The following is a 60,948-nucleotide window of genomic DNA, read 5'->3' as shown; positions in this document are numbered from 1 at the left end:
TATGATATCAAAGTAATATTCATTATAATTTATTTATTAATTAAAGTTTAAAAAAATATTATATACACAACAACAACAATGACTTTATATATAAAAAATATTTAAAAGGTTTTCGATTTTTTTAGTTACAAGATAATTTTAGGTTAAAAATAGAAAAGATAAATGAGTATGAATGGATTTAATAATGGTGTTGATGTATCATTCTAAGTTTTGATAACAAAAATAATATGTTTTAAGAGACATGACAAGCTACGTGGAAGTTAAGATGGTCTCTTTATAGATTACCTAGTTACATGTTGGTGTCAAGTACACTTTAATACTGTTTTCAACAATTTTTTACAATGTGAGTGATTAATGTAAAAATTTATCCAAAGGTTACATCTCATTTTTAACAAAAATAAAAGTTAAGTGATTAAAGTGGGAAAATATTGAAAGATAAGTGACTAAAGTGATAAAAAAAAAAAAAAAAAGTGAAAAGTTGTATCTTATTTTTACAAAAATAAAATATAAGTGACCAAAACGGCAAAAAAGTAAAAGGTTTATTCCATACGAGCGATTTTCCTCCGTCATATAACTGTAATTGCTTCCTGTCTATTTAACTTGTGTGTCCCTATTCATCCTTCTGGCCTGAAACTTAGTTGGGCAACTTCATTGCTGAAACACTTGATGACAAAGCATCAATTGTGACCTATGTTACATCAACAAAAAATATGTTATTAAATATCAAAAAGTTTTAACTTTTTGAAAAGGGGGCTCAAGAAAATAAAATTTTTTGTGACCATAACTCTACACACAACAATAAATATGTATTTATGTTTTAATTGGATCGATTAACATAGTTACTTGCACAAATTCAACACTTATAATAAAAGGAATAGCATATAAAATTTTTTTTTCCTGTTAATGACAACCTAATGGAATGTTTTTAGCGTACATAGAAAACTATTTTGTTGTTATTAAATTCAGAAGTGAGTTTTTTATATGTAAGATCATCTTTTTATACGTTCTATTCTATTAAAAAACACCACCAATTGATTTAGAAACGCCATACATACCAACAAAATAAAAACATAAAATGAGAAATGAACCAGCATACCAAATTGGGCTTAATTTTCATATACTTGTATCCAACACCAAACCCAGTAATAATTGATTGAAGCCCAACATTCATTAATTATCACCAGTATGTATGTATCATGTATGTATATCAAAAAATGACATAAACTCATGGTTTGGCTTGTTCAGTAGCCTCTTCCAATTTCCATGGCCACTTATTGCTTTTCAACATCAACTTCAACTTCAACTTCAACGTCATTTCCATTATCAATCTCTAATAAATCCAAAATTAATCCCACAAATCCTTTAATTTCCACACTTCACTTTCCTTCTTCAGCCAAAAACCACCCTGCTATTAAAAATAATAAAAGTAAAAAGATATTTACAGTTTCAGCACTCATTGAAAATGAGCAGCAACAAGAACAACAACAATATTCATCTGGAAATGGGTTTAGTTTACAAGAGGAGGATATAGATTTGAGAAACTCTTATAAACCATTTGAATTATATGTATGTAATCTTCCTAGAAGCTGTGGTATTACTGAACTTCTTAATAAGTTTCAAACTTATGGCACTGTTCAATCTGTTGAGGTAACTATCTTTTATATTTATATATATGTGGCAAAAACCAATTAGCCTGACAACTAGGCTGCCTTGGTGGTGGATATATTATTGCACACCATTTGTTTGATGAAATGCTTCAACCAGATTGACATGATTTTATATTTATTTGTATGCTTCTAAATTTAATAGCATTAACTAAAGTCCTAGGAAAACTTTAAATCCATGGGAAGGTAAAGATGTTTGACTTCTGCAAGAGTTGTGTCTATCTTATGTGAGGGAGGTTTTCGGGTTTTACTGCAGGTTTATGATATTTTCTTTAAGGGGTTATTGCGTTTTATATCGTACATTGGGTTTAATTTGGTAGTTATTTGGGTTGTGTAAGGTCCCAAGAATTCCGGAAACTGGGATGAGCCGGGGATGTGGGTACGTGACCATGAGCTCACTTGATGAAGCCAAAGCTGCCATTGCTGCTCTAGATGGGACAGTGAGTTTTTTTTTTTTTTTTCTTTCTATATATTTTTTGTTATTACACGGCACCTCTAGAGATTTCAAGTAAATAACTTGTAGTGTCTGAATTGCAAATTTGTAGTGGCACACATTTGTCTATGTAAATCTTGTTAAATATCGGTGTTTTGCTTGATTATCATTTATCAGCCTATATCAGCATCAAAGAATGAAACTTTGTATGTTTTGATACTTAAAGATCTTCTGCTTTCAATTTCTTAACACTTGTGTGTTCTAGACTAGCTGCTACTATCTTTTCAGCTTTAAAACTGAGAATATTATTTCTGTTTGTAAAAAGGATGTTGATGGACGTGATATGCGAGTAAGATTTTCAGCTGACATGAATAGTAAATGGGGGAGCACGGTAACGAGCTCACGACCTCAAAAGAACTTGGTATTTGAGTCACCCTACAAGGTTTATGCTGGCAATCTTGCTTGGAGTGTCAAACCCGAGGACTTGCGAAATCACTTCAGCCAATTTGGTAATGTAGTTAGCACGACTGTGTTGCATGATCGTAAAGGAGGAAAGAATCGTGTTTATGGGTTTCTTTCATTCTCAACATCTGAAGAGCTTGAAGCTGCAATGTCGTTGGATGGCACAGTTCAGTCTTTATTCCCTTCGTTTTACCCATTTAGAGGTGGCAGCTTGTTGGGTTGGGTAGTCGACTAATCGTCAAAATGGTATTCCTATGGCCAGTACTGCCTGGGTTGATCAGCAAACTTTTTTTTTCCCCTTCTAATCTCTTATTTTTCAGTTATTACAACATTTACAATTGCAATATTATAATGATTTATGACAGTCATATTTTTATATTAAAAGGATGTAGGAGGTTGTATGCGTATACAAATAGACTTGGGGTTCTTTCAACTTGTTTGACATGTTCCCATTTTCGCTAAGCCCTAAATTGAGTGCTTGACCCATAATGGTTCAAGCACATTTGACATGTAAAAATGGGTTGAAACTGTCACCTTTACTCCACATATCACACTAAATTAATCATAATCAGTAGTTTTTTCCATCTATTGCAGCAATTTTATGGTAGAACAATAAAACTTCGAGAAGTTGTAAAATGGCCCGAGCCGGAGCCTTGATTGGAGTTTGATGCATATAAGAGGAAGTGAAATCAGAGAGGTACCATATACGTTTTCGTTTTATTATTGGACTTATGTGCATCATGTTGCAGATTATGTCCAAACTCACATATAGCTTTGACAAAAATGTAACGTACATTTGTTTTGTATCTTAACTGAGTCGACTACATGATCTCAATTTGTGAGTTGGTCATTGGTTTGGTTCCATATTTGGTTATACTGAATGATACTTAGATATTTGACAGTTTGTATATATTTTTATTGAACTACTTGCCAATTCAAATGTCATGATTTCTTTACACAGAGGTTATCATTCGTGTATAGATATTGCAATCTGATTGGAGGACTTATATTAAAATTTCTGCTTTAAAACAGATTAATAGGAGTATAGTACTGAGAAAACGTTCCATCTTTTAATTATCAAATCTGCTTCTGCTGCAGTCACAGGGCTCCATCTCCGATTGGCATATCATTTTCTTTAACCACCTCTTCCATTTTTTGCTGCTACAAATTTGTCATTGCCCCCAAAACCAGTTACATCAGATTATTGTTCTGAAACTTCAGACTCCTTCCCCAGCATATTCTTCACTCTTGCTCTCTTTCTCCCCCAGATCATATCCATCTTCAATAGGTCTAGTCCTTAAAATCCCATTTTTATTGTCTTTGATTTCTTAGCCTTTCCTGCTTTTCTTTCTGCTCTGTTTCTCTCCCACCTTGCATGATAGTTCATTGATCCTGGTTTTTGGTTTCAGTGCCCACCTAATTTTTTTTTATCTTGCTTTCTATGTCAAACTGAACTTGATTTACTCTGTTGTGGTTGTTCCAATGGTTTCAAGCTCACAGACCATAGGTTTCCATGAAAGTAAGTAGATTTTTCCTTCAATTTTGATTGCAGGTGGTCTCTAAAAGTCTGAGTTGGTTGTGCTTCTATTGGAGGTGTAAGCAAGTTCTAAAAGAATTGATGGGGACTACTGGATTGTTATGACTTTCAAGTGAATTTCCATTTTTAGTTCTCTTGGTCAGTTTTGAGTTTGTTGTTTTCAAGGTTTTTGCTCAAGGATTTGAAGTCCTTTCTCTTTACGAGGTTATTGTTAGCAAGTCTAGCTCTTGATTTTATATTGTGTTTCGTTTTCTGGCTGGTGATCTTAATGCCTTTTGTGGGGAAGCTTCTCACATTTTATACAAACGAGTCATATACCCGCGCAATGCGGCGGCGATGGTGGCGGCGGCGTGGGATGGTGATGGCGGCGGTGGCAACAGTGGCGGCGACGGTGGTGTCGAAAGCAATGGCGGGAACGGGTGGTGGGAGCGACAGTGAATGTTAAAGGTGATAGTGTAATTATTTTAAGGGTTGAGGGGTTATGTTGTAAATTATTTAATTAAGGTATTATAGGTATATTACGTAGAGATGTTTAAAGTAGTGAATAAAGAAGAGATTATTTTGGGTAGTTCAAAGTTGTAATTTGAGAAAAAGGGTTGGGGTTAGATGCTTTATATAATAGTATGATGGATATTTCAAGAGGAAGTGTTTTTAGTTCTTATCAAAGTAGCAGTTGTTTCATATTCAGGTATCAATCTTTGTCGGTTCAAGTGTAAAAAAACGTGTATCAGTTGTTCTAACAATGCTGCAGTTGTTTCATATTCAGGTATCAATCTTTATCGGTTCAAGTGTAAAAAAACGTGTATCAGTTGTTCTAACAATGCTATCAAGTTCAAATTTCAAATGAGTGGGTTCATGTTGAAGTTTTAAATGGCTTCAAATTCAAAGCTTGTATCTTATGCTTTAAAGACTGTACCTTGTGGTGTATGAGAGTTTTTATGGTAGATGGGATCATCTCCTATTCTCAACTGGTAGTCTGGTACACAAATAACAAAGGTAGAAGTAATAATTTACTTGTTGAATAGGGTAAAATTTCTGATTAAACGATTCAACTTCATATGTTGTAAAATTTTTACTGAAGAGTAACTTTGATTCCATTGTTTTTACAAGCTTCAAAATCTCACTTTAGGGTCTGTAATTCATTTTTGCAACCATCACAAAGTTGGTCATTTCAAACCAAAAAAAGAGTCAATCATCTCTGCAAACCATACCAAACCACAATTTCAAATTGCAATAATCGATCTAACCACACAATCAAAGTAGTCTTTTGCTCTCGTGGTTATATTCATTTGAAACTCCAACATGATTTTGCTATGTATAGCGGCGATCCTTTTCGAGCAATTCCTTGTACATTGTGTATATGAGATAAAATTGAGAAATTATACAAAAATTATGATAAGTTAGAAACAGATAAATTGACAAATCAATAACTAGTTGTTCCAATCAACTCAAAACAGCCGTCCCAGATATTATTGGTTCTCTTACAAATTGAAGCACACTACAAATTTTGTTTATGACTTCTAAGAAACTTACAAAGTTGGGCACCACAGAACTGGCTGAAGATTTCTTCAATGAAGATGTAGACTTAATTTCAATGTTAAAGAACAAGTTATCATCTGTTAAATGACCAGCTGAACATGTATGGCTCAATCTATTACCTCGCTCATTATAATACCCTGACCAAGCAATCCTTTGTAGAAGTCCCCCGTCATTTCACTCCATTGCTCAAACTGGCAAGCCCCTTCACTCCATATTCATATAAACATTCCTTTGTCATTTCACTCAATTGGTCAAACTAGCAAGTCCTTCGCAACACTTGCTATCCAAATCATGAAGTGATTCAGAGCATTGTCGAAGTCAGAACGCTTCCCACATACCATAATCACAAAAGTTTCAAACTTTCAGTCACAGAAGTGGCTTTTGCAACCAGAATTCCTCAAATTAGGCTCTTTAATACGCATACCCCTTAAACCTTTCCCCTTTTTGATATGAACTTATCATTAGCTCGACCCTTCTTGAATAAATACTCTTGTAAACCGACACCTGCGTCCACTATTCTCGTATGAGGCTCTATTTCAACCTTCAACACTTCCTCTAATCTTTCAGTTTCCACCTCACAAATCCTATTAATTACATCCATCCAAGTATCAAGATGTGGAGCTTCCCCACTCTTCAACATCCCCTCCAAAACCGTACACGCTTCCTCAATCTTCCCAATATTAAATAACCCATTAATCAAGATATGCCAAACCGACACATGAGGAGAAAAGCCTTTTGAAACCATCAAATCCAAGTAAGTTTTCGCCTCATCATACAATCCCTGACTACACAAACCACCTACTAAAGTACGATAAGACACCAAATTCGGCAAACAGCCATTAGACGGCATATCTTCAAGAACCTTACATGCATCATGTGCACGGTTCTCCCTACAAAAACCTAAAATAACAGTATTATAATGTACAATATCTGGGTTACACCCTTTGACCTTCATCCTACATAAAAGCTTATACGCCTCCCTAAGTTTCTTCTTCCTACACAAACTATTCAACACAGTCGTGTAAGTCAACGAATCGGGTACAAACCCTTTATTCAACATATCATCCAACAAATCCACCGCCCTATTCACCTGACTCTTTCTACACAAACCCTGCATCAGAATCCGATAACTTTCCACATTCGGAACAACATCTCTCTTAAACATGTCATTAAACAAACGGTACGCTATACTAAGATCCCCATTCCCACAAAACGCGCGCATCAAAATATTATACGATTCAACGTTAGGCACAACCTCATACCGATGAGCAGCCTTAAACAAGTCAAATGCAGGACGTAAATACTTCCTATCCAGCACTAAAATCTCGAGAATGACATTAAGTTGTTTCGTCCGTGGCTTGACATTAAACTCTAGTATAGTGTAAAACGTCTTTAACGCCTTATCGGGCATATTAGCATCACCGTATAAACGAATAATATGCGTAAAAAGAGACGGCGTGACGGTGTGGTGGCTAGATTTAAGGCTGGATAAAAGGGAATTCATTTGGGGAAAAAGGCGGGCACGGCCGAGTTTAAGTATGAGGGTTTGAAATGTGGCGTAGGAATGACAAAAACCGGGGTATGAAGTGGAGGCTAAGTCGAAAATTTCTTTGGCTACTAAAGGGTCTGATTGTGAAGATATGAGTTTTTGAATTTGAGATTGTGATGGAAATGAAACTCCTTTACTTGTTACAACACCAGATTCTTGATTATTATTATTTGATGATACATGGGATGAATATGAGTGGAATGATAATACTGAAGTGTTTTTTAGGGTTATGTTCTTAACAGATTGATTTTTATTTATAATGATAATATATTTGTTGAGATTAGAAACAAAGTATGGGATCATTGTGATGATAGACTTCGATAATACAGCTTAGTTAAAAAAAAAAAAAAAGAAGATAAAGAGTATATGTATATACACGTACAGATATGAAGGTCGCCGATGGAGGTGGCGGTGAAAGGAAGACGGTGGTGGAGGGTGTCACAGGCCAAGGTTCTGACGGTTGCTTCTTGTGCTTCTTTATGTTGTTGTACAGTAGTTTTTTTTTTCATTTACACAAAAAATACATTGGAAATTATAATTCACTGAACTGTAAAAAAAAACTCCTGAGCACCTCTATTGGTTAAATTAGTTAAAAGTTTTTTGTCCATCAAGTTATTGATCTAATGATTAAACCTCAAATAAACTCTTTTTAAAACTTTTTAATTTTGAACAAAAAAGTTCCAAAAACTTTTTTCCAAACTATTCTAATTTCTTTTTTTACTCAAATGGTAAAAACTTCAATAAAAAACTATATAAAAAGGTTCATTTTGGCCTTGTATAACTAAAACATTGTATTATTTTAATAAATAAATTAGCAATGTCCAATAACATAATAATCTTCAATTGTTATTCTATAACTTTTTTTCAATAGTAATTGTTATTCTATAACTATCGCTGCCTCTAAATATAAAAATAAACTACTTTAACCAAGAAATCATAACGTGAATTACTTCATCTAGTTTGACTCACCATAATTCTAATATTGAAGTTGCTAAACTATAATTAATTGATAAGTCAATTAGTCGATGTAATTTGATTTATATATATACAACTCAACCACCAGGGTACCTTTATGATTTCATCTCAATACTTTTTAACTATTTTTGAATTTCTTTCAAAACCCCCAACATGATTTCATCGTCAAATTTCTGTTTCAAGTCTGGGCGTTTCACTATCTTCGATTTCGTATAGAAAATTGGTGTGAGATGTGATTACATGAATCACAATATTTCAACAATAAATTTGAAAAAGTGATTTTTGTAGATTTTATTGCATTAAAACTAAACTCTTGACGAACGTTCAAGTTTCAATTCGTTTGATCTGGCCCATTAACTATCAAACTAATTTCCTTTTTTTCTTCTGCATGATGATACTATGTACCATTGACACATTCAAGTAGCCTGCTTATTGCTTACCATGACTTACATTCTAGTAGCCAAACGTGTACCATGCATCACCTAGTACAAATTAAGTTTATATATAGAGAAAAGAAAGAAAAAGTAAAAGGAACAAAATTTATGTTCGAAAACTATAATATCAACAATGATCGAAACTATTGATCCATAAGTATATATAGCCTTTACTTGTCGCAATAAGGCCTAACGACGAGCATGCAAAATGTGGAAATCACCACTACCTACATCGGGAACTACTAATCGTTTCAGAATGATCGGAAGAAATTGATGTGGTCCATATCATTATCCGTTTTGATGCATATTCTGCGCAGCGTATATGATGTAGTGCTCGTCCCAGAGTGGACACTTGCAAGTTGGTGTCTTGTTGATATACTGAGATCCACATATGTAGCAAAACTCATATCCACATCTGTTATCATGACATAAATTCCAAACTTAGAACCAAACCAACATTTACAAACAACAAATTACAAATGCCATTTTATTATGTCCAAAAATCGACGACAACAATCTTTTTTGTTTTGTTATCCTATGAAATGCATTATTCTTATACTTCGTGGTATAAGCGATCTTCTTTCTTCGAAGTAGCAACAACATCGTCTCCCCCAGTTACACCTTATAGATCCAGAAGGTATAATTAATCTTGTAGCCAAGCAGGTGTAGTTTTATGCTTAAACAACCACAGTACCACGCGAGTCCACGAGATCCATGTAGAAGTCTCCCTCTACATAAACCCGACAATTTTCCTCATTATCCTTTTAGCAGGTTTGAACTTAATGCCTAACTACATTGGAGTATGTATACTGCGTATAGTGAATCAGTGATCAAAGACTGAAATGGGTTACTAGCTGATGATTTGGCCCAAACACAAAGAGATAGGAAGCACACCTTTAGATTTTATTGTAAGTTAGTACCGTTCACAAAGCATCATATATTAGGGCAACTTACACACAAGACATATATACAGCTGACTTCAAAGCATAGCCACTTAGCCAAGGGATTTGGAGGATTAACTAATGCTTTTAATATAATGTGAGTACACTTCGGATGGAAATTCAATAGATTGGTAGCTTCATTAGTTAAATCTCTTGGCTCAACCAGTATGGCTTGTTAGATATAATGTAACCCAAATCAGCCAATTATAAGTATATGAGTGAAATGTGCCAATTCAGATGTAAGAGATGAGAAGACCAATACCTGCAATAGATATGGTAGCACCCTGCTGCAAGTTCAACCAAATTACTGCACTTGACACACTGACGCCAACGATTTTGTGATGCAAGAGACCGGAGTTTTCCTTCATTAGAAGACTGATATAGGAACGACTGTATGTAGTCAGAGCATGTAATGTTATCATGCCAAGGTACTTTGCAATTGATACAAAACAGTCGATTACATTTAACACATTTTATCATCCCATTTCCTTGAGTAGCAGTCGACGAAGTAGCAGTATATTGTTGGACCTCGGTTTTTGACATTAAATGTGAACAAGTAGAAAATGGACAATAAACTTTCTGCTCTGGTGGTATAGAAGCTTCTTTTATCCGCAAGCTCATAATATCATATAATTCTGAAGTTAAAAACTTCTTGCAGCTTTCAATTTCCAGTTCAGATTTGCATTTCTCATATGGACATTCAGGGAGCTTCCCTTGAAGCAACTTTGCTTCTACATGCTTTCTCATACAAGAAAAACAATATCTATGCAGACACTTGTTAACAGAAAGCATTTGGCCGTTGTCTACATATTCAAAACATATCGTACATTGCTCAAGTAATATTGTCTCGCCAGAAGCGTTATCTGCCCAATTGGTCGCCTCGGATCTGATTGCATCTTTAGCTAGTTTATAAGCAAACTTAACATAATTCTGATCACTCACAAGGAACAGATCAAAGTAAGAAAACTTTCTCTTAATAATGTTCAGTTGATCAACCAATCTCACAATCTTTTTGTTTGTCGGTTGCTGCTTACCAGTGAGCTGCATTGTCAAAGATAACACATTTGAATGGAATAGGTGCATATATTACTGTCTACCCAATAATTATATAGACATATAAGACTGGTAACAAAAGCTATAACAATTAACAACAATCGTAACAAAATATGTAACAGGGCATGACCCGTTTAGTTAACTCTCACATTTCGCTATTAAAACCTTAAAACTTTCCAATTAATCATTCAATAAATGAGTGTATATATGTCATACAAGGTTACTTTTTTTCCTTCATTTTTTTTTACATACAATGTCAAGAATTTGATAATTACAGAATGTAATTGAAATTTCAGAATCGACTTACATATTGATTAACCAAAGAGCTATCAAAGATAACACGAACACATTTTAACCCGAGATCATCAGCAGCATTCAACGCTTCAATCAGAGCATTAAGTTCCACCACATCACTTTCACTTCCACGATAACCGGCCTCAAGCAGAAACGATTTAGGCAGTTCGAATACACAACTGCCATTCGGATCACAAATGGCAACACCAATACCAGCAAACGACATTTTAACATTCATGACGATTTCATCACTCACCAAGCCCTTGAAATATACCATATAAATCATTTGATCATTCAGTGATGAACAAGTTTTCATTGCTTCTTGCATATGAAGTATATATACTAGGGATCGATATATAGATACAGTAAGTTGTTTGTATCGGTTTCAAAGTTGTTATGGCCAGGGATTCATTCAAGGTCTTCTACGTCCATTATGCAGTAGGGTTTTAAAAGGAGAGTATACGTAGGGTTTTTATTTCATTTCAAACAACATTAGTATATTTCTTTGTTTCGTTTCAAAAAAAATAAAAAACTAGCACATATGTGTTTTAAGAAAGGGGATAATCCGAAAGTAAATTTTATAAAATGGGCTTTCTAGAGACGACTGGCCCGTTCATTAAAAAGAATGGATTTAAAGTTCCGAGTTTAACTAGCTTTTTGACACAGATTGGCTTATAAATATCGTTTATGTCATCAAATTGTTCATGGATCAATTGGTATCATCAGGTGCAAGTCACATGTTCAAATATTGCCAAAGGTCAGAAGAGAAACTATATCTTGTGATTCATATATGAGATTGTGACAATGATGAGTCACCGAGCATAAGTTCTATATAGTGTGCGTTTTGGGTACCAAGACGGTACATTAGACCCGAGGGTTCCATCCATTTACTTAACAATATCGTTTATGTTGAGATATATGAATCTACATCACCAACGTATGAAATCACTAAGCCACCCATCAACCGGGACGAGGATGATTTGAAACACTTATTGTACCTTTGCATCGCTACTATATTCGCATAAGTTCTATATATTCGCATTGCACGACAACAAACATATCATAGTTTCATCATGAATAAATGTGATGGTCAAATCCGGGTGTAAGCATAACGTTTCCTAGACAAATATTTTCTTGAAAATACCGGATTTACTGTAGAACTAAAAATGAGTATATGAAAAAAACCGTTAATATCAATGAGATAAAAAAACAAAAACAAGTGTAATGGACTGATAGTTGAGTATATAATGACTTATAAGTTTTATTTGTTAATGGCATTCTCTTTTCAAAGTCTATGGACTGATGGAAAGTCTCCACCTCTCCGCAACTTAAATGAATCAGTCGTTAGTCATTCAAACATATATATTAGTAAAGAAATGTTAAATAAAGCTAATCCAACTTTAAAAAACTTTGATCAACTTTAACTATTAAATTAAAATTAATGGTCAAGATTAAAATTTGATGTTTGAATCTTGAACATTTATTTTAATCCAATGATTAAAGCTGGTCCAAAAAGTTGGATTAACTTTAAAAAATTTCTATCCAGTTATATGACACATTAGAAAAGATCAATGGGAATGTATAGTGATCAATTAAAAAACTAACACACAAATAACCATACATTTCTATACAAAAAATGCAACGACATGCTACTTGTACGGTGAAAGTTGTATGTTCGGCTGCATAATTTTTCAGGGGGAGCACATAGAAGGGTGTGCCTAGATAGAGAGCAAGTTATGACCATATACAAAGATAACTACTATCAACATCGACAACTAAGGATAATATCAAAACTACCCATAAAAGTTATGTGATCTGCATCATATACTTTTTCAAAAAAAAAAGTGATCTGCATTACTACATCATGATCAACCTCAACGCCTAGGCCTTTTCTGCGAATATATAATGTTGCGTTCATCCCAGAGTAGACATCTGCATGTGGCTTTCTTGTTGATCCACTCAGCTCCACATGTGTAGCAAAACTCATATCCACATCTGCAATGGCATCCCAACTTAAAGTCAAGCAGAAAATGCGTTTTTTTTAATTGTTTTAGTATCGGTACAAATCATATTTTGTCTTGATATCACACTTGCCAACACATATCAACTCTATATAGATTATGACATACAATTAATACTTGCCAGTATATATACGGAAGAAATTTTTAGCATATCTCTTATGGAGTAATAGTTAATAACATGATGTGATTGGGCGGTTTAGGTAACATATCAAAAGAGGTTTGGGTCAAGACATGTCCTCAAACTGCTGGTCAAAACTGGTCAATCTGGTTATGCCGACCCACAACCCTTTTTAATCCAAACGTTGTCCCAAATAACTTATGTTTTGTATTATGATTATATATACTTGTATTGTTATACAGCAATAAAAAAATTTTTTTTGGGTAAACTGATTTTGAAGGTTTGGTGCATTTGACTACATTTCAGATGACTTTGACCTATTCTGTCCATTTGACCAGAATCTTTATTACTCAAGTCTTGTAGCTATTCAATGGGCCAAAGCTATCGAATGCAGATAAGAAGTCTAATAATAAAGATGTGAAAACTATACCTGCAATAGATATGGTAACACCCTTTTGCAAGTTCAACCATATTGTTGCACTTGATACACTGACGCCAACGATTTTTTGTTGCAAGAGACTTTAGTTTCGCCTCGTTAGAAGACTTGAATAGGAACGATTTCATATAGGCGGAGCAAGTAATGTTGTAATGCCAAGGTACTTTGCACTTGATACAAAAAAGACGATTACAGTTAATGCATTTTATCATTCCTGTCCCCTGAGCAGCAGTAGATGAAGTAGCAGTACGCTCTTGGACTTCGGTTTTTGACATTAAAGCTGAACAATTGGAAAATGGACAATAAACTTTCTCTTCTGGAGGAATAGAGGTTTCCTTTAACCGCGAGCTCATAATATTACATAGTTCTGGTTTTAAAAACGTCTTGCAGCTCTGAAGTTCGAGTTTAGACATGCATTTCTCATGCGGACATTCAGGCAGCTTCCCTTGAAACAACTTTGCTTCTACATGTTTTCCCATACAAGAAAAGCAGTATCGATGAAGACATTTGTTAACTGAAAACATTTGATCACTGTAGAGATATTCCAAACAAATTGTGCATTGCTCAACTAATGTCACACCAGAATCACTTTCTGCCCATTTGGAGGCCTCGGAACTAATTGCATCTTGTGCAAGTTTATAAGCAAACTTTATATTGTTTTGGGTCACAAGAAATGGGCCACAACAAGCAAAGTTTCTTTGAATAAGGTTCATCAGCTGGTCAACCAGTGTCACAATCTTCTTGTTTGTGGGTCGTGCTTTACCAGTGACCTGCATTGCCAAAGATAACATCAATTAAATGACAATGGGTGCATACTTATAAGTTACGAACAGCTAAATACAACAGATGAGTGACAAGTTACAATCATCAACAGGCTTGGCATAAATCAAAAATAGTGGTTTATTAAATAAGTAATAATAATATGTTGAAAAAAGAGACGATATATGTTGCCAATTGGGAAAATAGAAAACGGTAAAACAGCTAACTTTCATAATCTACCTACGCTACCCCAAAATGATTATCATGAGTGGTACCGATATTCTGTTATTGCTGTTCATAAAAAATTAAGAAGTAAGAAAAACAAATTGTTCCGCTTGGTTCTAGTATCTTGCTAGATTGTTGTTATTTGAATATATCACTAGTGTTCAAAAAAGAAATCCACATTCCAAAATCCAAATACTCAATATCATCCAGCAACTTGAGATTTAACATTCAGGAAGATGTTGAAACAACCATACCAGATATGCAGGTATTTCTTTAGGAGTTATAAGTGTTATATCAGATGCATTGCGTAGGGTACATTAACCTAAAGGGACGTGAATGCTATTTATATTGCAGATCATTGCACCCAACAACTTGCCTATTTATATTCATCATATAGCATGCACAAACCAGAAATGTCTGCTGTTTAAACATAACATATACGTCTAAGTTAAAGAGGGTCTAATCTTGTGGTAGAAGGTTTTAAGCGTTAAGGGTGTGAAATTGTGAGAAAGGTCTGTTGACGATTCCTTTGTGGTAGCTAGCCAGAGCCTGTTTTACGCCACCAGACTTGTGTATAGTGTCATGTAAGGGGAAGAAAGACTAGGGGAGTATCTGATATTTTGGATCCCTATTTATAGACTAGTGGGAGAGTGTCGAAGCTCTATGGAAAAGTGTCAAAGCTTGTTTAGTAGTACCAATGACAACACATTGTCATGGACGTGGGAGACATATCTAAAAGTAGTTTGTACTATTGTACTCATGGCCGAACGTGTTGTCGGCACCTTGTCTTATTTGAGTGTAATATGAAAGATTTGCTTAATGATCGGTCTTTCGAAAGAGTTGTTCGGAAATTGTAGGTTCAAGTCTACACAATCTGATTGGATGTTAATCATGATGTACACCCAATCCACATCTGAAGGTGGTACAACATCACCTATACTCTATGCAGGTTATTGAAGCAAAAACTACCCTTTTTTTTTGTTGAAATGGCAACAAATGAGGCTGGCAATGCTGATCATGGGTGTTTTGGCTTAGCTTATTCTTAAGCTTATTTGCATTTGGCTTATGTTTGAGAAGCTCCATTTTTATGGCTTATTTTTGGAGTTATGAGCTCATCATGACTTATAATTGCAAAATTAGTTCATAAGTTCAAAAACAGCCACAAAAACATAAGCTAAGCCAAACACCTGAAGAATATATGTTGCTAGAACCATAGAACGGTCTAACCTCTGCCACAGAGCGGGGGTACAAGGGACTCCAAAATTCTTCTGGGGTTCTGCTCCACGCAAAGTAGGCAGGGGTAAAGAGTCCTTCAAGGGTATGGAACACAAATTAGAAGTACATTTCGGGCCATGTAAAACAAGGATAAAAAAAAATGTCACAAAAAGTAAACGGAGGTACAAAACTATAAAATTGTTCACCAAAAGGAAAGTTCAAACTTACAAAAGTATTGTAATGTCCAATCAAGAATTGAACTTTCACTTCTAATTATAGAATTTTCACCCTATTTTACGAGCAATAATTAACTTCTGATCATTACTAATATGATTTGTACCCTAAATACACAAGAATCTTGGTCCGATTGGTATGTACTATCAAAATTGTAAATATTGTGAGGATGTACTAGTAATCTACACTCTCTCTCCTAAAAGTTGAAAGTTACACTTACACTTATACTCTCCTTATTCCCTACACACACAACCCACCCCTTGAACACACAACCCAAACATTGTGATTTAAACATGCTCCATTTAGGAAAACAAAGGTGTACATCGGATGATTTTGTGATCTCAATTGTATGCGGTGCAACGCGCGGGCACCATGCTATTTATCATTTAAAAACCTAATAATAAAAATTCGTCCCTATGATCATAAACCCTAATTAGACATCAAAATAGAAAACATGAAAAAGAATTAAAAGTTTATGACTTGCAAATATTCAATCAATGTGTATAAGTATAGATATATAGAATAGAATTAATACTTACATAATGATAAACCGATTCGGTATCAGTAAAGACATGAACTTTTTTGAAGCCAAGATTAACAGCAGCATTTAAACCTTCAAGAAAAGCATTAAGTTCCACAATTTCTTCAGTCTTCCGACGACCACCACCCGCCTCCAGCAAAAAAGATTTTCTGAATTTCGATACACAATTCGTATCACTTGTAGAATCACAGATTGCAACACCGATGCCAGCAAATGACATCCGAATATTCATAACTGTTTCGTGACCCACCAAACCCTTTATATATATCTTATAAACCGGTTCATCATCGTGACCTTTTGATGAAGAAGAAGAGAGATCAATGGCTTCTTGCATTTGAAGTTCGAAAGCAAGGTCATCATCATGATCAAGATCAATCACGACGGCCGCCTCCGTGGGTCGCCCTGCCATTTTAAGTAAGTGTTTTGAATTATTATTTACTTTTACTTTTTTCGAAACGCTTGAATTATTATACGAGTACTTTGGGAATTTCAAATTGAGGTCGTCTAAACTCAAAAGTTCTATAATATTCAAAATACCTTTTTGATGAATAAATTAGAAGGTCGATGGGCCATGGCTAGATAATGAATATTTTATGTATCCTCTTATAGCATATCATTTATCTAAGTTAATGTTTGGAAGCATCTTCCTAATACTTGTACGATATATGGTTAATATATTGGATCGATAATAAAGAAATTCTCGAAGCCAAATTTTAATAAACAATAATAATAAATATAATATATTTGGTTAAAGTTTTGGATTTACCTTAAGTTTTTAAAATCACATAAAAATCGGAACTTATAAGCATATTGGATAGCGGCAAATAGCTTAGTGATTCCGGATCGTAAAATCAATTTTCTTTAAAATTTTCATGTTAATAACTTATTATAAGTAATCTAAGTAATGGGAGTTGAAGAATTGAGAAAAAAAACATTTTTATTAATGAGAAAACGGTAATCATATAAGGTTATAATGTGTTTTGTATATATCAGTTAAGAGTTAGAGTTTAATTCTAATTATAATAAAGAAATTGAATCTATATACAATTAAAAAAGTTAATTTAGTAAAACAAATTAATTAAAAGGACACGTGACGATCAAGAATTACCCCACATGTTGTTTTAAGAACATCTCAATCCTGTTTTAGTTATTGTTGGATATTAAAAGACAATTGACTTAACTTTAATTGACCAATCACAGCTTTTAATTTCTTAAAATTAATTAAATCGATACATGTCTAAATTAATTTACACTTTTTGAATTTCAATCACCAATTTACACTTTTAACCGAATTTCAATATAATGAATAATTGATTTCCTAACTAGATTTTAGCCCGTGTATATCCACGGAATAAAAAGTGAACTATATCATCTTATTTTATGATCAAGAAGTATAAATATTACTATATTGTAAAGGGGTTTTATGAATTACTTTTGTCCTAATAATGACAGTCATAAGGATTGTCATTAACAACTTATTGCATGCATAAAAAGTAGTACTTTATTTATCAATAATTGTCCTTCTTGAATTTTCACAAGACATAATAAAACTCTATTATAAAAAAACATTATTATTATTTTTTAAATACTTTAAAATGTTAGAGTTCGATGTTTCTGATTTTCATATTGATCAAGTTTTGCATTAAGTATAAGTTTTGTTGTTATATGATTTGTGGTTTATGTACGTATATTATTCACGATTAAATATCTTTATCTTTATATATAATAAAGGAAGATTGTTTTTTAAAGTATTTTTAGAAAGATTATTATGTGTCAATATCACATATTGTTTAAAAAGGTTTTTTTCTTATTTATGATGTCATATTTAAAAGAACCCCATTTTAATGCTTATTTAAAATTCCTAATCTTTTAATTGAAAAATATATAAATATATATATAATGTGATAAAATGTCTTTTATTTCTTAACGAAATAGGTATTGTTATTTTATATATCATTGTATTGGTCGATTCACTATGTTCATATCAAGTTATAATATTAATAACAAAAATTACATACATTTTATATATATATATATTTTTGAAAGTTTTAATTAAAATGTCCGGGTTGAACCCGGGATTATTAACTAGTTAAATATTTACACGATTAAAGTCTTCCACCACTATCTAATTTACATCAAAATAATTATCATGTTAATAATTCACAAAATAGGCAAAAAAAAATATACTTTACAAATTATGTACAGGTTGAAAGAAATAATCAATAACACATCCAACAAACAACAAAATTTTCTAGATTTTGAATATCAAAAATCAAAAGTTGATTTTCTTATTTTTGTTGTCTTGGAATGTATACCAAACATGATTTTTAGTTTCTTTTCTTTTCGACATGAAGATGTAATACCACATTATTTTTTATATATATTTTAGGTTATTAATTAATCTAAATATATACAAAGAACATTTATAACAATGAAAGTAATCTTCGATCTTACCAACTTTTTCATATATGTTAACGTTAGAATATATACATACTTTTATATTATATACTTGTATTAGGTTTAAGTAATTAAAGATATAAATTAAGTAGATAATGGGTTTGATATTGTATTTATCTAAATATGTATATGAGTGAAACATATATCTCCTCGACTTTTTTTTTTATATTTAATTACCTATATATATAATATATTAATTAAATAAAATTTTGTTAAAATTAAATAATGACATCATCAAAAATCAATTTGATAAAATCGAGAGTTGTGATTGGTTAATAAGTCATTAAGTCAGTTGTCTTTTAGTATATATAAAGATAAAGATGTCTATCTAATAACAAAATATATCTAAAAGTTAAGGAGATTACATATTTATATCAATATTTTATTTTATATTATTAACTGAAATCAAATTTTTAATAATATTGTTGTTATTAGTAATTGTAATCAGACTATAATTAAAATATCACTGTTGTTATTAGTAATTAAAATCAAACTATATTTAGTTAACAGATTTTTCTTATACAAACTGAAATCTACAAATAAAATCACAACATGTAAAATTATTGAAAATCTCACGAACTAGCTGTTACTTTTATTGTTCTTAACAATAATGGGCAACGAAAATAAAATTACTTTTTTGCAAGACATTAATAAGAACTCAGTCAATTATGTAATCAAAATTAAGATATTGTTTCTCTGGAAGAATTTGTATTAAAAAAACCTTACTACACCATCCAACATTGATATGATTTATTTTTAAGTATATTTTTACATATAACGTATAAGTATTTTTTTGTTTAATATACTAATTTTTATATTAATAATGTTGTAAAACCCGTATATATCACACGGGTCTAAAATCTAGTATTAATGTAAAATAAAGGGTAAATTACATTTTGATTATTAGATCATAAATAAAAAAATATAATGTTGATTCGCAAACATTCACAAACTAAAATTTATGATGTGACGATAAAACCAAATAATTATAATGACCATCTTTATTTATCGGTATCGAATATGATTCATAAACAACTTCTAGTTAAAAAATAATAAGTTAGATTTTGTCACATATTTAACAATTATTAGTAGAAAACTAGCATGACATCTAAGCAATGTGGCAGTGGTGGTGATGGTGAGAACGACGGTCTAGTAGTGTCGGTGATAACATTATTAGTGGTGGCGGTGTCAAGTGGTATATGAGTGTAGGCTGATGTAAAAGTGTTAGAGGGGTGTTTTAGAAGACGAGCTTAAGATATTTATTAGGAGTAATTTAGTACTTTTGTATCTAACCATTTTCTAATACTTTTTAAAAATAAAGGTTGATAATTAATTAATTATTATAAAAGAGTACAAATAAAGAAAGAGAAAAGGGCATCCACTATTTTCGTTGCAAATGGCGTGTTATAGGTTGGATCAATCATCATAAAAGGGGTGGCAAGCGAGTAGACATCCACAGCAACCTTGAACGACCAGTCATTGAGGTTGTGTCTCACGTTCCTAATTTTGTCCCTTAAAAGGTAGCACAAAAGAAAAGAAAAAAATATATATAATATGACCACCTACAACTTGCAGTCCCGCATGAAAGGAGCATTTTTTTATGAAAGTCAAAGTGATAAAAATGGATTAGCACTTGGATCTAACTATTAAAGATTTTCCCTTGCCTGAGCCATGATTCACAATTAGTCTAGTATACCAACATATTCAAACACCATTTACCAGAGAATCGCATAAAACCAGTTTTAGTTAAACCTTTATACTCAGAAACTACCCTGGAAAATCTTCTCAGAGAACTTCATAAGAAAGTTGGTTTCACCTGATGACTGATGACATTATGTTTTTCCTGTAATTGAAACCACAAGGTCAACTAGAAAAGGCTGGGAAAAAAAAAAACAAAAACAAGCCAGGGTGGTCAAGTTAATTTATTCACACAAAAAACACACGGAGTTGTAGAACCCTTTTTACAAGCAAGTGGTCAAATCCAGAATTGTCAAAATGACATGCAACTTCTAGTGCAGTAAACGGGTTTACAATACTTTTGATATGACCACAGGCCAGCACTTGTTCGCAAAAGGCAGCACATCACGTGCCTAGCAAGTAGTAACATCCAAAACTATCGGAATGACCAAAAAAAGTTAATCTGGGACTCTGGGTTGAGAGATTCATCATGGACTGTTTTAACGCCTATTCTGCCGATATATAAGGTTGCGCTCATCCCATATTGGACAATTGCACGTCGGTTTCTTGCTAATCCACTGAGCTCCACACGTGTAACAAAACTCATATCCACATCTGCAATACATTCCAAGTTAAAACCAAAATTAACTGGCTGAGATGCTATTTTATATTTACTTGTGTCATCAAATTAACATTTCCATCTGTAAGGATTTAGATATTCTTTTTTTTATTATTATTATTTTTTTACATAATTTTGAATCATAAGAAAGAAGCGGGGGCTTTGCTTTATCTTTTCAATTACAAAATCAATATAGTGTTTATTTTATTAGACTGCTACCCTAAATTTATCATATTATATTTATACTACCATTCCAGTATTTTCACTTTGTATCTACTTTCCAGCACATGTGTAGATATTATGAATTACATTTAAACATGCAATGACACTTACCAACATCATTAGATACAAACAGCATGAAGATGAGTTTAGTGTATGTCTTTCAATTACACAATGACATAATTTTAATCATTATTACAACCAAATAAAATTGACATGACTAACAGAGGATTTATCCCGAACATCAAGAGATAACTTCAATTTATTGATCTTTAAGCTACTAGTACTGTGACAAAGCATAGAACGCACACTCATGAAGAAATAAAAATATAATATAACTTGCATTTCATTTCATCGAATCATCGCTAATGTGGGGTAACAACCCCCAGGTTTCATGATGGTTCAAACGGCATAGTTCAGTTTTAAGCAGAGTACAAGATTTCACATGGATGCATTTCCCTAGAGGTAACAAAATGTACGGGCTGGATGACAGACTAATACAGTATCACGTCAAAACAAGAAATCCTAGTGCTGACCAAAATGGATGGTGGGCCGACCCATTGTTTATCCATGCTTTTTAGTTATAAACAATTAATGTGTTAAAAATAATTACAAAAACCTATATTGTTCTGATAACATTAACTTTTTAGATAAAAACCTATTTGAAGGTGCAGTGAATACACTTCAGATACCCTTTGGGCCATTTGACCCACATATTTTTTCAGTTAAACCATTTAGCTTCAGCCAGTTTGGCCTGTTAGGAATAAATATAAAATTAAAAGATCATAACCCTAGTATTAATAGGTTGAAAACGGTCAGAAACGACAACTTCACTGTTGCCATAAAAGAAGTCAGATGAAGCAGACAAGAAGACATACCTGCAATAAATGTGGTAGCATCCTTGAGCAAGTTCAACCATATTCTTGCATTTGTCACACTGTCGCCACTGGTTCCTTGTTGCAAGAGACTTCAGTTTTGCCTCACTAGACGACTGATTTGCAAAATACTTCAAGTAATCAGTACATGTGACATTCTCATGCCAGATTACATTGCAATTAATACAAAAACGGCGACGACATTTAACACATTTTCTCATTCCCTGAGCAGCAGATGATGAAGTAGCAGTATATTCTTGGACTTCGGTTTTTGACATTAAGGCTGAGCAATTAGAGAACGGGCAATACACTTTTTCCGTAGGCGGAATAGAAGCTTCTTTTACGCGTAAGCTCATAATATCATATAGTTTTTGATCTAAAAACTTCTTGCAACTCTCAATTTCCAGGTCAGATTTGCATTTATCATGTGGACATGCAGGCAGCATCCCTTGAAGCAATGTTGCTTCTACATGCTTTCTCATACAAGAAAAGCAATACCTGTGAAGACATTTGTTAACGGTAAACATTTGACCTCTGTAGATAGATTCAAAACAGATTGAGCATTCCTCTTGTAATGTCTTGCCAGATGCATTCTCTGCAAATTTGGTAGCCTGGGAACTGATAGCATCTCTTGCAAGTTGAAAAGCAAACTTGATATTGTTTTGCCTCACAAAGACCGGGCCACAATAAGCAAACTTTCGCTGAATAAGATTCAACTGCTCAACCAATGACACAATGTTGTTGTTTGTTGGTTGCCCTTTACCAGTCAGCTGCATTACAAATGACAACACTGATTAAATAACATGTGCATACTCACAAAGTAACTAAGCATTTTGTAAAAGACCGGTTGCTGATATCATCATAAAGGATATGTGACAAGTTACAATCATCGATATGCTTGACACAAATCATATCCAGTTGTCATTTTAAAACTTTTTACAGCATGTTTCAGCCTGCATATAATTTCCATTAGTTCCTATCATCATGTACCCAAACTTTCCATGTGGTACCAGAATTGCATTGTGTCCATTCGCAATACTTTACTTACCATGCAGTAATTTAGCATTTCTTTCCAAATGACAGTAGATTTATCATACATACCACGAAGTCACATAAACCTCTAATGTTTCGTAGGTTTTGGAAACAAATAGTAATTCAGCACCACTGCATTTCACAGAGCAATAGCAAGGTTGGCAACAACAGTATTAGATATAAGATCTACTTTTATCCAACCCAAAGTTCTCTAAAGTCTGAATGATGGTTAACCAGTATCAATCGGGTTACTCCATTAATATTTAGAAGGTGTTTGGCATAGCAAATTTATAAGTGCATTTTACATTTAAAATAAGCACCTCCTTATATGCTTTCAAAGAGCGCATGTTTTCCTCTAGAATTAAGCTAAAAGGCATAAGTTGGTCTATGTGTCCAAACACTTAAAAAAAACAAATTTAGCCATAAGCATGTAAAAATGTACAATCCCAAGCTCCCTCTTAATAGATGCTCCAATTCATCTATGGGCACATTGGATTTCAAAAAATAGACCACTCAGCTTCTCTCAATTAGGGTAAAAATCCACCTCAATAATCGTAAAAATTCAAGTTAACTTCGGGAATACACTTCCCCCATTTCTTCAATAAGGGTAGCATATCTCCCAAACTAAAAGATAATAGCTTTTTCAGCCAAATTCTTCAATCCACAATTTCATACACTTACTACTTTATAAAATGCAAATAATTTACACCTAAAATGTATCAACTAGATATGCAAACAAAAACAATTCTCTAGCACACAAATAAAACATATAATAATATAATCGTATAAATACGCTTACATATCCATAAACCGAGCCGTCATCACAATAAACCTGTATACGTTTCAACCCTAAATCAACCGCAACATTCAACGCTTCAAGCAAAGCCTTAACCTCAACCACATCACCACCACAATCACTCCCAACAGATTTCCAAACTTCAAAAACACAACAATCACGCGTATCGCATATCGCAACCCCGATTCCACCAAACCACATTTTAACATTAGTCCCCATAACCATTTCTTCACTCACTAAACCCTTGCTATAAACCCTAAACACTTCTTCATTATTATTCGCATTTCCGTACGGTTTTTCAAACCAATCACCGGTTTCTCTCCACTCACGTTCCGGGATTTCCGTTATCTGTTTCGCAAACACCTGATCGTGTATCAAACGGTTCAGATTATCCTGCATTGTCCGGTTTTCGGCCTCTACTAAGGCCCGGTCGGTTTTCGAGCGTTCGAAGTTGTCGATTTCGTCCGCGACGAGATGCGCGATGCCGGAAGGTGAGTCGATGACTTCATTTAAAAGGAAAAGTGGTTGTGATGATGAGGCTTGATTTTGGGAAGAGATGGTGATGGCTTCCTGCATTTGGAGTTGAAAGGCGAAATCGAGGTCGTTATCGGCGGCGATTGCCGCCGTGAGTTCACGACGTTGCTCGGAGAGAAGGAGCATCGTGTCGTCGTCATCCATGAACTCCATTGGCTCCAATAAGGACGGTTTCAAAAGAATAACCCCAAAGGCAAAACAAGTCAAGGGTAAAACCACTCAGTATAATTAAGTCTTTTTTTACATTTTATCTGATGATTGCATATATATTGGTGTGATAGGTTATAAAAGGTGATCGATTATAGAGGGTAATATTGATCGGTGATGAAGTGATCTAACTGACGGGTTCCGTCCTTAGCCGTACGAGTTTTCATCCTTTGATTTAAAAATTCGTCGAAAGTAAATCTAATGACCTTTATAATGAAAGAATATAAAATTTTAAGAAAACCTATATAATTTTTATAATTTATCGATTTATGGTTTTTGAGATAAAAAGATTTTGAATGAACTAGATAAATAAAATGATTTATGGATAAGGGAAAAAAAATATAAGTGGTTAAAATTTAAGAAGAGAGAAAATTGAGTGACTCAAATTTGGTTGTCTTGTATTTTTTTATAACTTGATCTCAAATTATCTTTACTCTCTTCAGTAGATAATATATGTATTTTAATGATATTTTAGATGTGATCATGTGGATTTAGTTGATTTACTTTCTAGGTTTTTGTTAAAATAATAAGATTATTAAAGTAAAATAAATGATATAATAGGTTTTTTCCACTAAAAATTACTATGCAATTTTTATCATAAAATAAAAAAATATTCATATAACAATTTTATCATAATCTAAAAGTCAAGATTTTGTTCTATTTATTTACTTTAATACTTCTTTTATAATAACCAACTCTATGCACTTTTTAGTTGAAAGAATGTCAAAGAAGTAAAAAAAGTTGATCAAATTTGAGCAATGGTTAGTACAAGTGTAAGAAATCAGGAATACTACCAGAACTTATATATTTATCTACATCTATACCATTTTATAAAGCATTTTGTCCTTTTTAAAAATCTTAATTCATGATTTAAAGTACCTAAAATACTCATCTTCTTTATTCACTAATTTAAACATCCTTAGCTAATATACCAATAATACCCGTCCTTCAGCATTAGCTCAATGGTTGAAAGACCATCCCCCATCCATGAGATCTTGAGTTCAAGCCTTGTGGAGGACATAAGCAAGTCCCTTTATGAGGGCTTGGCTTGGGCTTACCCAGGTTCAAGTTTGAAGGGACAGGGTTTACCCTTATTAATCGTCGTGCCTTTGGGCGGATTAGTTGGGGGGTTTTCCCCCCATCGGGTATTTGAAATAAGCATTTCTACTTCGAGGGAGCTCTCTAGCGCGGATCCGGTTAAGACAACGTATGCTAGACCTCTCGCTGTCGAATTACGACACGAAGTTTTCAGTGAAATTCACCTTTCAAAAAAAAATATATACCTATAATACCCTTAAATCTCAACCACTTATTTTCTTCTCTCTACTCAAATCTCAACCACTCATTTTTTTCCCTCTCATCCATAAATCATTTTATTCATCTTATTTATTCAAAATCTTTTATCTCAAAAACCGTATATCAATAAATTATAAAAATTGTATGGGTGTTCTTAAATTTCATGCTCTTTCATTAAAAATGTCATTCGATATATTTTCGACGAATTTTTAAATGAAGGGCGGAGCCCGTACGTATAAAACATTTGGCTATCACACTCTATGACTTATCACCTCCTATGACCTATCACCCCTACCATCTCACCGTCGCAATGCGCGGACACTTTCCATCGTTATTAATATTTATATTTACTCCTCTATAAAGTAAAAGCCCTTTTTTATTTTTATTTTATGTCTTTGAATTACCAGAATTACCCTTGACAATTTATATTATCTATACTACTATATAAAAATTATACTCTTATGTTGAAAGGTTTAAACTTTAGGGACGTACAAAATTATTATTTTACTCATAATTAATTAACTTACACAAATACACAATCATTCTGTAATCTTTCAAAAAAATATATTCACTATCCCTAATTTCAAATAACTTTGTATCAATTTTCTACATTGCTTGACGCCGACACCATCATCATCATCCATCGACGCCACCACATCACAACTAGTATCATCATTGCCGCATTGAGTGGGTAACATGCTCGTTATTATTTAAGAAGAAAAACAAGAGAAGCATGTTTGTACACAATACTAACATGAGCAATAGTCATAAGATTAACAATAATCATCTCAACAATACCTAGAAAATTAAAATATGAATATATGAACACCCATAGCAGGTTATATCAGTATAAAAATACAAAATTTGAGTATTATATTATTAAAAATCCTTTTAGTTTTATTATAAAATTTATGAGTAATAGGGTTGTTGTCATTTGAAAACTAAAATTTTCGTAAAAACTAAAAAAACTGACCAAAATATATTGTGATCTGAGTTTAACACAATGTGTTTTTAATTTATTTTTAGAAAACACATTGTGTTAAGTTCATATTACAGTGTGTTTGAACAATTTTCTGATTTCACGCTTTATCAAAAACACACTGTGATTTAAAACTTAAGACAATGTGTTTTTAGATTACACAATAAAAACACGTTGTCTTATATTCAGATCACAAAGTGTTTTGGATAGTTTTCTAGTTTTCACAAAAATTTTAGTTTTTCAAATGAACATTTCATATGGGTAATAATAAGATTAACTTTTTTAGATTGTTAATATCTTTTATTACATTTACTTGATCTTACATATTAAATAACATTCATAAGGGGGCTAGGAGTTGTGAGGTTGATTTTATCAACCCTCTCAAAATCATACAATAACATTCATCCAACTCATTTCAATTTTCAATTCTCTCAATCATTTTTATTATGCAAGAGGTCGGAAATAAGGTTGTTTCTGATGATGAAAAGAGCTTTTTTTATCTGAATCAATTTGAAGAGAGAGAACGTGGCCATACTGACCTATAGCAGGGAAGGACTTTTTATACTTCATGCCACAATTGAGTAGGCCAGAAGCCAGAAAGACAAATCCGCGCGTTTGCAAGTTTTGACGCCCATTAAATTGTTAACCTTCACAAAATTTATCCAATCACAAACACACACTCTCTCTCTTATCCCTACATTCTCACTCTAATTCTCCTCTCTTGGTCCCCACACTCCTCTCTCTCTTATCATGTGGACCCTCCTTCTTTTGATTTTATGAGCACCGGGTTCCAAAATCTCCAAGCAAGTCACCCAACCATAAAATTAATACCGGCCCGCCGATATCAAACCATAAAATCACCAACTCGGTGACCACTCCTTATGCATTAAGTAATTAGTAATTACTTTATACTAATCCATCTATCGGACGGGTATAATCTAGTTTAGTTATATTGGTTAACACATTCATAAACCCTATTTTTAAAATTGAAAAACCACAATTTAAATACTATGCATTCATTTGATAGTTTATGAACGAAGTAATATTAATGATAAAAAGAAAAGAAAAATATTAAATGCAATTTTTAGAGTTTCATTTAGTGCATAAAAAAATTATATCATTTATATCAAAAACTCACCCCTAAATTTTATGATAACTATACAACCACTTTTAATAGACACCTTGACTACAACACTAAAGGTTAAATTTACCAAAGCCTAAAAAGAATACCAAGATATGCTTATTAAATATAAAATTCCTTGCACCATTTTTAACTTGCTCACAAAAAACTTAGTGTTTGTGTAACTCACCACACTAAACTACTTTTATTATTAACCTCACACTAAAATTCTAGTTTATTAGCATCAAGTCATTATTTATATTATTGTTAAAAACCGCATATATCATATCATAAAATATATATAGTATTCGACATTAGGGGACAATTCACCAAACAACGATGAATCCATGCACGTATTTCAGACTAAGATATGTAGACCATGAGCCATGGGGCATAGAATTCAAAAAAATAACCACAGGTTTGTCACTCCGAAATGTCAAACCCAAAACTTGTTGAAAAACTAGAGATGAATCTACCGGTTGAGCTGACTTCATCTACATCATATTAGAATAAAAAACATTTCACTAACTAAAAAATAAATCATAACATGAAAGGTTTTTTTAAAAGTCTTTTAATGATTTGATTTTTTTCGGTTTATGTAAACTAAGGAGTATATAATTAGATAAAAGAAAACAAATAGCAAACCAACCGTTTCTTTCCTCACGCCGGCCGGAAAACGTACATATACTAGAAATCTTTTCTTTTCTCTAACAATACAGCAACGTAAAAAAAAAAAGTGAAATTCATATCCACATCTGCAAATCTTCATGATCCACGTTGTCAGGGACTGATTTGTGTAGAACCATGGTATGCAAGTCAAAGAAAAATACTAGTATTAATCTTCCGGTTTTTGAAAAAAGGAATGGTGTAAATATAGAGTGCACACCGTATACACGTATTAAAACGGATATGCATACTCTTATACGAACTCCTAAAACCCCATTTCTTCAAGATCCTCATCCTCATCCTCGGAGTGTATGATGTTTCCTTCATCCCAAATAGGACAACCGCATGTTGCCTTCTTGTTCTTCCACTCCGCACCACATGAATAGCAGAATTCACATCCACATCTGCAAAACAAAGAAGGGGTAAGAATACTTGGTGGCAGGTAGTGGGTGACTGGGTGATCATGGAGCTTTGAAATTCATTAACACACAATGTGTGTTGATAGCAAGGTCATTCATAATCAATGAAAAAATATCCATGTATAATGTACAAGGATAGGATAGAGGTGCAAAGTTAACCCTTTTAAATGTCTGCTTTGGCCCCACTCCTTCCGATTTTTTTAGTTCTGTTGCTTACATATGCAATTATTACTTTTTTAATTTTTGGTTAACCTAGGCATCCGATCTGCTTAACAAGGCGACTAATCCTAGGTCAAGCTTCCATTTTGCGGGTATCCCAGTGTTGTTGCACCCGATATGCAATTATTATTTCTTTGCTCCAAATATTTGAACTTGGGACCTCCGGGTATTTACACTCTTAAAGACCAAGTTTTACCACTTGGCCACTACCCTTGTGGAAACCCTCGGTCCCTCACAATATCAAAGACAATATCACAACAGTCTTAAAACTAAGAGGAGGAGATTTTAACCATCAGATTACCGGTTGAACTAATCTCAACCATCCTTTTTGTATCCTTGTAACCAACGAGTACCCACTTAAATACATAGCCACACCACAACACAATTTATTCCTTTTTTGTACTGCTGGGGCATTGCATGATCCTCTAATAATTATTACAAAAGTGATGTTAACTATAAATAAGATAACTTTAATTAAAAAAGTTAACAATTAAAATGTTTCAAAAACAAAACAAACATTTCACTTATAAAAATATCTTAAGTTTGTTTTACAAAGCATAAGATGCACCATTTGTTTATATTATATGTAAAAGGTAACAAAAGATTGACTATAGAAAATAGAAAATCTGATAGATAGATGAGAAATCATCCATACTAACAAAAACTACGGTCAAAATAAAAACATAAATTTGAACTTTCTGTATCAAACAAGCTTATATATCCAGGACTTCAAAATAACGGATGTTTAGGCCACGAAATTGTGCATCTCTATGAAGGGTATAATACAGGAAAAAGGATTATCAAATGCTCGATGTGGATTTAGCATTTCTCAAAAGTCGGGATTCATGCTTCTACAAACTAAACCACTAATACAGGCAGTTGCATTCTCTGTATTAATTTGTAATTATGTGAGCTTGATTTACTGTTAAATTTACATTAGTATTTTCTTCGTGGGAACCTCTACTCTACAAAACCTAGATCAAAATATACATCAGAAGTAAATACATAAGTAAAATCAAAGATATATAGGTTTAGATCTATCCATTGATACATGTGTCAATGACCTTCCAAGTCTCATGGGATCACAAATGTTAGGACCGTTGTGAAACCAGTATGACAGTGCACCTAGCTAGTTTTACCTTAAAGAACATCTTAGGGTTTCTATAACATACAGATATCTACATGAACTATATGCATATACACCAAGCAAGGTTCCAGTATTTCAATATGCAAGTAGTTGGAGATGACTGCAACCTCATAAACAGCCTTATTGAGTATTTAAACACAGGAATACCTAGTTATGACCAAGGATATAGCTTATAAACTCGTAAATGTGGTTTAAGATGATTGAACTGACATTTCAAAGAATGTGCTGAAAGTTCAATACCCACTACTTAAATTGGTCAGGTTTTCTAGGTTAGCTGAAAAGAGATCGGGAATAACCAAGTAACTTATATTAAAGAATAATTTATATTAAAGAAAGTAAATCACAGAACTAAGACACAAGAACAAGCGTATCAAAGATATATAAACACCTTACCAGAGCACTTTATAAAGAACACTTTGTATTTTTCTCTAAAACTAAAAGTGAAACCAAGAACCTTTAGTTTGGTAACCAAAAAAAGCCTTCATCAAGTAAACATTAGAGATTCCAAGACACGAATAGCATCTTTCAACACATCCTTATGTGAGGCCAACTTTGGTATTGTTCATAGCTACAGGTAACCATTTCAACCTATTTTTGCGAATGCATCAAATTACAGAATGTTTTATCCTAAGGTGTCAATGAGGTAGTCAGGTAGAATAGAAAAAAGAAAAACATGAAGGAGAAGAAGCAGGGGATCAATTCCCCAAAGTATACTTTTAATGTATAACCTCAAAGATCGTTCATTTGGTCAAACATTATATTATTGTATTCGTTTTTGTAATCGTACTTGAGCGACTATTATTTATATGTTTAAAAAAAAAAAAAAAAGCAAAAACAAAAAAAACGACATTTGGGACAAAAAGTGTTTCGAGTCAGCCCGAACAAAGAACTGCATGTTTCAACCTATTGACCAACCTACCAGCCCACCTATTGCCATCTCTATTCTCAGACACCACATTGTTGGTCTTGGTACAGCAATACCTTTTGGAACCAAACAGCAGTAGAAGTGTCCTCACACTATGTCGTCCACACAGAGACAGCCATACCGTCTTAGGCTGCCTCTCCTCAAATGATGCCACCCTACCTCAGATAATTTTGTAATCGTACTTGAGCGACTATTATTTATATGTTTAAAAAAATATTCAAAATATATAAATTCCAACCAAAGAATTGCATGTTTCAACTTATTGACCAACCTACCAGCCCACCCATTGCCATCTCTATTCACACCCACCCCATTGTTGGTCTTGGTGAAGCTATACCTTTTGGGACCACACATCAGTACAAATTTCCTCAACACTATGTCGTTTACACAAACAACCATGCCATCTTAGGGCGAAGGGAGTGGGGCTCGGTGAAGGGCCGGCACCGATTTCACCAAGTCGGTAAAACTGCCGCAACCCCCTCGACAAAGGGAAAGCGGTGATGACTTTGGTGAAGTTCACTGAGGAGAAAGAAAGAGAGGGGAGGAGAGAGAGAGAGAGAGAGAGAGAGAGAGAGAGAGAGAGGTGAATCTTATTTTTATTGATTGAAGGTAATTGGCAAAATGCACCGAAATTGGTAACACCGCCACAACCAAATTGGTGAAGTTTGGGGAGAATTAGGGAGTTTTGAGTTGGAGGGTTTTTATTGGGTAAAGGTGACGTGGCAAATTGGGGAAGATCACCAATTCAGTGACCACTCCGTCCAGCCTTAGGCAATGTTGCCTTTGTTTCTCCTCAAATGATGCCACCCTGACCTATTCTTACAATACAAAGACATGTCGCCACTCACATATTTTAATACATTCATAATTTCATATACATATTTACTTTTGATTGAACTCTGTATGTAAATCATCTTACTGAAGCAGCTGACAAGTCACCTCAAGGGTGGATTTATTATCATGCTCAAATTAATTCATTCATTACATCAAGCAAATAGAAAGCTCGTGACTAACATCCTAATCAATCTCTTTATCCTTTTATAGTACTAATAAAGCAGGTAAAGAAATGATAGATATCCTTTATAAGTAATTCTAAGCAAAACATGATTAAATACGAGTAATACTCACTTCCCAATCAACAGATCTATAGTTACACTCTTTTTGCTTATTATAACCAAACCTAAGAAAATACCTTGGCCTTTGGAAGTGTTAAATTATTATACCTCTAACACATGTCCAGGTCTCGTCAATGAACACAGATCATCAGTAGATGGCTGGCTAGAATCTCAACATGTTGCGGTTCGTAGTAAAATCGGAAATATTTTTCGTGGAAAATAATTTCATCTGAAAAGCTTTCCTGCTAATCAATACCATCATGAATATTGTCCTCACACTCACGTCCATGGTACGAACTTTCCCTCAAAAGCACATGACATCACTTCTAATAGAACTGTCTTATCCTCTCTAGATCATGAAACATATATGCAAACCCCACCCATCATATAATGTTACTAATTTGGCATCATACAATCATAGTAAATCACTAGTACTCTAATAATTGAATCTCGATTTATTCTTTTCCGGAAGACAGGGGCTTGCACCTATAACCAACTAATAATTACACAATGAGATTCAAACCCACAACCTTTAGGTGGACGGGCCATGCAAAAAACACTAGGCTAGTTGCCATTTGGTTTGAATCTCTATTACTAGGTTATTGATCATCGTCACCCTCACTTTTTGTTTCAACAGTTAGGCCAATATAACTTCATCAAAACATAGTGTTTTGGTGAGACCAGAAAAGACGGCAATGTGAAATTTGTAAATAGAAGTACCTGCATGTCATATGGTTGCAACCAGTTGTAAGTTCTATCATATGGTTGCATTTAATGCACTGACGCCACAAATTCTTTGCTGCCAGATTTTTAAGCTTCGACTCTTCTACAAGTGGTGTAGGATTTATTTTCTTATACTCTTCACAGTTCATATCACTATGCCATGGAACTCTGCAATTGACGCAAAACTTACCATAACAGATATGGCATGTCGCTCCATTCTCATACATATCGCTAGAAAGTTGAAGAAGTTCAGATTTTGACATCAATGTGGAGCATTTAGGATAAGGGCAATAAACTTTTTCTGTCACCGGAATTGAAGCTTCTTTTAACTGTTGTCTCATCATCTCAGTCAACTTGGGTGTCAAGAATTTTTCACAGCGTTCAATTCTCAGCTCAGTATCACAATCTTCCTGAGGGCATTTAGGCACCATCCCATTTAGCAACTTCACCTCTGCATGTTGCTTCATGCAAGAATAACAGAATTGGTGATTACAACCTTCAACTAAAAAGAATTCAATCATAGGTTTTTCATCTGAACATATAACACAACTTTCACGTTTGTTACGGATTGCTTCCACAGCCTTCTCTATCTGATAATTCATCGCTTCTCTTGCTAATTTAGGAGCAAATTTAACGCCTTTTTGAGTAACAAGGGAAGGCTCACAGTGTGTGAAGCTTTTTCTAATGAGATTAACTTGATCCACAATACTTCTAACCTTCTGTTGTCTCGGCTGCCACTGCCCACTAACCTGCAGTTGCCAGCACACAATTATTACACTTTCAGAGTCAATTCGATTCCTTTGTATGACAATGCTAAAAACAAGAAATTCTGAACAATTTCTTATGAACTTCACACACTCAGTTTCACCATCTCTTTATACTACTAGTTATGTTAGATATAATAACCGTCAATTACCTAATTTTTATTTAATACATGGACACATCATTTATACATTCAGGTACATTTTAATGACTAAAAAAAAAGGCAAACTTAAAATAAAATGAAGCAAAACTCACATATTGATACAATGTATGATAATCAAAACACAGCACAATCCTTTTCAAACCCAATGAAACCGCATAATTCAACGCCTCGATCAACGCCATCTCCTCAATGCTCCGTCTACTAACCCGATTACCCGCACCAATCTCCACACCCTTTTTCATATCACAAACCAACACGTCTGTCGAATCGCATATCGCGACACCAATCACAGCCAATGTCACACTAGTTTTACTCACACCTATCCTCTCCTTACTCACCAATCCTTTAAAATAAACCCTAAAAACCTCTACTTCTTTTTCTTCTTTGGTTTTCGACGTACTCGCACCGCCGTCGTCGCTGAATTTCATCCTCTTGCTTTCAATTTCGGTAATCACATTGTCTTTGATTTCGGATTTGTGTTTTAGGGTTTGCTGGTTTGGAACGACGACGTCGTTTGGTTGGAAAGCGCGTGAAGCGATGATGGCTTCTTGGATTTGGAGATTGAAGGCGAAATCGAAGTCAGCTTCGAGGTCCATGGCGGCGATGAATTCACGGTGGTGGTGGTGTTGTGTTGCGATTGTGGTTACATTTTCATGTATATAATACATGGGGAGGGGAATCTAAGCTTACGGCACGTGTAACACGTGTAACCTAACGACCAAAAGTGATGTAATGTAACCAACTACTCGTAAACAATTTGGTTTTTTAAGTTATACAATGTGAGTAATCGAATACAAAACAAGTTGTCAGTTACCACTTTTATTTTTATGGGATAATGGCACCGAAGTGTAACCAACTATGACCAAAAGGTTATGTAATGTAACCAACTACTCGAGTAGCTATGTGGTGTAACCACCTTTGTTTGTTGGGTTATGTAATATAAGCAACCGGATGAGAAACAAGTTATCGATTACCACTTTTCATTTTTATTATTTTTTTATTAAAAAATGGGCCACGTGCCAATATATATATTTTTTTCTAATTATTTATATATAAACAATTATATATATATGCACACACATCCCTTTTCTCTATCAAATACACCACATTGATCATGGTGGCGGCGGTTTTGATTTTGAAGATTCCGGCAACAAGCGACATCTCTATACTATCAGTTTAAGTTTGAAGATTTGTGGGTTTTATTGAGAAAACAAATTTGTGTGTAAATGGCTAGATTAATAGATGGATATTTATCGAGTAGATGGTAAATGACAACAGTGAAAAATAACACCAGATTCTATCGATAGTGAAGAACAACATCAGATTCCGGCAACAGTGAAGAACATCAGCAGATTCTCATATTTGTCTACGACGTGGTGAAACCATTTGTCTACGACGGCGAAGGAGAAATTTATGTAGATATAGATATATAGTGATAGATAGAAGATATATTGATTGATGATGATATGATAAATCGGGTGGGTTACTATATTTGGGTTCATATTCTCATTTTGGGTTGTGTTGCATAGTCCGAGTGATGAAATGAATAAAATAAAAGAAGCAAAAGAAATGAATAATTCTATAACTTTATTTTGTTAGTGAAATTACAAAGGTGGTTACACTATATAGCTAGTCGAGTAGTTCACTACATTACATAACCTTTTAGTCACAGTTGGCTACACTACATAACCTTTTGGTCATAGTTGGTTACACTCCGGTGCCAATATCCCTAACTTTATTTTTGGCTTAACCGGATGGAAACTTGAAGTAGCCGGTAACTTACATGACATAACCCAAAAAATAAAAGTGGTTACACTACATAGCTATTCGAGTAGTTGGTTACATTACATAATCTTTTGGTCATAGTTGGTTACACTCCGGTGTCATTATTCCTAAAATTATGAGGTCTATGATTTATTTATTAAACAATAAGTCAATAATAAAATATTAGTATGTGAGGGGTCACACATAAATTTAAGTGTCGAACCGCATTATATTCCTTTTTCCCTATATACTCATATATTTATATTTATGGGCCGGACTTTTTTAGAAAAACAAATCGTTTTTTTAGGAGTTGTACAACTGGGGGATACCTAACTTAACCGTCTATGTTCGGTGTTAAAATGTGAAACCTTTTGCGCCAGAGTTACAACCCCAAAACCTCCGTAGTCGAATCAATGTTTCTTCCCCCCTTTCGGGAATGATTCACAACAAAATATTTTTTTGTTTTTTGTTGATATGTGACAACTTTATGTAAATGATGTGTGTTATACATGTCTATAAACCCTTATAAAGGGTATTGGACTTTTCTTAATTCAGCATTTTTTTCTTCCAAAAATACCCTTTAGCTTAAACAATCATAATCTCATTCCCAACTCACTTAATCACACAATTCACTCTCAATCCACCGCAACCACCATAAATTTCTCCCTCTCTTCACTTCCCCGGCCACCATCTCCACCCCCAGCACACACAACCACGGATGAGAAAAATGAGAAAGCCACCTCCGCCCGTCGTTGTCGTCCATGTAATCCATCGCCACCGTCATGGCGTCATCCATCAATGCTCTTCCATAGAAAACCATCGATATTGTGTGATTTGGATTTCGTATATTTGGGTTCATTCACACCCGATCCAATCTGGTATTTTTCTTTTCTTTTCCATCTTATTTAAGTTTTATTTTTTTATAACAATTATTGTTTTAATAGAAAATTCATTTTTTACTTAAACAATAATTTGTTGTTGTCTCTATAGAAATGAATAATGATTTGTTGTTTATGAGCCAATATTAATTAATTATTGTGTTCTATATATGTATGTTGTTGATAATAATAATAATATATTTTGGTTGATTTGAAGCATATGTATTTGACAGAATGACTGTTTTGATTAATTCATGGAAATTGAAGTTTTTTCGTTTATCAATCCCTGTGTGGGAGTGATAATCTTTGTCGATATCCCCAATGGAAAATTCCGGGGTTAACCTAATATCTATCTTATCGTCTTGTGGAACTCATTTATAGGTAATTTATTAGATGCAAACATCCGAGCACAATCAAAGCTTGGGATCAACAAAGATCAAAATACTTATGGATGCGATATTTTAAGTCAAGCTTGGAGTTGATGGGTAGTGTTTTCAGAATAGAGACATTTCTCTTGATGGTAAAACGTTAGAGGTAACTAGACATAAGTTACTATTTTTGTTGCTTAATTCTCTCACTTTTCCAATCAAGTTTTAAATAATAGCTATATCTATGTAATGGATGGTGCAGTATGATCACACTTATTAATCTCTTTATTGTGTGTGCTATAAGTACACCATTTTTGCTGTAGGTTCATGTTTCCAGTTTTTTATGCCATAAAACATATGAAACTTTTAACTCACGTAGACCAGGTATATCACATTTTTTGGTGTATTTTACTAATCAGAGCTACTCAATTTATGTGCAAGAATGAGGGGTAAATAAGGTGCTTTATATATGTTAGTTTTTATATTTCCCTGGGAATGAATTAAAAAACGATTTACAGTCAAAGTTAAATAGTCTATTGAGTGGCTTAAGTTCTATTGACTTAAACTTTATTGAGTGGAAGAACAAATTTGAGCTTGGAACATCAAGCTAATTTTTATGAATTTTCCCTAAACAATATTCATGAAGTTAAGCCTGTTAAGTTGTTAGTCATCCACTGTCATTGTTAATGTGAATTATAAATAGTTACAATTGGTCATTTAAATGCTTTTTTTTATTAAGTTCCGATAAACATTCCATTATGAATAGTTTTCTTTTTAATAATAAGCCTCTTAAGGTCTTATCGTATCAAAATGGATGGGTCGGCTTTTTGGGTAATGTACTAGGAGTTGTAACAGGTTGTATTTTGGGTGCTTCGCATATGTTCACTTATAATTTAAATTAAACAATCCAATAATCCATATGATTAATTATGCTATTAGCCTATCACTTTTAGAGATATCAAAATGGATGGGCCGGTTTTGTTAGGTAATGCACTCAAGATATAACAGGCTATACACTTATACTTTGGGTGCTTGGAACTATAGCTGTAGTGAATCTGGTCTTAATTTAATGTCACAATTAACCCTAGCGATTTTGTATTAATGTGATCATTTGAGGGCTATCATTGGGCCATAGTCGCATATGGACAATACCGTACAGGAAAAACTTATACAATGGAAGGTGAAGGTGGAAAAACAAAGGTCTTACTACATAATACGACACTAATAGTTTGAGATCAAATTTTGTGCATTGAAGTTTGAAATTGATTACTCTTTTGTTGAATAGGGTGTTTCCTTTACATTTATATTCATTTTTGACCCATTTCCATCCATTCACAATATATATGTTATATTTGTCTCAATAATTGGATTTAGTTCAACCTTATATTCATTCTTGAACAAAAATGTAAGATAACTTAACCATCTATTTATTTGCTTTTGTTCAGATTTCTCAACAAAGACAATACAAGCGTTGAAACTCTTGAGTCAAGGAAACAAATTCTCAATATAAGAATGAGCTTGACAGAATCTATAATAAAGGAGATTTGAGTTAGTATGAATAGAATCATTTCATATTGGTAAGAGTGGCAATGGCAGCTTCCAATTTGTATCATTGACATGATGGAACAAGATTCATAGTGTTAGGAGTCCTATCTACTATTAATGCAATTTGAGTTTAATATAAATAGAATCATTTAGTTATATATAACAGTCGTATGTTTCATATAATCGTAAGCGGTTATTTTTCATCGTTAGTTTTTGCACTTAATTATTTATTCCAACTAATCCGCGACTTATTTTTAAAATGATAGATACGGTTATATGCTACATTGTTCCATCTCATGAAATTAAGTAACTTGAACGCTACAAACCCTTACGACATCTGGCGCTATAGATCGTCGCCGTTGCAACGCGCGGACACTCTTCTAGTATATATATAAAGTAAATAGGGTTTCAACTTTCAATTTCAATAATGTACACATTATAATACATAATGTATCATACATCAATGCCTACAACTTTCTCTCTTATCCATAAATCATTTTAATCCTCTAATTCTTTCAAAATCTTTTATCTCAAAAACCGTACATCGATAAATTATAAAAATTATATAGGTGTTCTTAAAATTTCATGCTCTTTCATTAGAGATGTCATTCGATATACTTTCGACGAATTTGGCTATGACACTCTATGACATATCATCTCCTATGACCTATCATAGGCTATGACCTATCACCATCACCATCTCACCGCCGCAACGCGTGGGTACTTGCTCTCGTTTTATTTTTAAAAAATAATGAATTTTTTTAAAGTACTAAAAAGGTATTATATTTTTTAAAGTATATTCACACGATATGTCGACAACCAGTGGTGGTGGCTATCATGTACCCAAATTTAGGTATAATTCTCTAACATATTAATTTTTTAATATTTGTTGTATAATATATAAATTAGTCCCTAATGTTTTTATAAATTAAAAAATTAATATGTGAGATGTTATATATCAGTACCATATTTTCATTTTCACCTTATGTAAATGTATTTTTTTAAGATATTAAGTTAAATGTGTACTTAAAATCTCATAATACGAGAACAGCAACACTTAACATGAATGGACGTTAGTGTAGCATCTATGATTTTCCTTCTGTACAATAACTTGTATCACATTATTACCTATACTAAAAACTAACTTAAATTTTACAAGTTAAATTACATAAAGTACAACATAGCTAATGCATCATGTCTCACAATTTTTTTTCCTAATTTCTCCTTATAGTTTTTACTTTTTAACATTTAACCCTCACAAGTTTTTATTTCTATATTTAATAATAACTAACTTTATGATCTCATGTTTTTATCACATAAGTTTTACATATTTACGGTTTTACTCTTAAGATTTTTGTATTTGTTTTTTTTACTTTCTTTCTCATCTTCAAACTTTATAACCTTACGATTTTCACCTATAGTTTTTCTTAAGATTTGGTTTTGTCATCCATTACTCACTTTGAGATGTATTCTAATTGTATCACATTGAGACATTATATAGTTACATCCATATCTGTTGTGTTTGTTGAAATTGTTTTTATCTTCCTTGAAAGTAGTCATTAACTTTTCTTTGTGTATAGCAACAACTACAAGTTCTATTTGTAGATGATTTTATCATGTTTATATTCAAATTCTGTCGTTTGAAAAACATGTTCTGCAACAACGTGCGAGTAAATTGACTAGTATAATATTAAAATTAAAATGTGAAAATAATTGTTTTACCTATTGCTATTTGGTCGTGATCGTGAGATCATATACGAATCATATGAAATTTTACATCACTCACTTAATACTTAATATGGTAAACTAAAGAAACAATTCTTTTTTAATAATATACCACTATATACAAACTATATAGATAATTGTACAAATCAATAATGAACAACTGTGATACATACACCAAAATAAATGGTACGAATATCATTTTTCTAAACTAAAACAACATAAAATTTTCAAACTTTTGATGTGACTTAATATTTGCGTTTAAAATATTATTATAATATATTCGAAAAGTGCGTATGAGGCTGTTATACACCCAACTTGCATGAAAAAACTCTTTCATATTAACTTTTTAATATTTTGAATAAATGTTTTGCCCTTCATGTTGTTATGTTTTAAAAAAAGGTATGTAAGAGTTTTTCACCCAACTTAGATGTCTAACAACCTCATATTCTCTTCCCCCAATATATATTTATGAATACAAAAGCATTATTGATAGGGGTGTAAACGAGTCGAGCTCGAATACTGCCAAGCTTGAGCTCGAGCTCGAATTCATTAGAAGCTCAGCCCGAGCTCGATCGAACCTTATTGTTTATGCTCGAGCTCGATCGAACCTTTCGAGCCCGGCTCGCGATGTTTTAAAAAAGCTCGAGCTCGACTCGATCTTGGCTCGTTTGTCAAAAAAAACTCTACAAGTTCGAGCTCGGTAAGTTAACTAGGCTCGATTATCAAAAGTTCGTGAAAAAAGCTCGTTAGTCTATAATATATCAATTAATATGCATATATATTATTATATTATATATGAAAGCTCGTTTAGGCTCGCGAGCTTATTCGATTTATGTATTCGAAGTTCGAGTTCAAGTAGTAAACGAGTCAATAGTTAAGCTCGAATTCGACTCGAGCTCATTTAGGCTCGGCTCGAAACGAGCTTTTTCCGAATCGAATTTGAATAATTCGCGAGCATGATTGACTCATTTACATCCCTAATTATTGATGTATCTTTTGGGGAAAAAAGGATATAGAATATTTTTAAGTTAATTATGAGAAACTTTAATTATTACTTTTTTTTTCAAACGTTTATCATAATTTTTTTTAAAGAAAAAAGTGAATGTGGGGTTATTATACATCCAACTTAAGTGATAAACTCATCACGTATTATTTTTTAAATATTTTTTGCATATTGCATAAATGATTGAGCCTCATAATTTTTAAGAAATAAAAAATCATTATTGGAGGAACTTTTCACCCAATTGGTTGCGAGACTGTATGGAGTGGAGGGGGGGGGGGGGCAAATAGCCTGACGCCGCTCCTTACCGCCTCATCGCCGCCCGCTACATCTCCCCGATGGGTGGATTTGGCCAAAAAAAAAATGCACTCCCGATCAATATTAATCGCCCATTTTGTGTGAGATTTTCAAAAAATCAAGCCGTTGAAACAGATCTAAACAAAAAAAACTCTTTTTTTTATGATTTATCTCTTAATCTCTCTATATACACACACACACATACACATGCTTGTACAGGATTAGTTCCAGCGGCGGCAACAGTTAGCAAAGAAGAATAGGGGAGAGATTTCTGGCGGCAGCAGTGGCGGTGGTCAGGCGGTGGTGGTGATCGATTTTCTGACGAGTTTTCCAACGAGATTTCATTCACTTTCTTTCCGGTGTGTTATTAATCTTTATCCCCATTTTCTTTCTTCGGTAATTAATCAGTAGATCGAGAGAGATAGATAGAAAGATAGATAGATAGATCGACAGAGAGAGACAAAGATATATAAACATGTGTGTGTGGTTTTTTTTTCTAAATGTAAATATAATAATAATAAAAAATAAAAATAAAAATAAAGGAGGGCTCCCCAAAGAGGAGTCTCATTCCAAGAAAAAAAGAGGGATATCTCTTTGGGGAAGCCCCCGCCACATGGCGGAAGTCGCCTCTATGTTGGGAGCCCTAAAATCCCTCTACTCCTCATAGTTTGAAACAACTCCATCTTTATTTCCCCCATTATTAAAAGACATTTTCTATAAGAGAGATGAATTAACTAGCCTGCAAACTAACGAGGGAGTCAAACGTGTACAATGGTTAAGTTCATTAAATTTACACCAATCATCCTTACTAATTTTATGATGATTCTTTGATCTACAATTATATCACATAAAACTCGAAGACTTCATACAAAGAATAATGTTCCCGACGTTAATCTCCCTTCTTAAAAACTTGAACGCGTTCCTTCCTTTTCAAAGTCTCCAACACGCCACCCATACAAATATTAAATATACAACCCCTTAAAAGATTTTCGTAGCTCGTTTTATTCAGACCATCCAGAATTCCACCCATCATGCTTATATAGCTGGACCAGTCTTTGACAGAGAACACAAATGGGCCGATGGTTTACTCATTGTGTTTGCAACATTGCCTTCAGTTTATCATAACATGATTACATGACTACATATACAGGGTACTTTATCATTTTATGAATAAACATTTACCATATAAACCACATCAATTATTTAGTGATTTCGAAATAATCTAACCAACTGAGTCCAGCATTTCCACCCTGTATAATACTATCACAATGCGTCAATGCCCTTCGATTTCTAACAACCTTTTTCATAATTAAAAACCAACTACCATATTTACATATATTCAATTAAAAACAAACCCAAATTCAGAAAACAAAAACACAGAAAAAAACATTTTTCCTACAAAATGAAGAAGAATAATTTGAAATCGATCAAAACTATAAAACTGACTAGAAATGTATCCGAGTGGGTCGTGCTTTCTCCATCCTGGTGGCACCATACGGTTCATCGTTGTCCATTCTCTTGTTGTTTCTAAAGGCACCACATGCAACGACATAGGCAATAACTAGGATGATTAGAACAACGATGTTGATAACTGACACCTTTCTCCAACTTTTTCTTAGGCTCCCTAAGACCCCGGCTTTGCACGAGTCACAGTTGTAGCACAATTGGTCTTGGTCGTTGGTCCACCGGTTGCAATCAAGATTGCCGGGTATAGTAGCTGCATTCACTGGGTTCCAAACTGTCTCGTTCACATAAGTGTATCCACATTCTGTTGGTGGCTTGCAACATCCAGACTGTATAGAGTCATCATATCAACAAATTAAATCTTTAGAAAAAAAAAAGTTCTCAAACACCTTTAATTGAACAACCAATTCTATCTGGAAACTGATAAAAATTCATTCTTTTTAGTCATAAACTATCGCATATTTCCAAAATTGTCCCTGTTGTACTAAAAAGTTTAAAGTTAAACAAACACTCTGTTCATTGCACAAGAATTGTCCCATAGGCATGCCATTTGCCAGACATTAATGTCACTAAACAAATGTCATTGGGTGTGTCAATTTCGTCCTTTTACGCCTATATTTATCAAAAGAATGGATAAGTTATTAAAAAAGGTTAATATATTCATAGTAAAAGTAAACATTATCCTATATTCTAATCTCTTTAGATAATTTTACTAAGTGTGATAATGTTTATACCAAAAAAGTAACAAAATGTTATCTAGTACTATTATATTTATTCAATAAAGATGCATAATAAGTATCTGTTTAAGAGAACAAGCATAATACCCGTGTATTGCAACGAAATTTTGTTTTAAGATTGACAATTTGTTATAATGGTAGATATGTTAATTTAGTGTTGTAGCGTGTAGAGGTCATTTTGGGAACTATAAATATGGTGAAAAGAGCATTTTGGGGAAAAAGTTTAATTTCTTAAAACATATCATAAATAAAACCCAAAGTTTAATACTTGCGTGTTGCGACGAAATTTTGTTTTAAAAGTGACAATTTGTTATAAAGGTAGATATATGGTTATTTTAGTGTTGTATTGTGTGTAGGGCATTTTAGGAACCATAAATATGGTGAAAGGGGCTTTTTGAGGAAAAAAATATTTAATTTCTTAAGACATACCATAAATAAAATGAGAAAGTTTAAATAAAGCATGCAGTACCTATTTTAGGTAAAGCAGGGGAGATTATGTAAAATTCAGGGAAAGGTTATGTAAAATTCAGGGGGCTATGCACGTTTATTAAATTCAAAGGTTTAATTTATAACTTTTTTTAAAGTGACAGTACCTAAGCTTAAGTAAAGTCTTTATAAAGGAGTAAATAAATAAATATAAAAAAGTATAGATAAAGATAGTAATATATGTAATTAATTTGACACCAAATATTTGGCTTAGACCTGACAAACTATTAGACTATTACCTATTAGTCGATAATTCTTCGTTCTTAAAATAGAGGTGTTACATTGACGGTTAACTTGGCCGGTGAAGCAGAGTGGCACTTTTATTGTCTTTTACTATTTTGACACCGAAAAATACTCGTTTTGAATAGAAAATGCTTGTGAAAGATGTAAGATCGACTAATCATTTGTTACTTTACGCTTGAATAATGAATGAAAAAATTAGAAACAAAGAATCATTAATTGTTAGTTGGTCCAATAACTTTATTAATCTATACACACTACTTTGATTCATACACGTACTCAACTTACCAGCATTTCAGTATAATTATTTACGAGTCCACGTTCATTATAAATTAAGTCAATCGAACATATAGTCTTAAACTATCAGACCAACGCAAATATTACACAAAATTCCTAATTTGTAACATTGAAACGTTTAAACTAACATATATTTTGTTTACACTAATTTTTTTTTTAAGGTGAATTTCGCTGGAAACTTCGTGTCGCGATTCGACAGCGGAAGGTCTAGCACACGTTGTCTTAACCAGGTCCGCGCTAGAGAGCTCCCTCAAAGTAGAAATGTCTATTTCAAATACCCGATGGTACTAATCCGTCCGAAGGCATGACGATCAATAGGGGTAAACCCCGCCTCCTCAAACTTGAACATGGTTATATCCAAGCCAAGCCCTCATAAAAGGAACTTCTTTATGTCCTCCCCAAGGCTTGAACTCAAGACCTCATGGATAAGGATATGGTATTTCAACAATTGAGCTAATGCTCAAGGACTTGTTTACACTAATTAATAGATAAAATTTAACATTTTGTGTTAAGTATATACTGGTATTCTTTTAGGGGTTTGCTAAATACAACCCTTAGGGTTGTTTGTGTTTAAGATGCATAAATTGTTTGTACATTTACAATGAAAATCAAAGAGCGAACTTTTAATTGGAAAGATACAATTTTTTTTTTTTTATGCACGGAAGCATTTCCCATTCTTTTATTATCTTCATTCGCACCGACCTTTCGAATATTTAATGTTCAATTACAGAGATTGTCGACGTAGTAGTAGTATCTAGTACTCCACAAAACCCAAGTTTCCACGAAATTCGATTCTTGAAAGTTGAAACTATCTATATTTATAGTAAGCAAATAAATACTTGTAGCACACAACAATGAATCAAGTGTTACTTTCACACCATTTTGCTACGAAAATACATTGTACCTAACAAAGCGTCCTAGATACCACAACTAATTATAATAAGATGAGTAAGATTAGTAAGTTATCATGAAATTCTAATAAAAACTAACTAGTTGGTAAATACACAACTATTGTTTAAAAAAATTCTTATAGTTATAGGTTGAAATTTATTTATTGTCTGTCATATTCATTTCAAAATTAATTTACTTCACAAAAAAAGTTCCGATCATCATTATTATTGTTTCACCTATATAAAAATAAGCATCATAAAGTAACCGTTGCCACTTTTGAAATGTATTTTTCTAGCTTAAAAAGTTAGCTAATTAACTTTACCAAATTCAAATAAACTAACTTTAATTCTTCTAAGTTGTACTGTAACAAAATACAAATGCACCATACTTAAAAAAAAAATCATACATGTAAGCTTAGTTAAGCAAATAAACAATATTGAGAATGTATTATATCAAAAGAAGATCGATTAAAAGAACTAATGATTACCTGAATAGGATTAAGCTTCCTAAGATAATACATATCAGCAGTCTCCGGAAACCCACCAACAACCCGACCCGTTTTGGGGCAAGTTTTGGAGTCATGAATACAAGATCTTATTTTACCCCAATATCCATCACTAGCAACCCGATCCTTCAACCAACCCGAATAATCTTCCAAATAATAATCCGGGTAGACCCGGTTCAAAACAGGTCGCCCGGATCCTTTATCAGTCACAGCATAAGCGAAGATGATAAAACCAATCAAAACAGCTATAATAACGAACATGGCCCACAAGTAAAGATACATCAAGAAAGTGTTGCGGTAACACGCGCCGGCTATCCCAGCTAGAGAGACCACCATTATGGAGATGCCGATAACGATGATGGGCCATTGTAAAAAGCTCATGCAGTCTGTGTTGTTTGCGCGCGTGCTTAGCCAAATGCCACCCCCGAGAATGGGGATTGAGAGTAGGAAGGTTAGGAAGTTTAGTAAGCCTATTAAGTGGTTGCTTGTTCTCATTTTAATTTGTTTTTTTAGTTGTGTGTTTAGAAATGTATGTTTTTTTTTTAGGTTGTGTTTGAATGTGAAGATGCAGATGCAGATGGTGTGAAAATATTATATGTGGAGTATTATTATATATGTTGTAGGTTATGGGGGTGGTATGGGAATATGTATGTATGAGTGTAAATGTAAATGGATGTGAAGTATTTAAATGAACAAAATGCTGTTGTGTTGTTAAACTTTTACGACTCGTTTTTGTCAAGACTCTTACGAGTCGCTGTGTAAACTTGGATCGAGTCACGAGTCGTAAACTTATAATTATTATAGTTTGATAGTATGGTTATATATTATATACTATACTCAACCATTGAGCTACTTAGCTAGCTAGTACGTAAAATGCTAACATCTTAGTCGTTTTAAATTAAGTTATTTAAATTGTAATTTGTAAATGTCATTATGCAATCTAGGTAATGTTAAAAACCCTTTTCAACTGGATATTTTGGACTTTCGAAATGCTCTTTGGAAAATTCTATATTTATTTGATCAATCAAGCAATTGACCCATTTGATTATTCATTTATTCTGTACGACTTTTTTGTTGTTGTTGACATAGATGATCATTTACTTTGCGTATATTCCTTTTAATTTCATGACAATTAACAAGTAAATCTTGTATAACACAATCAAATATGACTTGTAATTCCTGAGAATATTAAAACTCATGATCTCCAATTAAGTAGCGTGATGCGGTGGACATAAGAATAAACACAAACATTAGGCACTAAAATAACAATAAAGTCATTTACATTGACTTTTTACTTTGTGCACTTAATGAGAATATACTAAGTCTGATATGTGTTCTTATGTCATGTTTGTTCCTTTTCAAATACACATAAATTATTGGTTTATTCCTTTATTTGTTTATCTTTATTAAAATTATTGTTTGATTTTTCAATATAATTGTTTAGACAATTGTCTTAAAACAATTTAAACGTACTTCATGAGTTGATACTACAAATGAGTTCAAATCGTTTTTCTAAACAAACTAGCAAGTTGCTAGAACAAGTTACAAGTAAAAATAATGTTCCATGCTAACAGGTTAATAGCTCGATCAATCTAACCAACTATATTTACAACTTCTACAATGACTAGTTACCATTAAAAAGAGTAGTAAAAGACATATTATCAAATAGAGATCGAGGTTTGGAGAACTTGTAATTGAAGCATACATGATTCAGGGTGACCGGATCATGCTACCAAAAAGCTAGCCGTCCAGACATCGAATTTGAGTTATTTTGAGTTTGTTGTAGTAGTCCACATTGAGGCGTATTTGTATTGTTGTCTTGCCTAAGTTAAGTTTTAATTTGTCTGTTTAATGCTTTAATAGGCCTCAATATATCATTTTAGTTAACAAAAATAAAGCAAGTTCTTTCATGCCAATGAGTTAAATATTTGTCGAATGTAAGCGTTGTGATTTAAGTTAATTAATTAACCAATCAAAACGGTAGTATATTAATTTTAAAAAGAAAAAGAATTAAAAAGACATCAAAAGCAACCGTACGTAGCACATGACAACAAAATTTGAAGGTATTCTGGCCGGTGGGGGATTTGATCCGCAATTTACTCGTACCCATCACACTCCCATGCATTTTTATGTTGAGTGCTATTATGTCTATCATTTTTATAATAAAAACATGGTCAAACATGCTTTATATTTTCGATTTTATTATATTGTTTTTTTTATTTATTTTATATAATTTCATTTATAGAGTAAGAAGCTTTATTCGTGTATACATTTTAAGGGAACAAATATTGGGTTAGACTTTATACAACGATAGATGGCAGATTGAAAGAGAAAAAGCTAAAGAACGTAAGTAAGGAAGCGTTAGGTAAACGATTCGAGAATAAAATTTAACAATAAATTTTTAGAACATTTAATTTAACAATAAAATTTAACAATAATTTAACAATAATACTCGTAACATTTTGAATAGAGACACGGAGTATTGATGTACAAGCATAAAGATTAGTCTGGCGTATTGGATGTTTGATACACACATCACAAGCTTTCTCTTTTCATATCTTTCACATTCATTATGTTATACATCTTTCATTATATTATTAGGTATATTTTCAGACACGCCTATGAACCATTTTCCCCATTTTCTCCAAGGATGCGATTGAAATTTTTCCGACAATAACCGGGTTACTTCTAAAATTATTAGAGTTGCAGTGATCAAATTTGCTGTTAAAAAAAAAGTCTATGTTTTTCTAACTTAATCATGATAGCACCTAGTGTCATGACAGTGAACTTACAAGTATATGTCACTACAACAAATATGTCATTTCTTCACATTTGTTTTCCATACCTTTAAAAAGTGTGAAAAATTTTGTTAATTTAATCACATTTAAAAGTGTACAAATAATTTACATTTCAAAGTGTGAAGAAATTTAAAAAATCACAATATTTACATACTTATAGATGTGGAAAAGAAAAGTTCACACTTTCAAGTGTGTAAAAATATATCAATTGTTCACATTTAAGAGTGTGAAAGTTATTTTGCAACACTTATTTTTTTCATACATGGAGGATGTAAAGAGATCATGTGTTACAAATTGGCTTTCACACTTTTAAGTGTTAACACTTATAAATGTGAAAAAGTTATAACTTTTGAAATTTATTCACACTTTTAAATGTAACTTTTTTCTACACAATTTTATATGTGATTAAATTCATAATTTTTTTCAAATTTTTTATAACCAAATGTGAACAAATGAATTTTTTTTTTTGTAATGTGTGTTGTAAACTTGAAGTTGTTAAAAAATGTGCGCAAGTATATGTGTTGTAAACTTGAAGTTGTTAGAAAATGTGCAAAGAATAACTGAAGTAAAATTAACCAGCGTGTTATGAGAATATTGTCGTTATGTCGTATTGTCGTATACTCGTATTCAAAGTGTTTGATGATGGGCTTTATAGGCTTATAAGGCTTATATGAGCTCGAGCCTTTACAAAATAGTTATATTGCATTTACGCTACAAGTCAAGGATTGGGGCGATCCATATTTGACTTCGCCACATATATTAATTCTACGATTAGGCGTGGGCAAAAGATCGGAACCGGTTCAGAAATCAGAACCGGTTCCAGTCAACTTGACGAACAATCGGTTCTTTAAAAACCGGAACTGGCTCTTAGTCAAAGTTTGACCGCTTTTTTCGTTTTTTTTTTGTCCAAGAACCGGTTTGGAACCGGAATTTTGGATCCGAAAGTGGAACCGGTTCCTATCTATCGGTTCTTGAGGAACCGGAAGAGGAACCGGAAGAGGAACCGGTTCCAATCGGTTCTAATTCCTAGATAATCCAAATCGATTTTAATGGAACCGAATATTTTGCCCACGTTCTATCTACGAGTACTTATTATTATATGGTCCATTTTTAACTCTATCCTGTTAATCATTTTTGTTTGTAAATATATCAGAGGAACTTGTAATTATAGCAAAATTTGTTCCGATATAGTGTCATTAGAAGAGGTCTCTAATTTCTATATTCCATTTCGAGCCTTTGGTATTTTGGCGACTAAAAGTTAAAGGTTTTACTAAATACATCGGTATAAGTTATATAAGCCCATAGGTTAAAAGTATAAATACACGGCCCAAATAAAAAGCCCTTATAGTTGTTAGCCTTTCTTTGAGTGATCTACTGATCTATGCCTAATATGCCTCTATGGACTATTGGACTATATGGTGTAAAAGGATGCCATGTACCATATTAAGGAAAAACAGAAAACCAACTGTGTATTTTGAGGAATACTAGATTTTTATCCCGTGGAAAACGCGGGTAAATTTTAATAAATTGGTTTCTAATTAGTTTGTTATTAGTTCATTAAGTTAATCAAAATTAGGACCAAATATTTGAGACATATATATTTATAAGTAATGGAAAACAAATTTTGGAATGAAATAACATTAGATAACCTATAAAAGTGTGTTACAAGATATATATATATATATATATATGATCAAATCTGTATTATATATAACATTTTTTATATTAATATTATAACTGCTTCTTTACAACTACACAAACCATCCATGTATACAATTACATAGTCCAACAACTATCAAAATGAAATTTAAATAAAAGAGGCCTTGTAATTTAGGCCTTGTACTTCAATCATATTATAAGTGTAACAATAATAATACGACCTGTATTATTAACCTTATAAAATATTATCCATTGCTTCTTGATATTTTTCCATGTCCTGCAATCTGGTCCTGCAGGTGTTAACAAAAGTCTACAATTCAGCAGACACTTAGCTAACGAACTCACATCATGAGCTTTAATTTGTAATAATACAAAAATTCCAAATTAACTTTTAAAAATTGATAACTAAACTTACATTCTCATGTCTACTTTAGAGCGATGAACACCGATGCCAGCTTCACATTAGTGGCCTAAATGGCATGATTATATGTTAAAAAGATTGTCTGCATCATAATATCTACTTGGTTGTAGTACACCAGCTATACTCGATAAAGACCAATGGTTCTGATAATAAATACTACATTGAAAAATGCAGATTCAAACACCCAGTAGTAAATGACATGAAAAAGGTTCAAGCTTTCGGCTTTTGAGTTTTGACTCTGCAACTTAAAACAGACGATTTCATGCAAAAGTAATAATCGAGGTAATCATAATCATTAAAAACCATCAACAACCATTTAACTTTTTATTCAAGTAATCTAGTGATACCTCTATGTCAAAGAAACTCTTGGCATGTTTCTTTCATTTACCTGCAGTAAAAAGAAACAAAATAGCATGTGACCTAGCACCTGCAACGCAAATCATCCTTATCTTACACCACCACTGCCAACTGCAACCTCAGCAGCTACAGTTGCCGGATTTTTAAAAAAAGATAAATATATTACTTAAAAACAGATAAATAGCCTTTACAGTAGTGCCACATACATGAATAAACCATCTGCCCAACCCCCGTCTTGGAAGTTTCCTATTAGGAATGACGTAGTCAGCCATTAAGCTACATAATATGTTTTAAATACTCAAAAGTCCGACTTACCTCTAACATTAGTGGTCTCCCCTTCTTTGTTCTTTGTTGGCCCTGCCTTTTTTTGCTTCACAAGTTTCCTAATAAGTACGACAAAAGAATATCTCTGAGGATGTTACAAATTTATATGTATTCCAAGTTTACCGCCCTAAAAATATCCCTTAACTGTAGATTTTAGACCTCAAATCTACAGCATAATCAGCCCTAAAACTGCAATAAATACAACCTTTAAATGCACTAAAAAACAGAGTAAAGAAAGCTAAAATCGTTATCCAACTCGCCTGACCCACCCATGTAAAACCTTTAGATCTATTAAACCCGTGAACCCATGTAAAGAAACAAAAGGTTTCAAACTTTTCCATATAGAAAAGTTTTCATGAGCAAAAAATATCAAAACCAATTGACTAATGATACTATTTGGCTGATCAGACATCCTTTTTTGGTCTAACCAGTCCATTCAGTTTAAAAGCTAAGTACTTCCAAAGCATTACTTACCTATTAGATATAACACATAACTGAATGTAGGACCCTCAACAACTCGAGCCATAACATCATATATAACAAAGAGACTGATAACGATAGTATTCCTTTTAAGTCTTGTCAAGCTATAACTACAACACTCGAGGAAAACCTGTATACCCAACCATTTCATCAATGATTAAAATTTAATATTCTGTTTGTTAGTACCGAGTACCGACCAAGTTTTGCCAACCCTTATAGAGTTTCTATTTTTGACAATAGAGGTATATGTACCTCGATGCCATCAATAAATTCCTTGAAGAAAGCATCGACATTGCATCTTGCTAAAATTAATCTCCAGTGACCACCGCGTTCGAGCAAGCTTCACCTACATAAACGAATACAAGATAAAGAATAGATCCATAACATAGAAGGAAACAGATGTAGGATATCCAGAATTTCCTAACCTTATTAGGACGACCTACTATGATATCATCCACTTCATACTTATACCTAAAACAATAATAAATCCATTATTTAGCTTTAACTATATTGAAATAACTTTATAATAAATCTATCCAAAGTGCATGGCTCTCAAAGTATGAACATAAACCAACTCATTTACACACTTAATAATCGATAAAGAGTTGCCACACTTCGTCCTCAAGCTCTGTAGTCCCATCCAAAGGAACAAACAGAAGTATATAAAACTTATGAACAGAGGTGCACATAGTTTTTCATCACAAATTGGTTCTTACCGCTAATAACTTGGTGCCGAACAACATACCGGTGTACATCTTGTGTATCTCCCTGTCTAATTGTCTCAAAAGCACTTTGCTTCCAAAAGTAAGCCAATTTCACTATAATAAATTACAACTTGAGGAAAAAATATAAGTCACAAAATCTAACGATCGTTGGAATATATTTTTTTGTGCATTTGTTGAAATATAAATTCTTCGATTAGAATAAATTACCAATTTTCAATAGCGATTCTTCATGAGCAGAGAAACTGAATCTAAATCGAGCCTCCTTTAAGCCTTCACCATATGTTTCATTTAACCAACTCATGCTATTCCTACAAAATGAACAAACCCAACAATGAATCGGTCTTAAACTTAAATTAAAACAGTTTGGTGTTCAAGTGAATAGCCACAGCAACAAACCCATGACATCCCTTGGGCTTCCACTCCTTAAAAAACCAAATTGACTCCAAGTAACAACACAAGAAATTGACTTTTAAATCACGCAGCTTTTAGAAATGATTAAAAATCCATCAAAAGCTATCAAACTGCATATAATGTTGAATATATGAATGAAATAATAATATATGAATATAGTTACCTTGTCATCACAAGAACCCAAATTAGTGTTTAGGACTATTTCATCACCTATAAAGCTTTCACAATTAGTGGTTTGATCACTTTTCTAACAATTTTAAACAAAAGCCAACTATCAAAATGCAATGCGGGTTATCAAAATCCAGAAATTCATTGAAGTATTTTATCAAACACTTGATATTCATATACAAATCTGAAAATTTTAAAGATGACCTATATCAAACCTACAAAATTCTTAGAGGAAATCAACAAAGAAAGAAACCTGTTTATATTTGCAACTTAAAAAACACATCATATCATCATCCTTTTATAATTGCATCATACCATCAAACCTACAAAATGGGTGTTATTGATTGACGAATCTCTTTTTGATCTCTTTTTGAATCATCGCACTCTTTTTCAACCTAAAACATAATCTTCATCAACACCTATTGATTGTTTTGATTTTTTCACTTTTGCCATCGAGTTATATGCACAATCATTATATTTTCTTTTGTTGAATAAATCACAGGCGAGAAAAAAAGAAGGTGGACAACAATATGTATTCTTCTTTGAATTTTAAAACATCAAATGTAAAATCATAAAGGAGAAATCATAAAAAAAACCCTAATTTATATGAAAGAATACCTTGGAAACATCAGAAACTTTTTTTTTTCTACATCGAAATCAATATCTTCATAATCTTCTTCATCAAAATCAATATCTTCATAGTCTTCTTCATCAAAATCAAATTGATAAAAGCAGAGAGAGATAGAGACATAGATTATTAAAAAAATTATGTGAATCTGATAAAAGAGAGAAAATTAAAAGCCCGCCCCACCTCCCTGTTCTGACATATCAACAAACACTTTTTCCACTTTCAAATTAAAAAAGCTCGCCCATTTTTAAATAATCATTTATATTATTATTACTTATTTTATTAACTAAAAAAGCTTCTCAAGGAAGCTAAGTTTTAATCCACCAAAAATACCCTCTTTCACACACTAAAAACACCTCAAAAAACATACAACTTGACATCATAAATCCTAGGTGGCACACCTCGTTCATCGACACGTCAATATTGTGATGTAACTTCACTTTTCTCCTTTAGTATGAAAGGGGTGATGTTTTATGGACTATTATATGGTGTAAAAGGATGCCATGTACCATATTAAGGAAAAACAGAAAACCAACTGTGTATTTTAAGGAATATGTTTTATGGACTATTGGACTATATGGTGTAATTAAAAGGATGCCATGTATCATATTAAGGAAAAATAGAAAACCAACAGTTTATTTTAAGGAATATGTTTTTATTATATACAAATTAGCCAACACATATCTTCGTACATTTTTTTATAGAAGTATCTTATCTTCAACTAAATGTATGATGGTTCATATCACATCGTTTTCATACATCACTTATGATAAGATTACGTATTGTTGTTGTTATACATACATGTCGAACGTTTAAATAACGTTTTTAAGTGTAGTAGATAAGTAACATGTACATGAATATAACATATATAGGAGGTATAACAATGTTTAAAGAGTGGCTTTGATGGATTTTTTAAAACTTTTTTAGGAAAGTAAATAGAAAAGTAATTAGCATTTACATAAGGATGTGTCGCTAGCTTATGATGAGAATTGAACCAACCAAACATCTTCAACCAAATGACTTTATTTCTAAGCTGAGTAGTTTTGCCTTGTATGTCAAGGAACAAGATGTGCTTTCATTTAATGTTAGGAACTTTCATTATAATTGTTTGCACTTCAACCTTCTTCGTCGACATATCTTTAAGAAGTTCTTTTAAAATGACTTTTACATTATATTCTTGAGTCTAAGATAAAATTAAAAAAAAAAACACAAAAGGGATGAGAAAGAAAAATTCAAATTGAAAAGAAAACTAAAAAATAAGATAAAATAGAGTAAAAAGTTAATTACTTATACAATTTTGAGTTAAAATGGAAAAAAGGTACAGTCCTACAGGTTTGAGTTGAGAAGAGATTTTTAACAATTTTAAAACACAAAAATCTAAAAATCATGTTGAAAAAGCAATCCCAAACACCCCCTAATATTACAAATGGTCGAGTAAAGTGACAGGTAGAATCTTTTTTCATCACAATAAATTGAAGGAAACCGAATATTTGGTGGAATTCGTTACTACAATGTATAAACAAATGATCAAATTTAGATGCCAAACACTGAACATTGTTATTTTAATAATTATATAGTGTATCCGTTTTCACAAATAAAAAAGCATACAATGTTCATTTAGGTTTTTTTTTAGAACCACCATGTAATAGTCATATACGTCCCACAAAATTCAATATATATTCTATTACGAATTAAATATCCATGTATACACAAAAAAAAAGGGGGGGAAATCAAAATATTTTATCAAGAACATGACATTTGAACTAAGAAACAGGTTATATAGGAAAGAGAGATGGGGATGGTTACCTGCCCAATTATAATGGACCATCAAACTTGTAAAGTGACTTAACATGGTAGTGAATTTATGGATAAGTTTGTAACATTCATATCGCGGTGGATCATTTATAACTCATTACATTTATCGATCGATCAGGCTAGCTAGCTAGTCCAAAAGATTTAAATTTTGTCTTTTTTCTATGAAAACAATGTTTTAGTAGATTTGTGATTATGTATATGATTATTCCTCCATTTTTATAAAAATATTTAGATCTGAATTATAAATATACATTTTCTCATTGTTTCCACCATTTCACATGTAAACCACTTGGTCTTGTTAATCATGTTTTCAATTAGTATATGTTTTTGGTCTTTTTATTTTTGTGTGTGTGTTCACATAGTCAAAGTCACAAGAGTCTACTAATGTGTTATACTTACCTTTGATCACGGAGAGAAATGACGCACATTATGAAATGACTAATATGCCCTTGGTATACAAGTATAATGAGTTTGGAGATAAGGGATGATTTGGGAAACCTGTGATGTAGTAATATGTATCATACCTCTGGCCTGACACTCGTGAAAACAATAATGAAGGGCACCAAACATGCTTCAACTGCTACTCAGATCCTCTATTATTTTTCATTTAATTATATATAGTCATTGATTCCTGCTAAAATAATTGCTGTTTTTTGTAGATGTGTATTTATGTGAATTGTGTGTACTATGATACCAAAACTATCGTGTAACCTTTTTTCTATATATAGTGTTACATCTTTAATTCGATTACCAGTTCATCGACCAGTATAAAATGATATCTTTCGACTGGAAATAAATTTAGGCGTTATGGCTAGTAGAAACATGAATCCAAAACTTATAGAAGTACTGTTGGATTGAAAATTTTCCTCAATGGTCCATGAGAATGCCCCGATATGGGCAAATGAGTTACTACCATCGCGATTTTAGAAGTTGGATGTACAAAGAGGCTTCTAGCCTAGATTTGATCAGCAATTCTTTACAACCTTTTACCAGTTTAAGAAAAAAATTGAGAATCCAAGAGGATATTAATTTTACTACAGGCTAAAATCATGTATGGCCCGAAAATTTCAAATCACAAGTAAAACCATGACTGCAAGAGGTGTTAAGAGTTCACATTTGTGAACTTATAAGGTAACTTTCAGTTCTTGTTACATATGACATCTAATAAGTACGAGATGTTTTATGACAGGGAAACTCCAACTTTTCATATGGGTTGACAATAGTGTATTAGTATTTTGTTTGTTGGCACATACCAACAATATTACATATACTTTATTGTGTTTAATTCTTGTTTTTATGTCATAAATAAATACACATACCAAGTTACCAACTTGCTTGTTTTATAGTACCATAATGGCATCACAACCATTTACTTCATTTTAACATCAAACTCTCTCTCACTCATTTCAAAACCTTAATGTCACATTTTTTTAATGACCATGTCACATAGGCCCTATATGTTGAAGATCCCAAGAGAATTTAAGTAGCCATTGTGCATTAAGCATATATATAATACATATATATATAGATATATTGTATATATATCTCTCTCTGTTCTGTTCTGTTTTGTTGAAGGTGTTGCAGGCTTTGTGGGTCAGACAGCATTTAAGTTTAGGTGTAAACACTCCATATTGGTTTTGTTTTCGGATAGAATCATTAAAGATATCAAATGCAGAATCCAAAAACAAGGTACTTTACTTTCAGCACCTTCACTGGCCTTTTAAGAAATTTTTTGTATCTGTCTTCTTACATTATATGAACTTATGATAGTATTACAATGTCAAGTATTATATGGGTATTGAATTTGTTAAAATAATTTTTGAGTGATATTGGCAGCCTAAAGGGCTCTTCTGGATCAGAAGGTGATCGGAGGAACTCTCCACGTTCGGTTTCTTCAGGTCGTGTTGTTCGCCAAGTCAAGACGACTCGTCTTGAAGGAAACTCTACTACAAGTCTTAGAACACCGAAAGCTTCGAGTCCTAAGATCGTTGATCGTGCATCACCAAGAAGTCCTGCTCTTGAGGTATAACTATAGTCATTTGTCATTTTGTAGTTATGGTTTATTGTTATGAGCAAAGCTACAACTAAAGTTTTACTATTACTGTATCATCTAATATACCGATTTTCATTTTTAATGATAGATTATGATTTTAATGTGTTTAGAGATGGCACTTTGGACTCATTTGCTTATAAATATGTCAATTTGAATCCTGTTTTTATATTAACCGGAACAAGTAAAGAAATAGGTAAATTGGGTACGGGCTGAATAGTCAGAGCGGTTGAAACAAAGTCGACCCAAATACAATTGTAATTTGCTGTTAATCAATGCATTGATTTTTTATTAAAAATAAAATAAAGATGGGCGTAAAGTCTACGGGCCAACCCAACCCCACCCCACCCATTTGATTCATATTAAAGTGGTCGTTTTAACTTGAACCTGTTTTGACCCGTTATCCAACTCACATGAGTGTCCCAAGTTGCCCCCTATAGCTTTCATATACATATCAGATGTGATAAGTTTGATAAGACATTAGCAACGACCTTAAGGCAATTTGCTAATGCACATTTATGTTTCAAGTAGCAGAAAAAGCGTGTGGGTAGAGTTGCTGAACTTGAAACTCAGGTTACCCAACTTGAGGATGCTTTGAGGACAGTTAAGGATCAACTAATTGTGTCAGAATCATGGAAAAAACAAGCCAAACTAGATGCAGAAGAGTCGAGAAAGGAACTTTTAGCCATGACTCTGAGGCTGGAAGAGTCTGAAAATATCTTAGCTCGGTCTTCTCCTAGTGAATCGCATGTAAGATCCTTTTCCTTCGAATTATACTTAATTTTGTGTGATATTCTTATTAGCATGACGATCAGTGCACAGGTACTCTAATCTTCATTTTAGTTCACATAGATGATTTAATTTTAATGTATACTTTCAGTGGACAGTTACTTTGCCTATCTCTTGCGCCTTATGTTCTTTGGACATGCCAAAAAAAATTAAAATTATAGTGATCCTAAGTCAACTGCTGTTCATCATGAACATTAAACTGATCATATGGATCTGGTCCAAAATTCGTGACACATGGGATGGGTTTTCCATGTATTTCATATACAAAAATAAAAGATACCATGACAAGCCCACATGCCTATTAATGAATTGATTTGGGTTATGTTTTATCTCCAACGGGCCAAGCAAGCGAAAAGTCATCCAAAATGGATTTGAATGTTAACTTATTGTAGAACCTTAAGTCATTTGCTTATAGAGAAATTAGGACTACTGGTGTAATACTCCATATTATAGTTTTGCAATCATACATGATGTGTAAATTACTAAATTGTTATAAAATATATATATCCAAAAATGTATCAAACAAAGTATTTGTTGGTCAAACCTGACCCATTTTGATCCACGCTCAAAGTTTACCTATTTTTAGTTGCTGCCAATCCGCCATTTCTCCATCTCTAGCTAAACATGATAACTTATTCAATTACAGGATGTACAAAAGCTGCAAGATGACAATGATGATGAAGAACAAAAACTCAAGACAGCCGAATCAGCAGCATTAGCTGCTGCTTTACTTGAAATTGAGCAGCTAAAAGTCAAGCTCGACACAACAAGCAAATTTGAAAGTAAGCAAGTAGAATCAGCATACGCAGAAATACATATCCTGAAAGAGAACATGGCAGAAAAGCTTTCACTCATGGAGGAAATGAAGAACGAACTTGAAGAGAGCAAAAGTTCAGAATCTCAAGCCCAGGCCTTGGCAAGTGAAACTTTACTACAACTTGAAACAGCAAAAAAGACCATGGAGGCCCTAAAAACAAACAGTGATGAATACAATGCCATACTTTTGGAGTTAGAGCATTCAAAGGCACGAGTTCGTACGTTAGAAGGGATCATCAACGAAATGAAATCAACATATCAAGTAAGTGGAACCAAAGGGACAGCTGAAATAAAATTTCATGAAGAAGAACCAGGTCAAACATCGGATATCATGGCTGAACTGAAAAAATCAAAAGCAAATATTGTAGAGTTGAAGGCTAATCTGATGGACAAGGAGACTGAATTGCAATGTGTTCTTGAAGAGAATGAGAACCTGCATGCAAAACTGGCAAACATGATCTCTAGTCAGCAAGAAAACGAGTTAACACAAAAGTTTAAAAGTCTGGAGACAGAATTATGCACAAAGTCGGAAGAGAATGAAAAGCTCAAGCTGGAAATACACAAACTGAATGGTGTCATGGAGGCGACCAAACAAGAATTTGACACTTTGAAGTCAAAATTGATTAGTCTGGAGACAGAACTATGTGAAAAGTCAAATGAAAGTGAGAAATTCAAAATGGAAATCAAGAAAATGAGCGGTGTGGTGGAAGATTCAAAACAAGATTTCGACAGTTTAGAGTCAAAGTTAACGACTTTGAAGACTGAATCATGTGAGAAGTCAAATGAAAACGAGAAGCTTAAACTAGAAACCAAGAAGAGTAACGATGAAGCTGCACAAGTGACTGAGCAGTTAGAGACAGTAAAAACGGCCAACTGTGAATTGGAGGAAGAGTTGAGGAAGCTGAAACTGCAGATGGGTCAGTGGAGAAA

At 33.0% G+C, this 60,948-nt stretch overlaps 8 protein-coding genes across 13 annotated transcripts in view; 2 read left to right on the top strand and 6 right to left on the bottom strand.

The window, feature by feature from the left end:
* The first annotated feature begins 1,248 nt into the window (after positions 1-1,248).
* LOC122603622 (RNA-binding protein CP31B, chloroplastic) lies at positions 1,249-4,983 on the top strand. Of its 4 annotated transcripts, none has more exons than XM_043776389.1 (5): positions 1,249-1,647; positions 2,003-2,104; positions 2,423-2,725; positions 3,154-3,256; positions 4,785-4,983. In XM_043776389.1, exons 1-4 carry the CDS (start codon positions 1,264-1,266, stop codon positions 3,214-3,216), a joined length of 852 nt encoding a protein of 283 aa, XP_043632324.1. In that variant the 5' UTR covers positions 1,249-1,263; the 3' UTR covers positions 3,217-3,256; positions 4,785-4,983. The 4 variants fall into 4 exon arrangements, with proteins under 4 accessions (XP_043632324.1, XP_043632341.1, XP_043632332.1 ...); XM_043776406.1 differs by having other exon boundaries at positions 4,770-4,983; XM_043776397.1 differs by lacking the exon at positions 4,785-4,983 and adding an exon at positions 4,112-4,296.
* A 509-nt stretch (positions 4,984-5,492) lies between these two features.
* On the bottom strand, positions 5,493-7,492 carry LOC122603614 (pentatricopeptide repeat-containing protein At4g01400, mitochondrial). The gene has a single exon (XM_043776369.1). The coding sequence runs from the start codon at positions 7,485-7,487 to the stop codon at positions 6,063-6,065; it is 1,425 nt and encodes a 474-aa protein (XP_043632304.1). The 5' UTR covers positions 7,488-7,492; the 3' UTR covers positions 5,493-6,062.
* A 1,389-nt stretch (positions 7,493-8,881) lies between these two features.
* Positions 8,882-11,197, bottom strand: LOC122594939 (E3 ubiquitin-protein ligase lubel-like). Its single transcript, XM_043767227.1, has 3 exons — positions 10,895-11,197; positions 9,797-10,575; positions 8,882-9,008 (listed from the first exon to the last, which is right to left on the bottom strand). The coding sequence occupies exons 1-3, from the start codon at positions 11,195-11,197 to the stop codon at positions 8,882-8,884; spliced, it is 1,209 nt and encodes a 402-aa protein (XP_043623162.1).
* A 1,296-nt stretch (positions 11,198-12,493) lies between these two features.
* Positions 12,494-16,895, bottom strand: LOC122584995. Its single transcript, XM_043757087.1, has 3 exons — positions 16,429-16,895; positions 13,451-14,226; positions 12,494-12,876 (listed from the first exon to the last, which is right to left on the bottom strand). The coding sequence occupies exons 1-3, from the start codon at positions 16,837-16,839 to the stop codon at positions 12,756-12,758; spliced, it is 1,308 nt and encodes a 435-aa protein (XP_043613022.1). The 5' UTR covers positions 16,840-16,895; the 3' UTR covers positions 12,494-12,755.
* Positions 16,896-22,086: 5,191 nt separating this feature from the next.
* Positions 22,087-24,631, bottom strand: LOC122594931. Its single transcript, XM_043767217.1, has 3 exons — positions 24,109-24,631; positions 22,281-23,047; positions 22,087-22,156 (listed from the first exon to the last, which is right to left on the bottom strand). Exons 1-3 carry the CDS (start codon positions 24,502-24,504, stop codon positions 22,087-22,089), a joined length of 1,233 nt encoding a protein of 410 aa, XP_043623152.1. The 5' UTR covers positions 24,505-24,631.
* Positions 24,632-28,834: 4,203 nt separating this feature from the next.
* On the bottom strand, positions 28,835-35,070 carry LOC122585124. Of its 2 annotated transcripts, XM_043757224.1 has the most exons (4): positions 34,473-35,070; positions 33,453-34,204; positions 29,159-29,311; positions 28,835-29,028 (listed from the first exon to the last, which is right to left on the bottom strand). In XM_043757224.1, the coding sequence occupies exons 1-3, from the start codon at positions 35,046-35,048 to the stop codon at positions 29,173-29,175; spliced, it is 1,467 nt and encodes a 488-aa protein (XP_043613159.1). In that variant the 5' UTR covers positions 35,049-35,070; the 3' UTR covers positions 28,835-29,028; positions 29,159-29,172. The 2 variants fall into 2 exon arrangements, with proteins under 2 accessions (XP_043613159.1, XP_043613158.1); XM_043757223.1 differs by having other exon boundaries at positions 28,835-29,311.
* An 8,209-nt stretch (positions 35,071-43,279) lies between these two features.
* Positions 43,280-47,164, bottom strand: LOC122585724 (tetraspanin-3-like). Its single transcript, XM_043757846.1, has 2 exons — positions 46,560-47,164; positions 43,280-43,750 (listed from the first exon to the last, which is right to left on the bottom strand). Exons 1-2 carry the CDS (start codon positions 47,070-47,072, stop codon positions 43,403-43,405), a joined length of 861 nt encoding a protein of 286 aa, XP_043613781.1. The 5' UTR covers positions 47,073-47,164; the 3' UTR covers positions 43,280-43,402.
* Positions 47,165-57,773: 10,609 nt separating this feature from the next.
* The window catches only part of LOC122606616 (interactor of constitutive active ROPs 3-like), a 3,583-nt gene continuing 408 nt past the window's right edge, over positions 57,774-60,948 (top strand). Inside the window, exons 1-4 of one of the 2 annotated variants that reach the window (XM_043779462.1) lie at positions 57,774-58,052; positions 58,200-58,386; positions 58,945-59,163; positions 59,849-60,948. The exon at positions 59,849-60,948 is cut by the window's right edge and continues 408 nt beyond it. In XM_043779462.1, the coding sequence (XP_043635397.1) occupies positions 58,033-58,052; positions 58,200-58,386; positions 58,945-59,163; positions 59,849-60,948 (1,526 nt within the window). In that variant the 5' untranslated portion in view covers positions 57,774-58,032. The remainder of the gene's footprint in view (positions 58,053-58,199; positions 58,387-58,944; positions 59,164-59,848) is intronic. The other variant, XM_043779466.1, reaches the window with a different exon arrangement.

The sequence above is a fragment of the Erigeron canadensis genome, chromosome 1 (genome assembly GCF_010389155.1).
Source record: "Erigeron canadensis isolate Cc75 chromosome 1, C_canadensis_v1, whole genome shotgun sequence".
Lineage (NCBI taxonomy): Eukaryota > Viridiplantae > Streptophyta > Magnoliopsida > Asterales > Asteraceae > Erigeron > Erigeron canadensis.
This window is presented reverse-complemented; position numbering and strand designations above follow the sequence as displayed.

Coding starts and splice junctions, on each gene's coding strand:
- LOC122585724 (XM_043757846.1), bottom strand. CDS start 47,072: ATGAGAACAAGCAACCACTTAATAGGCTTACTAAACTTCCTAACCTTC. Junction 43,751..46,559: donor GGAAGCTTAATCCTATTCAG/GTAATCATTAGT, acceptor GACTCTATACAG/TCTGGATGTTGCAAGCCACC.
- LOC122603614 (XM_043776369.1), bottom strand. CDS start 7,487: ATGATCCCATACTTTGTTTCTAATCTCAACAAATATATTATCATTATA.
- LOC122594939 (XM_043767227.1), bottom strand. CDS start 11,197: ATGAAAACTTGTTCATCACTGAATGATCAAATGATTTATATGGTATAT. Junction 10,576..10,894: donor GCTCTTTGGTTAATCAATAT/GTAAGTCGATTC, acceptor TTGACAATGCAG/CTCACTGGTAAGCAGCAACC. Junction 9,009..9,796: donor TGCTACCATATCTATTGCAG/GTATTGGTCTTC, acceptor TCATGATAACAG/ATGTGGATATGAGTTTTGCT.
- LOC122584995 (XM_043757087.1), bottom strand. CDS start 16,839: ATGGCAGGGCGACCCACGGAGGCGGCCGTCGTGATTGATCTTGATCAT. Junction 14,227..16,428: donor CCGAATCGGTTTATCATTAT/GTAAGTATTAAT, acceptor TTGGCAATGCAG/GTCACTGGTAAAGCACGACC. Junction 12,877..13,450: donor TGTTACCATATCTATTGCAG/GTATAGTTTTCA, acceptor ATGCCATTGCAG/ATGTGGATATGAGTTTTGCT.
- LOC122585124 (XM_043757223.1), bottom strand. CDS start 35,048: ATGTATTATATACATGAAAATGTAACCACAATCGCAACACAACACCAC. Junction 34,205..34,472: donor ATCATACATTGTATCAATAT/GTGAGTTTTGCT, acceptor TGGCAACTGCAG/GTTAGTGGGCAGTGGCAGCC. Junction 29,312..33,452: donor TGCAACCATATGACATGCAG/GTACTTCTATTT, acceptor TTTGTTTTGCAG/ATGTGGATGTGAATTCTGCT.
- LOC122603622 (XM_043776389.1), top strand. CDS start 1,264: ATGGCCACTTATTGCTTTTCAACATCAACTTCAACTTCAACTTCAACG. Junction 1,648..2,002: donor GCACTGTTCAATCTGTTGAG/GTAACTATCTTT, acceptor GGGTTGTGTAAG/GTCCCAAGAATTCCGGAAAC. Junction 2,105..2,422: donor TTGCTGCTCTAGATGGGACA/GTGAGTTTTTTT, acceptor GTTTGTAAAAAG/GATGTTGATGGACGTGATAT.
- LOC122594931 (XM_043767217.1), bottom strand. CDS start 24,504: ATGCAGGATAATCTGAACCGTTTGATACACGATCAGGTGTTTGCGAAA. Junction 23,048..24,108: donor ACGGCTCGGTTTATGGATAT/GTAAGCGTATTT, acceptor TTTGTAATGCAG/CTGACTGGTAAAGGGCAACC. Junction 22,157..22,280: donor TGCTACCACATTTATTGCAG/GTATGTCTTCTT, acceptor TATTCCTAACAG/GCCAAACTGGCTGAAGCTAA.